Source organism: Artemia franciscana, chromosome 2 (genome assembly GCF_032884065.1).
Source record: "Artemia franciscana chromosome 2, ASM3288406v1, whole genome shotgun sequence".
Classification (NCBI taxonomy): Eukaryota; Metazoa; Arthropoda; class Branchiopoda; order Anostraca; family Artemiidae; genus Artemia; species Artemia franciscana.
The window spans coordinates 6491865-6545569 of NC_088864.1; the positions used below are offsets into that span (position 1 = coordinate 6491865).

The window sequence follows — 53705 nt, forward strand, 5'->3', positions numbered from 1 at the left end:
ACTCTCTGAAATTAAGAGACAAACTGCAAAAAATTAAAAAAAAACATAGCTTAGATGTCACCTTGAAAATTCTAATCTATTTTAAAAATTCAGATCTATTTTAAAGCGGCAAAGATGAAACGAGCTCCATTCTGGGCAGTGATGTTTATAGGGTTTCCTGTTTTTGTGGATGTTTCTATGTTGGAAGATCCCACCAGCGATTGGGAATGATGTTGTCAGAACACAAGTTTTCTATCGACAAAGCTATGGAGCTACGCCAAAGGCCTGAGACTTTTGACTCAGAATAGAAAAACCTATTTAAGCCCCATTTATATTGAACTAATTGATTCTGATGTATTTTATATAAATCAGGAAAATCATATTTTGCAACCTAACCTAATCTGTGATGGTGTTTTACCTGGGAAATGATTAGATTTCAAAAAGTCTCTCTATAAATTAGAAAATTTAATTGGCATTCAGTATTGTATTTTTATTCAGTTACTCTTTCACCGTTACATTGAGAGGGTCGTCGTATGTTAGTTCTTGTGTTTGTTTTAAGTCTGATTTTTTACATTATCCTTGGATTTTTTAGTGGTAATTTTTATCTTATTATCGTGCACTAAGGACGTTCAAGCGGACATCTTTACCAAAATATTTGGATTATAGTCTTTGTTTTTCACTGACTCGCATTATCCTCGTTTCTCTCTTCTTTACTGTTTGTTTTTTTTCGTTTAGTATTTGAGAGAAAAGCGAATGTAAAAAGCGAACGAGGTTTTGAGTGACCCTTTCAGGTCTGATGTACAAAATAAGGGTAGAAATTTTTTTGGCAGAATCAGATCTTTAAAAAAACATTCTCTTTGACCAGTTTTTGCTAAAACAAAAAACACTCATTTTGTGCTACCTCAACCTCCATAATGGTCAAGAAAAAAATTAAAGGTTATCATGTGAACACCTCACTTGAAAACTCCCGTCAAGTGGATACTAAATAACTATGAAAGTTTTCATGTAGTTTATGATTACTGATGTTACAGTTTCTGCTTATAGTATTACTTTTAAATAAAACGTCGAAAATGACAAGATGTAATTTTATTGCTTCATAAACCACCATACCTATGAACATAAGTCCCTCCCAAAGAAAAGCATGAAAAATTCAAATTTAGTCCAAGAATTATTCACTTATAACTTAATATTTATAATCGTTATGTAGAGAGCTTTCGAAGGAGGTGTCACATGGCTCGGTTTAAAACCTGCTTTTCTTCTCTTTTTTTCCTTAAAACTTATCAAGCACCACATGATTTGAAAGTTCTACTTCTTCTGAATATGTTTCTAGCATTATTTTTATATAACATATTAAAGGTCCCCCAAGACCTCTTTCGTCCCCTATTTAGACTTTCCTCCCAAAATCGCCGTGCAAAACCAAAATAAACCAAAACTCTTATACTTAGGTATATCTTGAATGAAACAGTTTCCCATCCCTAGGAATTTTATTGCTGCATAAATCACCATACCTCTGAACATAAGTCCCTCCCAAAGAAAAGCATGAAAAATTCAAATTTAGTCCAAGAATTATTCACTTATACATTGATATTTATAAACTTTATGCAAAGAGCTTTCAAATGAGGTGTCACATGGCTAGATTTAAAACTTTTTATTCTTTTGACCATTATAGAGGTAGACCTAACGAGTGTTTCCTTTTTATAGTCAAAACCGATAACACAGGACATTATTTTAAAGTTCTTCTTTTTCTGAACATGTTTCTAGCATTGTGTTCTACATCGCAACGGAAAAGAATGCACAAAACCTCTTTTGCCTTCTACCTCTGCTTTCGTCTCAAACTCTCTTTGTAAAACCAAGATAAATGAAAATTCGTTAAAAAAATTATTTATACTATGGTATTTCTAAGCAGTTTCCTATCCTTAGGAATTTCATAGCTGTATAAATCATCATAACTCTGAATTTAAGTACCTCCCGAAGAAAAACATAGGAGATGAAAATTTAGTCCAAGAACTCTGGACTATAACACCGATATTTAAAATTTGTGTATCAGGAGCTTTAAAATCAGTGTTTTTTTTTTCACACAAAAAATGGGAAGATAATTCTGCAAACCAAGATTAGAATATTGGAAGCTACAGTGATGATAATGGTCAAATATAGCGCATGGGCGCTACGAAAAACGGAAGAATATTTGTTAGATGTCTTCTGGGTAGGCGGATTGTTCCTGGTACCTGGCTGACAGATTGTATTTCTGTATTTTTAAAAATAACTGTATAATTGTAACTAATGACTGTATTTTTAAAACTAAAATTTATCATTTTAGTTTTATTGATTTTATCTTGTTGTAAGTTGTTTCCTCTTATATATGTTTGTATTGCTGAGGACGGCCCATGGACATAGGGCCAAAATATTCATTCTAATTTTTTCCCATTGTCTTGAGAAATTCCCTATTGTTATTCTTGTTTTAGGTATTTGTGGTAAGATCATCCCTGAACAAAAAATTAAATGAACACAAATCTGTGATCTTTCTTCTGGCAAAAAATGCAAAATTTAACATTTGTGTACAGAAGAGACTGAAACCTTGTCAGTTGAGTTCTCTGGTATGTTAAATCTGATTATATCATTTTCATTAAGATCCCTCGATGCTTTAGAGGTGTCCCTTATTGTTTCAGGAACAGGACAAACTATATATGGCTCTTAACTTATGATGGATAACATTAAATTTGATGAATTTTACATAATTTTAATAGGTATCAAAATTCGTTTCTTTTGATGTATCTATTTTTATCAATATTCTGCTTCTTAGAGTTTCAGTTACTATTGAGTCGCATTGCTTTTTAATTACTGTTGGTTACGATCGAACGGTTTGAAAATATGAGTGAGGAGCTTAAAGGCACTTTACAAAAAAAACAAATATATAAAAATACATAAAAACACTCAGTTATGAGTTGGATTATTTATAAAGCTGGGTGACGATAGGGGAGCTACTTATACGTCTCATTTTTGTGCTGTATCAAATTACGATAGCTATCTCGTGCCAAAGTGATTCAGTTCTTATTAAGCTTTGCTTGATCTTATGCTTAAATTGGATGTGTACCTCGCTGAAATTTTTATGTTTTACGATTTAAGTAAAAATAAAGAGTAGGTAAATTTAAAGCTAATTTTATATTTTAGGAAGTTTCAAATTCAGTTTGTATTCTCCCAGCCTCTCTTGTCCAACTATGGAATTTTTTTGCACCAAACTAAAGGCAAGATATTGGGCATGTCAACCTTCCATAATTATGCAATTGGCCCATTATACATTAAGACTAAATCAAGTGGCATTGTGTGTATGGTTGTCAATGAGCCACCTCGGTAATTTATCGAGAACGACTGGGGTTGGAACTTTGGGAGGCTACCGCTATTAGTACTTATGCTCCTACAATTTAAAATAACCTAAAAGGGCGTAAGTGTATCCAGGTTGTCATGGAGTATAGATAGAATTTTTGGGCATGATGTTGTTTTATTTTTCTGGTCAACTTGAGGACTTTCTGGCTTTTTCAGGTCAACTTTCTCCAACATACAAATAGCAAGCCAGACTATGGATCTTAATTGGAAAAAAAAACAAAAAAAAAATCTCTTCTCCCATGAGAAAGACCATGTCAATAAAAAACAACAAATAATAATTCTAAAAACTTTTCGTAAAACAGGTTTTTCAAAGAAAAGTATTTTTTCAAAAAAAAGTGTTTTATTTTTCTGGTCAACTTGAGGACTTTCTGGCTATTTCAGGTCAACTTTCGCCAACATACAAATAGCAAGCCAAACTATGGATCTTAATTGAAAAAAAAAACGAAAAAAAAAATCTCTTCTCCCATGAGAAAGACCATGTCCATAAAAAACAACAAATAATAATTTTAAAAACTTCTCGTAAAACAGGTTTTTCAAAGAAAAGTAAAGAGCTCCGTTAAGCCAAAAAATAATAGAAATAAAGTCAAGAAGTTTTCCAATGGTAAAACTATGACAAATCTATATCAATAAATATATGAAACTAAAAACGATCTTGAGAAGGCATGGGGGTGCTCAGCCCTGCTTATGTTAATTTTTGCTCGTTTTGAGTTTGGTTCGCCTATTTATTGCTAGCTCTCCGTTTTGAGTTAATTTTTGGTTCAATGAACCAAAACTGCTCATTTTTGGTTCAATGGAGCTCTTTACTTTTCTTTGAAAAACGTGTTCTTTGGAAAAAAATTTGTTTATATTGATATCATAAAGACCAATCTTATTTAGGTATAATTGAAGTTTAGTTAGTCAGGTTATAACTATCAAGAAAGTGTGTTAAGGGCTATAGAATATGCTACATATCAAATCAACAATGTCATGCATTTGGAGAGGGAAAAAAGTCAATGTGTACTCAACATTTCGCAATTTCGAAAAGGTTAGAAATGTAGAGGCTTTAAATAGAGTTAGATCAATGAAAACAGAAATAGATAGAACGTGAGGAAGCAAAAAGCGAAATGGAGAGCGAGTACCCAAACAAGATTTCTGCAAATTAATGAATAACTATTGATGAAAAAATAAAAGGCTTATTCTTATTGGTAAAAGCACATCGCATCCATTTAAGTGTAATACACATATTCATACATCAGATAGCTTTCACCACACGAGCGAATGATTATTATACTGTGGTACAATCCAAGGTACAAAAATAATAAGGTTAAGAAAGAATGAACAGAAACTACTATAACCAGAAGTAAGCAGGCCTCATTTTCATTTTATTGAAACTAAAATTTATTTTAAACAATCATATTCTCTTTTGTAACTTCTACATATAAAATTTTTTCAGTCTTCCATGAATGAATATCAGCACATGTTAAACTATCAATGTGTATATCATTAAATTTTTTCTGTAATCTTTGATTGTATGAGAGTTTTCTTTCTTCTTTTTGGGTTATTCTATGATAAAAAAAGCTAATAAACCAAAATAAATATTGTTTCTTGTACAAAGCAAATGACATTTTCGTCTTTCCAAGGCAAAAAAGGTGTTAGTTCTACTCCTGTTCGTGGTAGCTTCTGTCCGTTTAAGTTTTAACTTTATCTTTATTGCAATTCTTCTTACTTTAGGTTTCACTTCTTAATTGATAGGAATTTTTGTTTGTTTTAGGCTTGTTTAAATGATGGGTTTTATTTTTGCTCGTCCTGCATTTAATGTCGCTCTTTAATTTGTTTTCGAAAACTTCTTTTGGGGAATTTTTTTCCCTTAAATTTAGCAATGAATAAAACCATCAATTATATTTTTGAGTTCAAATACCATAATTGACTAACCTTTAAAGGCGAAATCCATCTTGGAGTCCAATTAAAAAAGGGAGTACTGACTTAATTACCTTTAGATATCATGTTTTGTATTTATATTTAGATTTGTCCTGTAGATTTTCAAGTTTTCATTCTTTTTTTCTTTATTCATTTTCACATTCGTTATCTTTCATAAAATGAAGTGTTGGTGACAGACTGTGAATTACTATTACCAAATTTACTGCTCCACTTCTCATCTTAATGGGAAATGCCTTATCAACCCCTTTGTATGTTAAAAAAGATTTAAATCTTGCATAAACTAAAAACGAATGAGAAAAATAATACTTCAGTCAGTAGCACCGTTGAATCTGACCCTTAGAAATGGGGTATTGAGTCCTTGAGAAAAGAATCGAATTACAGGACTAGTGTTTTTGGAAAATTTTCTCAGCCATTTCCCTTCTTTTATTAACATGTTTGTTTTTCTTGATTTTGTTATAATTTTACTTCAGATATTACTGCTGCACTGGTACTTAACTTTGTTCCTTGTGAACATGGACATCAAATACCTGATCTAGCTGATTTTGCAAGTGTTCATCTGAAGCAAGAAATAAATCAAGAGTGTGAAAGTGGGGCGTCAAGTGAAGTCCATATTTTTCCTAGTAATATTACTACTACAGAAAAACAGGACCCTGAATCGATTCCAAGTTTTCTTTTGAAAAGATTCCCAATGACGATCAGTTTAAGTACGAAATTTGCAATGAAAGTTTTTGAGAAAACAGAAATTTGAACGCACATATGATCACTCACTCCAGAGAGAAACGTTTTGCATGCAAAATATGTCAAAAACGTTTTACGTTAAGTTTCGGTCTAACTCAACATCAAAGGACACATACTGGAGAAAAACCTTACAAATGTGAAATGTGTAAGAAATGTTTTTTTTCAAGTTCCAATTTGTCGGTTGATCAAAGAATTCATACCGGTGAAAAACCTTTCCAATGTCCTATATGTACGAAACATTTCATTTCAAGTTCCATTTTAATTCAACATCAAAGAACCCACCATGAAGAAAAAAGTTTCGAATGTGATACATGTAAGAAACGTTTCACTCATGGTTCTCTTTTATCTCGTCATCGAAAAACTCATACTGGCAGAAAACCTTTTGATTGTGAATTATGTAAAAAATAATTTACCACAAAATCTCATTTAGCTACTCATCAAATATATTATACTGAATAATGATATATGAGTGTTATATATTTATGAAATTTTCTTATTGCAGTTCCTATTTATCTCATCATCAATGAACTCAAACTGGAGAAAGACCATTCTAATGTTGTATGTGCAAGAAATATTTTCTTTCAAATTCCGATTTACTTGGACATCAACAAGCTGAAACTAGGGAAAGCGTTTCAAGTGACATTAAAAAATTCCCCTAAAAATATTATTTTTCTACTCATAAAAGAGCTTTCTCGGAAGAAAAGTCTTTGGAATGTTTGTTTTTTTTTTGTTGTTATTGTCTGGTATATCTACCTCTTTGACAAAGAACTCATACTGGAACGAAAAAATTGAATGTGATATTCGTAAGAAAAGTTTTATTCATAGTTTCTGTTGATTTCCTTGTCAAAACTCATAGCAGATGAAAACTGTTTGTGCTTGCTATTGGTCAAAAAGGCACATCAGCAGTATCTCAGGAACAGCTAGGGGTATTCGGTTTAAAATATCAGGGCAGATTGAACAGTGCTTGAAGGGCAAAACTTTTGTTTATTTTTGGTGTTTCTTCACAACACATATCAACCTTTTTGTTCAAAATAGTCAAAAGGTCTAGTTACTTGGGCTTAAGAGGAACATCATGCTCCCTACAACCCCTAGGGAAAGGATTGTAAAGTATGCAATTATTCCGATGTTAACAAACACGATTTATTATTGGGAAAAGAGGGCAGTTTTGATCCTGGGTGTGTCAGAAAAGGCTTATGGTATTGAGATAAAAATTTAGCGAATTCGGAGGGGAATGTTAAACTACATTAATTGACGACACTATGTCTATCCACGTTATCAAAAGTGCGTATCTGCAACGAACGGTGACCACTTTCTACTTCGACTGCGGACACTTCTGCATGCTACTACTGTGCCACCTTGGTGTGCCACGATTAGATATATTCATTAAAAATGTTATATTAATGTCATTTGAGAAAAAAATTTTTACATGACAGTTTGCAGAAAACAGCTAATTCAATAAATAATATAGCTACTCATCGAAATATTATAATGGAACTACTCATGTTCTTGGAAGCTCAACATTGTTATCTCAAAATTTTGACCGGGAGTGTTTGGGGAAATGATTGACGTGGGGGTGACATTTACCCTTCGATCGCCATTGATTATTATTTAGGACATTAGGGTTTTTAATTTCCCGTCAAAAGAACTATGTTTAAAGTTTCCACGACAACTCCTTCTATACAAAAGTTCCCTGTTCTAAAAAAAGAATACATTTTGCAAGCAATGTTCTTCACTTAGGCAGTGCTATTGCGCTGCCTATAACAGGCTGTAGTAGCAATATTTTTTTCGTTTTAAGCTTCAACTTCACTCTTTACTTCCTTAAGAAAAACTTTGTTTTTAAAATTAATTCAAATAATATTTATTTCAGAAGATATTCGGTCTCTCTCTAGAAAAAGAATCAATACAAATCTGGGCATGTGCACGAAAATATATAAAAAGATATTTTTTCAATGTAAAGCTAGAAATTTTAATTAACCTAGTGAGTTTTTTTTTTCTATAAAGATGTTTTGGGCATGACCTCGATGACGATATGTTCTTGGAAGCTGGTCATATGAAAATCGCAGTATCTCATAAGAACAAGATGACAAATATTGATTGTGCAATTTATTTAAATTCTATGGTGAGTATGTCTTTCAGGTTGAAGACCGTTAAACCCCCGGAGGGCTTACGTTTAATTCAAATGCCAGAATGTTTCGATGCTTTGATTGTCATTATGACAGATCTAAACATTGGAGAACCTCCTAACCGGGTGGATTGATTTAAAAAAAAAACAGCTCTGAAAATTCATTTTGCTTTCTAGAGATTAGTATCGAATCGTATTTAAAGTTCCTATCCGAGCGGGCAGAGCACTACACTTGAGATCCCGAGGACAGAGGTTCTAGTCCTTGTGAGGCTGGTATTGTAAGGGAATCAAAGGTGTGATTCTAATCTCACTCACATTCAATAGGCTCTGGATGGGTACTTAGAGAAATCTGGGGAAAAACAAAGAGAACCATAGGATGATTTTCCCATAGCCACGCATTGCACTCACAGCCAAAGCTATTGAATCAGGAGATCGATATTTTCGTAATATAGACCATTAGTCAGCATGCAAAAAAGTTCTGTTTTAGATAGAGCCCGGCTGGTGTTCAAACTGTTTGAATAACAAAAGAATATGCTATCTCGGTGACATAGTTTTAATATAGTCAATACTTAATTGTAAAGTTTCAGTTTAGACTCTTTTGTTTAGATTCAAACTACTTTTGGAAATTTGTCTGCCCATTATGTAAATACTATAATAACTTAATGGGCCATTTTATGGCCAATCAATATATAAAATATTGAATGTAGGATGCAGCAAAGAAACAGAAAATTATTGTCAGGAATATGCAAACATTGTCTTTGATATTTGTATTTACTTTTTTTTATTCAATAGTCATATTTATTATTTATTCAATAGTGATATATGTTGGTTCTAATGCACTGATATAGCGACAGTTAAAGTTAGAATAAAGATAGATATCTCAGACTGAGGATATTTCCTAAGTCTCATATACTGTAGTTGTTGCGCTTTAACTTAAATTTCATTTTCAGCAGCAGAGAAAAATTATATTACTAGGATTAAATTTTCTTCAAGTGCCCTTCTCTGTAACACAGCCAAGCTTTTAAATGTTACTTGCCCGTCTCTTGGGGTGAATTGGATTTCATTTTGTCGTGGGTTTCACAATCTTTGGTCACAGACATCATTGAACAGACTAATGGAATTTTAACTTTGAAGTTCCGAAAACAAGAAAAATATGCAGAGGGAAAGTCTTAAAAGATACAAGCAACATTCACTGAATTAAGTATTAAATACGATTTCCAATATTTATTGTCCATTGTTAAATTTAGCACGACTGGGCTCATGGCTGGCTGCCCCGGGGATGTTTGCCTTTGTTATCGGAGCTGGTCTTTCATTTACTTAGTCTGTGCAGATAAAATTTTCTCTTAATCTCAAACAGCCCCTAATATATAATTTTTAAACATACCCATTTCATCATTTGATATTAGAATGTTTTTATTGTTTACAATCTGTAGGCTAAAAAAATATTTTTCTGACTTGCTGTTGCATAATGGTGACGTCTTTGAACGGCAACCCTGTTGAAAATAGGAAGAAAAGAGTTTCAAATTGATGAAAAAATTTGTTTAAAGATCATTTGTTAAACTATCAAAATCCATTTTTCTCTCTTGCCAATTGACTGTTGAGTCTATAAACTAATGGGTAAAATTCTAGTTGGTTGAATTCTTGCTATCTCAGAAAGGGGTTAGGTTAGGAAAATGAAACTTTCAGGGATGGGTCTACAGGCTAAAGTATTTCCCGGGAAGGTATTTTGAAGTTCCTACCTCCACTCCTTCTCCCTCTAGAGTGCCCTGACCTTTGATGACCTTAAAAAATATGTGTGATATAAAAGTGGGTAAAATTCTAGTTAGAGTGACTTCTTGCTATCTCAGGAAAGGGTTAGATTAGGAAAATGAAACTTTCAGGGATGGGTCTACAGGCTAAAGTATGTCATGGGAAGGTGAAAAAATGGGATTTTGAAAAAAATATTGATATGGCTCAGAATTCTACTCACATAACAAGAATTGCCTTTTCAGAACTAAAGGCAGAGAAAAAGTAACTGGTAACTGAAAATTAAGGTTTACTTCCCAGGGTATACTTTAGCCTAAAGACCCATCCCAAAAAGTTTCATTTTCCTAACCTAACCCCTTTCTGAGATAGCCAAAAGTCACTAAACTAGAACTTTACATTAAATAATTCTAGGCTACATCTTTTCAGTGCTGTTTTCTTGGTTGTTTTTGACAAAATAATACTGTGTTTTCTCAGTCCCTAAATTATTTGGTAAAATTATAGCAGTTCATATATCTAATTTACCAATAAAGTAAACATACCACTTGATGCCTTTTTATGCTCTTTACAAATAAAATAACTGCTTCTACTGTAAATTCAAGTTAAAGCACTTTTTAAGCTCTTAAAAATGACAGTTTTTCAAAAAATTATGATAGTTCATATAACTGAATTACCAATAAATTTAATATACCACTCAGTGCCTTTTTTTTATGTTCTCTTCAAATATAATAATTGCTTCTACCCCAAATTGAAATTTAAGCACTTTTTGAGCTCTTAAAAATGACAAATTTTAAATAATAGTATGACTTTTTGCTCATTTTTCACAAAATAATACTATATTTGGTAAAATTCTAGTTAATTGACTTCTTGCTATCTTGGAAAGGGTTTAAGTTAGGAAAATGAAACTTTCAGTGATGGGTCTACAGGCTAAAGTATGTCCTGGGAAGATATTTTAAAGTACCCATCTCCATTCCTTCTCCCCCTTTAGGGCCCTGAAATTTGCCTACATGATAGAGACCTATTGAAATTTTGACAAAACAACATTTCACCTTAATTTTCAGTTACTAGTTGCTTTTTCTCTACCTTTAGTTCTGAAAATGCAATTACTGTTATTTGAGTAGAATTTTGAGCTATATCAATTTTTTGTTTTTCAAAATTTGGGAAATGTATTTGTATATCTTTAAAACCTTATAATATAGAATTGAGCAAAGTTATGAAGCTGAAAACAATTTGGTTGTACTTCAATTAAGCAGAAGATCTATTTTGCAAGGTTTCACCTTTATAACACACATAATTTTAAAGGTCATCAAAGGTCAGGGCCCTCTAGATGGAGAAGGTATGGAGGTAGTTGCTTTAAAATACCTTCCCAGGACGTACTTTAATCTGTAGACCCATCCCTGAAAGTTTCATTTTCCTAACCTAAACCCTTTCTGAGATAGAAAGAAGTCAATTGACCAGAATTTTACCCTATATTTTCTCAGTGCCATCATTTCCATTGTTTTGAAAGAATAATGCGACATTTTCTCAGTGTTCAAATTATTTATAATAAGGTTAGTTTTTATAATAAGGTAGCAATTATTATATTCATAAAGTACATAAAAAAGGCATCAAGTGGTAAATTCACTTTATGATAAGCCAGTTATATGAGCTGCTATAATTTTACCAATTATTTATAGTTAGATTAGGGGTAAAAAGTGCTTAAATTTGAATTCGGAATAGAAGCAATTATTATATTTATAAAGAACATAAAAAAAGGCATCAAGTGGTATATTCACTTTATTGGTAAGTCAGTTTTATGAACTGCAAATATTTACCTTTTATTTAAGCAGAAGATCTGTTTTGCTAGAATTCAATTTCTGAACATATAGATTTGTAAAGTGCATCAAATGTCACTGCCCTCTATAGTGAGAAGGAGTAGAGTATATCTTTCTGGGACATATTTTAGTCTGTAGACACACCCTGAAAGTATAATTTTCTTAACCTGTCCCCTTTCCAAGATAACAAAAAGTAGCTGAACAATAATTTTACTACATTTTACTTAATGTTAATTGTAAAATGTTTATCAGAAACTATGAAAAAGAGCTAGACTCAAGACATCTTTAAAGGCTTCAGGCTTTTTTCAAAAAAAAAATATATAAATTTGTTTTTAATAACATTTTACTAGACTATTAAGACTAAAGAAATGAATAATTATTATTCATGAATCATGTTCAAATGACAATTTTCTTCCAATAGGCCATTTTATTTTCAAACTTCTAGCAACTGTGAAGTGCTTTATATTTTGAGGGCTCAAAAAATTATCCCAGAAATTGGCATTTGTTCCAGAAGCAATTATTAAACTGTGAAATAGAATAAAAAGGCATCAAGTGATGTATTCACTTTCATTCTAGCAAAATTTCGCTGTAAACTGAAAAATTACAATCAAGTCTACACAGATTTGAAATTTTTGACATGTCTTTCTTTTCTTATGTCTGAAAGACATGAAGTTACAGTAAAGGTCTTGAATAGCACCACTCCAGAAGGAAAGATGCTAGGATAAAGAAAGACATGTTTCTAGATTGTTAATTTTTAGGTCATTTATATGATTTATTAATATTTTTTTTCAGTTTTTCTCCAGCCTAATAGTCTTATAACCCTATACTGTTAAAACAAGAGCTAAGAGCTCATATGGCACTTGTGACGAGGCAAGAAGAGCTAAGAGCCAAGAGATCATATGGTATGAGCTCTAACAAAATTCTATGAATCAATAGATTGATTTAAAAAGGAAAATAAGAGGCTTAATGCTGGTCAAGATTTAAAATAAGAGCTCTGAGTCACAAAGTCCTTCTAAATATCAAAATTTATTAAGATCCGATCACCCACTCGTAAGTTATAAATACCTAATTTTTTCTAGCTTTTCCTCTCCCTTTTGCCAATCAGATGGTCGAATCTGGGAAAACGACTTTATCAAGTCAAATTGTGCAGCTCCCTGACATGCCTACCAATTTTCATCGCCCTAGCACGTCCAGAAGCACCGAACTTGCCAAATCACTGAACCCCTCCCCCCAACTACCCCAAAGAGAGCGAATCCAGTACGATTCTGTCAATCACGTATCAAGGACACTTGTTTATTCTATCCACCGAGCTTCATCCCGATTCCTCCACTCCAAATGTTTTTCCAAGATTTCCCCCTCCAACTCCCCCCAATGTCAAAATATCTGGTCGGGATTTGAAATAAGAGCTCTGAGACATGAATTCCTTCTAAAAATCAAATTTCATTACGATCCGATCATCTATTCATAAGATAAAAATACCCCAATTTTCATGTTTTCCAAGAATTCTGGTTTCCCCTTCCAACTCCCTCAAATGTCACAGGATCTGGTCGGAATTTGAAATTAGAACTTTAAAGCACAAGATCCTTCTAAATATCAAATTTCATTAAGATCTGGTCACCCTTTCGTAAGTTTCAAATACCTCAATTTTCAAAATACCCCCCCCCCCAATTCCACCAAAGAGAGCAGATCCGGTCTAGTTATGTCAGTCACGTATCTTAGACAGGTTTCTATTCTTCCCATCCAGTTTCATCCTGATCTCACCGCTTTAAGTATTTTCTAAGATTTCCGGTCCCCTCAACTGCCCCCCCCCCTCAATTACGCTTGATCCGGTTGAGATTTAAAATAAGATATCTGAGTTACGAGGTCCTTCTAAATATTAAATTTCATGAAGATCCGACCACTCCATTGTAAGTTAAAAATACGTAATTTTTCTTATTTTTAGAATTACCCCCCCCCCCAAATTGAATGGATCCATTCCAATTATGTAAATCACGTTTGCAAGACTTCTGATTATTTTTCCAACCAAGTTTCATCCCAATCCCTCCAATTTAAGCGTTTTCCATCATTTTAGGTTTCCCCACCCCAAACTTCCCCCAATGTCACCAGATCCGGTCAGGATGTAAAATAAGAGCTTTGAGACAGGATCCTTCTAAATATCAAATTTCATAGAGATCCAATCACCCGTTTGTAAGTTAAAAATACCTCATTTTTTCTAATTTTTCAGAATTAACCCCCCCCCCCCCCAACTACCCCAAAGAGAGCGGATCCGTTCTGGTTATAAAATAAGAGCTCTAAGACACGATATCCTTCTAAACATCAAATTTCATTGAGATCCGATTACCCGTTCGTAAACTGAAAATACCTCATTTTTTCTAATTTTTAAGAATTACCCCCCCCCCAACTACCCCAAAGAGAGCGAATCAGTTCCGATTATGTCAATCATGTATCTGGGACTTAAGCTTATTTTTCCCATCAAGTTTCATCCCAATCCCTCCACTCTAAGTGTTTTCCAAGATTTTAGGTTTCCCCCCTCCAACTCCCTCCAATGTCATCAGATCCGGTCGGGATTTAAAAAAAGAGCTCTGAGACACAATATCATTTCAAACATCAAATTTCATTAAGATCCAATCACCCGCTAATAAGTTACCTGGAAGTGCCTAAAGTAGCAAAACCAGGACTTTAGGTTTCCCCTATCCGACTCCCCCCAATGTCATCAGATCCAGTCGGGATTTAAAATAAAAGTTCTGAAACACAATATCATTTAAAATATCAAATTTTATTAAGATCCAATCACCCGCTCATAAGTTAAAAATACTTCATTTTTTCTATTTTTTGTGAATTAACCGGCCCCCACTCCTCCCCAGATGGTCAAATCGGGAAAACGACTATTTCTAATTTAATCTGGTCCGGTCCCTGATACGCTTGCCAAATTTCATCGTCCTAGCTTACCTGGAAGTGCCTTAAGTAGCAAAACCAGGACCGACAGACAGACAGACCGACAGAATTGGTGATTGCTATATGTCACTTGGTTAATACCAAGTGCCATAAAAACCAGCTAAAAAATAAGTGACATTCTTACCTTTTAATATGCAGCAAGTGGCAAAGAAACATATTTATTTGTTCTAATGTGTTTTTCAATCAGTTTGCTTATATTATTAAATTATTTACTTTACCTTTTTACATAATTTAGGGTTATATGATAAGATTATTTGGAGGGGCCTAATGATGATTTGTAAAAATAAACAAAACTATGAAAATGAATATAAAATTAGGAATCTAAATGTGTCTTTTTCATGCATTTTTCCTTCTGAAGAGTCACTATTCCAGACATTTTTCAAATTTAATATGAAATCTTAGTTATTCAACCTAAAAATTGCACTCTTCACCATTGAATTAACATCCTTATTTTCTAAATAAGGATGTCCTTAGCTTGAGTGTTTTAGCCATAAATAATGCTGAATACTTTGAGTCCACTGACACTTAATAGCTCAGTAAAGTGTAAGGTTATAATCTATAGTTAAGCCCACTGGCATCACTGTATAGTTGGGCTGTTGAAAAGGCCGTGAAAAAACTATAGTTAAAACAAGGTATACTGATTTTTATTAATATTTTATTCACTTTTTTTAAAAATATATTACTTTTCTTTGTTTTTATATAGTGAACTTTTGGATTTGAAAATTTGACGTAATTCTTCAAAATTCCGTGATATGTTTGCCAAAAGTGGCCATGCATAAATATGAGCAAAGGTGGTCTTGCAATTTATATATTACTTTGAATTATAAGGTACATGAAGATCTGTCAAAAAATGTTGAAGGGATTGAGTCTTTGTTCATTGAGGTATATACTTCATCCTGGGAGGTGATAATTGTGGGGGAAGTGTATAGACCACCAAATGGTTCTTTGTTGTCTTTTCCTCAAGTGTTGAATGAAGTTATTGAGTCTATGCATCAGCAAACTTGTGAAATAATAATTATGGGCGATTTTAATATAAACCCCCAGAGGGCAACTCCCCCTCCCTTACACCTTTTTTCCTGAAATATACCCAACCAAATTTTTAAATAGCTATTTTTTACAAAATATTCCTAAGGCAAAATATTACTGTGACACTAAGTTTTTTTTATGAAGAAAATAGGGCATGTTTCATTCTGGATCTTCTGGATGCACTGCTAGTTATGCATAGGCGCACTGGGATTCGTGAAAACAGTGCCCCAATGTAGAGGTTATTCACAACCATCCCTGTCCGCCTCCTAGCATCAAATCCTATCCCTTAATATCCTCCCACTAATAGCGTATGTAAATATATGTCTGTGAGTCCCATAACTCTATATAATTCTTGTCTATGGTTATCACCTATACAACTTTGTTAAATTAATTGTCACTTATCCATTCAGGTCATATAATGGAGGCAGCTAGGTTTTAATAGAATTAATAGATACTAATTAATATATTATTCAGTTCTAGACAACAGAAAACTAAAACCAAATCAAGTTACTGCCTTATTTGAAAGAACCAGAGAAAAATATTTAAAAGAATAGGACTAAATATACACAAAAAATAAGTTTTTACTTGTGCTTCTGCCATTAAAAGGATGTTCTCTCCTCACAGAAAATTCTTTTATACAGAGGTAAAATCTACAAAGAGATTAAAAATTCTTTAGGTATTTACTATGACTCCAATTTTTTTAATTTGAATTACAAGTGTTGAATAACAAAACAGGGAGACTGAGATCCTTCATCCATTTTTACTTCACAAAGGAATTTACAACAGCAATAATAGGTGAAAGATCAAAAACAGAAAGTTAAAGACATTGCAGAAAAAAAATTGTAAACAAAAATGGCTGTAACTACAAACTTTACCAGAATGAAATGTAAAAAAAATGACAATTTAGAATAAATTACAGAAAAAATAAACTCAAGAGAAATTTGTCAGTGGTAATTCTTTCAAACTGTTATTCCTTTCCGAGATGTACAATAGCTAGGGTAAAGGCTTGAAGTGGTATTATTCCTTCAAGTCATTAATCTGTGACAAAAGTTTTGCAGAGACCAACAATATCTGGATAAGAACAATCCACACATAAAAGTTTCAATTGATCAAATGATGACGATAAACATTATGTATTAAGGTGGAGAATCCCGAGGCAATCATGACGACTGAAAGCTTTTTCATTAACCCAAAGTTTATTCTTAGTATTAACCACATTATCAACCATAAAATTACTAACATTAGGGTTACTTCCCACCCTTCCATTTAAAATTTCAACGAAATTCAGGGGATTCTTTTCAAGTAAATTTAGATAATTGGATGGAATGCCCTCTATCCCCACACCAGTAGGAGAATGAAGATCAAAAATACTTACCGCATCTGAGGAATCAACCCAATACCAGTGCTACCCCCTGTAGCCTTAAATAGTGAAGTAGAAATGCGTTGAGCAAGAAAACACTAAAAAATAAAAGATACAGCAGGAATTTGAATTGTGATTTTTTTTCACTAGATATACTTATAAATAAAAATAAGTACAATATATACAAGAAGTCATTTTCTACTGAGACAGCTAGTCCAAATAAAATGTCAACAAATATATCTGCAAACTATGGATCATTTGAAAAAACACAATATCCATCACTTGTAGGTACCTCAGACCATCGATGAGTATCGTTGTTCTTAAACCCAAGAGGGAGTGAAACACCAAATTACTTATGTCAAATAAACTAATAATTCCCAGAATCTTCAAGATTTTTCATCTTTTTCTGGAGTTTCACGCACAAACTTTTCAGTTCGGGTGGAAAGTCGGTACACCCTTGAAGTTCAGAATCTTTTAGATTCTTCACTAACTTCATAATAGCATGAATATTGGTATTCAAACAGCATAAAAAAAGTACTGTGGGGGATGACACTTTCTTTCCTCTTTGGGACACACTGGATGATTTTTCTTTCAGGCAAAATATCCTTGTGATATTCACTTTTTCATCTAAGCCTAGTTTATCCTTCAGCACTGTACATACTTTCAGTTCCAGTGATTCATCTTTTTTTTCTTTTGGCAGCCCATGCAATAATAGATTTCGTCTGCGTTCCCGAACCTTGAGGTATAATAGGCGATGATTAACAAGCTCAAACTGTTTCTTCTGAAACTCAACAGCCTGGCTAAGTTTGTTGATTATAGAGTTCTTTTCAGTGATAATCTATTTCAGATCAGAAATTCCTTTCTATAAAGTTGTCTCCACTTTAGAGAACTTCTGGTCCATCTGCTGTTTTAATTCTCTGATAGCCTTATCAAACATAACCTTCGCGAGAGCCATGACCAATAACAAATAAAGATGCTATAATGCCGTCTTCTTAATTACTTATTTATTCATACGAAAGTCTAAGAAACGAATAGATCAGGCTTTCATATTTTCTGTCAACATTCTTAAAGTATAATTTGTTCTCATGGCAGCAAGGCAGAATAGCAATATATGCTTTTGTTTGGGTTAAAAAACACCCATAAGTTTAAACTTAGATTCAATTCACCAACAATAGCTCTGGAGGATCTTCATTATTTTATCTTTTATTTATAATTTCTTAAAATCAAACAGTTCGTGGTAACGGACTTTCAGTAAAGAGCAACCCGGCTCAATAGTAACTGAAACTCTAAAAAGCCGAATTTTGATACCAATAGACGTATCAAACAAAGTGGATTTTATGCATATTTCAAGAATATTAGCTTCATCAAATTTAGTTCTAGCCATCAAAAGTTACGAGCTTGAGAAAATTGTCTTATTTTTGAAAAAAGTAGAAATACCCTTTAAAAGTTATAGAATCATAATGAAAATCTGGTCATCAAATTCTGTGTTTCACAGAGCCAAATAGTAGAGGTATCAAGCTTCTATCTACAAAAATGTGGAATTTGAAATTTTGCTAGAAGAAAGATCAGGGATGCATCTTCATTTTCTTTTCTTCAAAAGTGATTGCATTGACCCAGTGGTCCTAGAAAATGGTGAGACTGCTCATTCAAATAAAAATTTAAAGTTACAGTGTCTTTTTAAGTGACCAAAAACTTGGAGGGCAACTAGGTCCCCTCCCACGCTCATTTTCCCCAAAAATCACCAGATAAAAAATTTGAGATGGTCATTTTGTTCAGCATAGTTGAAAAATCTAATAAGTATGTTTTTGAGGATGAATTAATCCCTCACAGTCCCCAGAGGTTGGGCTGCAAGTTATAAACTTTCCTATTGTTTACATATAGTATCATTTACAGGGAAGTATACGGACTGTGTTGATGTGGGTGATACAATTGTACCAAATTCAGTACATTTTCCTCTGACCTGTACAACTTCTTCTTTAAGTCGAAAATTTGGTATAATTTTGCCAAACTGCTACACATTCAGTCTATTTGCAACAAAATTCAGCAATTTTTTCTATTGACGGAATTAGGATTCTCATAGTTCATTGTTATAAAAATACTGATATCTAGCGATTTGTCTTCTCTTTGTGACTTTGAAGGGACTTTCTAGGTTCCCCGTGAACATATGACGTATGTTTTCAATAGTTTATTTCAAGAAATTGGCATCCAATTCAAAACCAAAGAGCATGGGAAACTATAACAATAGATAAATATATATGATGGACTATATAAACTATATATAATGATATGAGTTGTCAACAGTCTTTGTTCAAAATTCTAAGAAATAGGCCCATTTACTTCCATCCTTAAGGTAGGCCTGTTTGATTATACTAAGATTTGACCCATTAGTAGGCTAACGTATTTTCTAATGTATATCATCCTGTCAGTTGGGCTGTAAAATAACGCAGATGCTGTCCAGTAGAAGCAGGTTATAAGAAAATAACTCTTTACTTTATGTCCTGGTTCTAGGCTATTGACTGAGCCTTTGCATCTACCTTTACCCTTAAATAAGTACTGCTGTGCTCAGCTAAATTTTTTTATATTGTTGATCAAATAAGGAATAAGCAGTCAATAGCACTAACTTTAGAAGGCTTCTTATTTAGAGGAGGTTTTGCTCTTACCACTAATAAAAAACTTGATGTAGGCTTACCTTCTCTGATTACATTGCCTAGGGATATACATTGCTGCTTTGCATCTTTTAGAGCTGGCACCCTAAGTTGTTGCCACTGCCTACTCTAAATGAGGTGTCTTCTAAAGTGGCATTTGGGAAATGGGAAAATGACATTTTTAAGGTAGGCCTTTGGGAATCAATTGTAAGTATGGCTGTGCAACCTTAGACTATTCAACAAAATTTATATAGATAGATTTATGACTTGTAGGCCTAATAAGCATTGATGCACTAAAAATCTACCTGGGTTTAGCCAATATTGTCTGGTTGTGAAAGCTACTTTTTTCTATTTAAAATTTTTTTTGGTTTTTACAAATTTCATTTGTGCTTTGTTGACACTTCCAGGCTAACTGTTAAATTATTTTTTGTTTGGAGACAAGAGAGATGATTTCTGGACACAGTTCTTTACATTTTTAAGCTTTCATTTCTATTCTCTATGGTAATTGAGTCACAACTTCCACTACAAGTTGCTTCCATGTGTTTCCAAAGATAAAAAGTGCTACCCTCGATTGCCCCAAAGGCTAATATTTATCTGGAGCAAAGAATGTATTTTAGGTTATTGTTGGTCATATGTTAGTGTGATGACCTTGTCTAAAGTAGAGAAATTTATACTGAAAAAGTACAACACAGCCTGCATATTTCTGACAGCTGTGGCTTTTTTATTTTATATTACTCTGTTTTCACCATGAAATAATTAACAATGGCTCCCAATATTACAGTGCATGAGCATAAGACTTCCAGTTACAAAGGAACTATGCTCACTAAGCATGAATAATCTATTTGGACATTTACATTCAGAAAAGTTCATAGGATAAACATTTGTAGTGACTGTCAACATTTTTTTTTTTTTTTTTGCATTTTTGTTTGTTTGTTAATTATCTGCAAGTAATTTTCACAGTAATTTCACAATGCTATGCAGGACAATATAGACTTATGAACCAAGTCTGGTAAAACCCCTGTGTACCCTTCAGTGTATTCTCAGCTAACTGTTAAGAAAAAGACTCTGTATATAGAGCATTCTGTAAATAAATAATCTTTATTCCTTCCCTTTATCACAATGCAATAACATGGCTATTGTCAAACAAAAAAAAAGAGAAAAACGCAAAAAGACGCAACATAAAGAACACACATGATGAGCTATCACTTCGATTTGACGGTATTGTTGTTGTAGTGCTTCATGTAGTATGGAATGAAGTATTTTCCAAATCTTGTCATTGAGTGTGTAGGCGGGCATTCTAACAGTTCTTTTCCCTCTTTAAAAGTTAACAGCCTCGTCTTGTGTGCGTGAGTCACTTAAATAAACTGAGGCAGGATATCTTGGTGCGTTGGGGTTTTCTGGATGTCAGCTCCAAACTTCATCAGCGTTTCGTGCCTCCTTTCATCCAGGGTTGGGAGCCTGAGTTTGCTCAAGCTTTCTTTGTAGTTTTGTAATTTGATCCAAGAATTATTTTTCAGGCTCTTGTCTGAATTGTTTCAAGCTGACTTCTGTGTTTTTCTGTGAGCAATGGATGCCAGACAGGACAGCCATACATGACTATGGGCATTACATAAGTTTTGTATCACGAAAGAAGGAGTTGTTCTGTCATTCCAAACCTTCTGAGAATTGTGAAGGATTTTAAAAGACCAGCTGCTTTTGCTGTGATCTGGTTGATGTGATCTCCAAACGTAAGATCGTCACTTAGTGTGATGCCGAGTATTTTGCATGATTTCTTTATTTGGAGAGGTGCAGATTCATCAATGCTCTTCTTCATCAGGAAGTTGACACGCAACACACAGCTTTTCTCGAGACTTAGCTGGAGCTTCACTTAATCAGCTTGATCCCGAAGCTCTGCAACCAGGGGCTTGAGCTGGTCATGTGTTTGGGAAAGTGTGAAATTGTAGTAGACTTATTGAACAATCATCTGCAAACTTGTACCTTTGTTTATGTTGTCTCATCTGTCGGTTGATTACAATGACAAATAAGATGGGACCTAGCTTGCTTCCTTGGGCTGCTCCACATGTGATGTCTTGGAAGTTGGATGCTTCCCCGTTTTCAAGTGGTACGCACTGTTGACGACCAGAAAGGAAACTTACGATGATGTACAGCAGAAACTGCAAGACCTCCAGGGCACAGGCTTCATTGATAACAGTCTCTTGGCCAAGGAGATCAAAAACTTTCACGAAATCAGAAATTATTATATCAGCAAGGGCCTCCGGAATTTCTAGGTGCTCAAGTAGATCATGAAGTAATCTCACCAGATAATGTGTTGTGCTGTGCCTTTGACGAAAACCAAACTGCATAGGGTCGATTTTATGTTCTACTTCTGCTAGTAGCCACTGTAGAATAAAGTCATCAAAGGCTTTCGATATGATGGGCGTCTTCGAAATCATTCTAAGGTCTGACGGTGAGGTCAGTGATGTTTTCTTTGGAATAGGTGTGATAAATGCCTTTTTAAACTTTTCTGGAAAAACGCCTTCCAGTAGACACTGGTTATACATCATAGCCAATGGCATGGCCAGGAAGGACTAGCATGTGTGTATCAGCCTTATGGGAATTTCGACAGGGGAAGAGGCTTTCCTAATAACTAGGTGTTCAAGTTTTTCTTGGACCTAGAAAACTGTGATGACAGGGTGGTTTCGATCGGACCATTCTGTGGAAAGTCTATGGTAAAGTCTTTGGTGGCAAATATTTGAGAAGTGGGCATTAATTTTTTCTGTGGTTAAATTCTTTCCTTGCTCGTCCCTCAGAATGGATTTTGACTTCTGCTGTACCATTAAATTCTGTACATGTTGTGTGGAGCTTCCTTGCATCAATGGCTGATAACCTAGCGAATATTTGGTGTCCATACAGACGCCTAGCTTGCTTTAGTAATCTCACTACTATATTTCTCTTCCGTTTATATTCATCAGAGTGGGGCTTTGTCTTGTAAAGCATTTCTTGCTCTCTCATTGCAGCTTTTATGTTTGGAGTAACCCGTGGTTTGCTCTGTGACTTAATTGTAACTCGCTTCTCAGGGAAGAATCGTTCGTACTCTCGAGTCGTTTTCTCATAGAAGAGCTCGGTTATGCTGTTTGTATTTTCGTCTTTGAAAAGGCGGAACCAGCATACCGAGTTGAGCCATTCTCTGTAGCCAATTATGCCTTCCTCTGTGAGTGGACGGTAAGTGAATTGGGTTGGTTTACTAGGTTCCACTGTTGACTTTGGTCGCAATAGAACAGTTGCGTGGTCGCTGGTTGAGAGTGGTGCTTCCGCCGAGGGATCTAAGTACAAATCACCAAGTGTAGTGAAGATCAAATCAAGCGTGTTTTCTCCTCGTGTTTTTACATTAACTATTTGACGAAGGGCTGTAGAGCTTTCGATCCAGTTCGGCTTCAGGTCGTTGAAGTCCCCACAAAGAAAGATTCCAGCATATGGGTATTTAGTTCTGATGAGGTTGCAACTTTGTTGGAGATATTCCACTAGTTGTCGCTGGTATGGTCCTCTTGGAGGGAAATATACTGTGACATATATCAGTGACGATGCTTGACGAGGTAGGCCTTTTGGTCGTGCCCACAACCATGAAACTTCAATGTCATGGGTCTTTGGCACAGTGACATCCAGGATCCTGTGAGGTATGTTTTCTTTGCAGTAGAAACCGACACCGCCACCGTGTGTCAAAGGCTCACCTGATGCGCTGCAGTGTGGGGAAATGTAACAGGAGTACCCGTCAATAATGGCCAAAGCAGAAGACGAAATCCATGTTTCTGTCATGCACATAACGTCAATGTCGCGTTTCCTTAAGAAAACTTCCATATCTTCTGTCTTGTTGTTGAGAGAGTGAACATTCGACAGGGCTATTGTTGGAAAGCGGTAATTTTGGGTTGGCTTCGTATTAAAAACTGTTTTCTTTTTTCTTCTTTCCAGGTTGCAGGAAGAAGAATCAGGAGTCTCTAGACTTAGACCTTGAGTATTTATTGAGGTGGAGGTGGTGATGATGCATTTTGGATTTGTTTTGATTTGCTGTGGCCAGGGGAGTCTCTTTGCGAGTATAAGGTTATGTGACAGAGTCGATTTGGTTTGGGATTTGCCTGTTTTCCTCCCTTTTTGCTGGTCTACGACCAGGATATGATTTCAGTAGACACAGAAAATGAGAGGAAATCTCCATCATTTGGATCTAAAGATTCTGAATCTGAAAGGAATATGTTAAAGATTGCATAACTATCAAGGCAAACCTCCCCTCCCCCCAAAAAAGGAAAAAATACAAATATCTATTTGATATGGACTGGCTTTCTGACAGAAACCTTCAGAAATGGACTCTGAAAGATGGTTTCTTTGTAATAAAAGTTACATTGGAGGGAAGACCCATGCTCTTTGACATGCCAAAAATAAATTTCACATCAAGAAATTCGATGCAAAGCAGAATACTACCAACCTGTCAAAGATTTACTCAATTAACGTTGAATTTCAGAAGAGTATAATGCTGCTGAATAACATTGAAAAAGCCAAGCTGAAAGCTCAGTGACTTCCTTGCAGAGCATAACCTACCTTTCAATGTTATGGAGCATATGCCAGGCCTCCTGAAAAGTGTGTTCCCTGACTCCATGATTGCATCTAAAATTACCTGCAGTCATGTTAAAACGCAAAATATTGTTGTGAAAAAATTAGCACCTGTTGCAGATCAGATTCTCTCAGAGAAACTTCAGAAAAGAAAGTTTTCAATCTTGCTGGATGAATTGATGCACAAATCAGTTGTTAAATCTATGGCTGTTGTACCTTACTTCTGATGTCCTCAGCTGAAATGTGTCCGTGATTGCTTATTAGGACTTGTTGAGGTGCCATAATTAACAGCTCAAATAATGAAAGAAGAAGTAGATAAATTGCTTTGTGTAAGACAAATTACAAAAGAGATTCTACAGGGTTTAGATGGGATAATACCTCTGTGAATATAGGAGACATAAAGGGGTTTCAGGCTCTACTGAAAGTTGACAATCCATATGCTGTTGCTGTTGGCTGTGTCTGCCATAGCCTTGCTCTATGCATGTCTAACACCTCCAAGGAAATCCCCATAGAATTTAACGAGTTTGTCCACCATCTATACAATATGAACCAAAATGCATTGCAGCTTATACAGTGTTTCAGGGGATAATGAACACAAAAAATTATAGGCTACTCAAAATTTATGACGTCTGTTGGCTACCCTTTGAGTTGGTACTTTTGCAAATTTTAGAACATTGGAGAGCACTTAAAGTTTATTTTTATGAAGAACTCACGGCTACAAAGTCAGCATCTGTGGAAAGGTTCCTGAAAATGATGCAAAATGTGTATACCAAAATCTACTTTCAGTTTCTGAGCTATATTTTGCCACAAGTCAACAAGTTAAATATTTTATTTCAGGGAGAGGGGGTAAGGCTTTACTGCCTTGCAAAAATGCCTCCGCATTATTTGAGACCATCCTAAGGACTTTCCTACATCCAGAGGTAGTAAAAAAAACGTTCGGTATGTATTACCCATCCAAGCCTGAATACTTTTTGCCTCCTGATATAATCAATGTTGGAGCAAACGTGGAAGCTGAAGTGACAGAAACAAATATATTCCTGTCCTAACAGTGTGTGCCTTTAAAATATTTTGCCTGAACTTTTAAGTGAAGTTAGCAAAGGAATTTTATGTTTGTTTCTACTGCACTTCAACCTTTAAGGTTTAGCAGAAAATAAAAATCATTGACCCAGTTGTAGCTGTCTCTGGCAAAGAAAACTTGGTACCAGTACTATTTATGTCCTCTAACTTATTTGATCGACAATCTTTAGAAGAGATAAACTCTCAGTGGCAATCAATTCCTGCCAAGTCTAAGCATTTGCCAAGTTAGTACTTTAAGAGCCCAGACCTTTTTTGGGGAAAACTCAATGAGCTTCAAAATGGTCTTGGGTCTGCAAGATATTCAGAGATTTGCACATTCATGTTCTCTATCATGCCCTTTCGCACTCATTTGTTTGTGTTGAGTGCATTTTTTTTTAGCGCAATCTCAACTGTCAAAACGAAGTCTCAAAACTGCCTTGAAGTTGAAACTATTTACTCCTTGATTTATGCTAGGGACGAAATCTGCAACCACATTGCTTTTATCTCCTGGAATCCTCAGGAAAAAAATGAAAGTGAGGAAGAACAAGGATTTGACGAATACAAAATAGTGAAGAGGAAGAGATTGAGTCTTTGCTAAGAGACTATGATGACATAAGCTCTGAAGGCCTTTCTTGAAATTATAATTTCTCAACAACTGATTTGTCTAGGAAAACCCTGATTTTTATCCAATAAACCAAGCTTTTTTTCTCCTGGTTATGTAAGGGTTGTTGTAGATTGGCCAAAAAGTGTATAAAAAGTCCCTATGGCTACCTTTTAGATGGAGGAATTGAAAACAACTGCTGGACTAACTTGATGTTCAAATTTTTTTCAAAGCTTTTGTATGATAAATTATTGTATTTATAATATAACTTTTTTTAGATGTTTTAAAAAACTTAGGGTCTACTTTATTCAACAGTTCCTTCCAATTGCAACAGTAGTTACTTTATTATATACTTTTTTGGCAGACCTGGAACAAAGCCTAGGGCTTATCAAAAATTTGTGATCCTAAATGATAGGCTTTTTTGGACTGTAATGGAGTTGCACAATACGATAGATAAAAAGCTAAGCTGGGGCCTCACCTCCCAGAATTTCCAAAGTTTTGGCTTCCAGATTCTATGTTTATGTTTTCTTTGCATGTAATCTGGAACATGAAGCCATACAAAAGGGCCCCAGACCAATCCAGAAAAAAGTGGACATTTGAGCTTCCAGATTTCAGGATTCTGGGAGTTTTTGTGCTAAAAAAATATTTTAATGGTGGAAGAAACAGAAAAAAAGGAAAATTGACATTAATAAACATGAAAACAAAATGATTTTAGAAGCTCTTCGCATAAGATCTGGAACATGAAGCCAGACGAAAGTACCTTGGACTAATCTGGAAAAAAGAGGGGCATTTGAGCTTCCAGATTTATGGATTTTGGGAGCTTTTGTGCTAAAAAAAAAAAAAATAGTGGTGGAAGAAACAGAAAAAGAAATTAAAAATTTACTTTGATCAACATGAAAACAAAATGATTGTAGAAGCTCTGAATTGCTAGAAAGTGGGAGTGAAAAAACCTCTGGGGGCTCTCTTTTTGGATGGACTTCACTATTCAGAAAGCACAAAATCTACAAATTCTTTTAGGTGAAGCTCCAGCTGTAGATTATGTATTCTGATTTGTTGAGGCAATCTGACAATTTGTACAATGGACAAACATAAGCAGGGCATTCTGTACTATAGTAACAACATCTTTTTCTTTTTAGCTGCTCTTTGATTTTGAAGGAAATAAATGAATAATAACAATGATAAAAAAGGAAAAAGGAGGAAAGTGAGAAAAGAAGGGCAATGGAAGAGGTTGTTTATTTTGTAGAAAGTAATGTTTGAGGGAAGAAATTGAAACACCAAGAATTTTTTGTGTCTTGTGCATTTTTTCCTAAAAAAATATATTTTTAGAGCTTTGTTTGGTACAAATTGACATAGCAACACTGTACACAGACGTTTTCAGGGGAGATTTTTCTTGTGGCGGGGACACGTGGGAGGATCATCCCATGGATGAAGACAATTTTTCCACGAATAATGATGGATTTCCCAGCATTATTCAAAAAGTGATCAGAAATTAATTAAAAAAAGTTTATTTTTTCACCTGAAAGTAAGGAGTAACTTTAAAACTTAAAACTAACAGAAATTAATATGTATATGAGGGGATTTGCCCCCTTGTCAAAATCTTGTTCTTTACGATAAAGCTTTTTTAGTACTTTAAAAAGAGCCATTTATTCTAGTTAAACAGCCTTTGTTATTCAGGAGTCATTCTTGAAGGATTGGAACAACATTCAAACTTTAGCATAAAGAGCGTGGTACTGGCAAGTAAGTGAAACCCTTTATATACAATGATTTCTGTTTATTTTAAGTTTTTAGTGTTGCTCCTTACCATGAGTTGAAAAAACTTGTTTTTCTTTATTTAATCAAATGAATATTGTTGACTGGATTTAAAAATGATGGAAGCTGTTAATATGTTTCAAATTTTGCAAAAAAAGATAAATTAACGTACTTTGAAATATTGATTGATGTTATATAGCCTAAGCAATTATGAAGAAAGCATGATACATTTTCTAATGCTTACTGGTATTAATAAAAAAAACTTCCTGAAAACGAAGTTTTTAAAGAAAAGAAAGGCCATATTAAAATTAAGATCGGAAGAAATAGAAACTTACAATAACTCAAAACGACCACAAATTACTATTAAAGAATAAATGAAACCCAAAACAAACAGAAATTAAATAAACAATCATAGCTAAAAAGCATACAACAAGTACTAATATAAATTAATAAATCTTAAAGGAATAAACTTTAAATTGAATATGCAGATCTAGCCTAAAATGAATAAAAATATTTTGCTATTTAAGTATAAATAAAACCCAAAATAAACAGAAATTAAATAAACAATCAGAGCAAACAAACATACAATAGGTACTAAAATGAGTCAGTAGATAAATTTAAAAACGGATGGAACGTAAATTGAGTATGCAAATCACGCATGACACAAACAATAATCACAACAAACACAAGTTTGGGTTTAGCCTCCCAAAGTTTTGCCGCCTTTTATGTTTTTTTGGTAGATTTGATTTCCAATCAAATCAACCACCTCTGAAGTTTATACGACCACCCCTTATGTAAGAAACTTATATGCCCCCATGCATAATTTAAAACACTTGCTTCTTGGCTCTGGGGGTTGTGCCAAGCCCTGAGTTTTTGTTACCTTATGATAGAATTAATTTCAATAAAATAGCTATCTCATAATTTTTATCAGATGTTGTTTTTTTTTGGAAAAAAAGGGCATTGACCTCTAATCTCTTTTTAATCTTAAAAAGTAAACTAGAAATTTTAATTTGAACCTCCTCTGAAGTTTATACGAGCAGCCCATTCGTAAGAACCATATATGCCCCTTGGGCATAATTTATGACACCTGCTCCTGGGCCCTAGGGGGTTGTACTGACCTTGGAGTTTTGCTGTCTGATCTTTGAAGTATATAAAACCATCCCTTCCATCTGAAGTGCCTCTGGGGAAGAAAATTTGGCGCCTTATGGCCTTGGGGTTAGTGGGGGGAGGCTATTTGCCATAGGATTGATTTTGGCTCTTATATGGGGAGCTAGAACTTACAATTTCTAAATGTTTGAGTCCTCTTCGAAGCTGACACAACCATCCCTTCAATAAAAAACCTAATATGGTCCCGAGGCCTAATTCACAACACTTGCCCCTAGGCTCTTGGGCCTTTGTTATCCCTGGAGTTTTTGTTATATGATCTTTGGCCTATTTTGAACGAAATGGCTATGTAAAAAATTCGATCAGATGCATTTGGGAAAAGGAATGTTGGGGGGTTGGCTAGTTGCCATTGGATCACTTTTAACTCTTAAAAAAGAGAATTAGATCTTTCAATTTCTAATTATTCGAGTCCCCTCCGAGGTTTATAAGACCACTACTTCTATAAAAGATTTATATGCCCCAAGTTACAACCCTTCCCCTTGGCTTTGGGGGAGGGGCTATGTTAACCCTTAAATTTTGGTTATCGGATTGTATGACTATTTCAAACAAACTTTAAAATTTCATATTTCAAAATTTTATCAGATGCATTTGGGGAAACAAGGCTGTGTGTGGGGAGGGGAAGGGGTAGATGCCCTTTGATGCCGCTGGCTCATAAATAGGCAACTAGAACTTTCAATGTCTAATTCCCATTCCCCCTTGCTGTCCCCCTGCTGAATTTGTTTGTTTTAATTTAAATTGTTGTTCAAGTTTTTTGTTTGTTTTAATAATGAGGACAGTCCACCAATACCTTCAAGATAATGTGTTTACTACTGGTTAAAAAATGAACATGGTTTGGCTTTTATTGGTAATTCCTGCTGCATAAATGGCATTATTTGTCCAACCAACATTGATCAATTTTTATTGCCAAGTTGCATGGCTGTATTTGACACAGCTAAAATTTTACTTTGTAGTAAGTCTCCAGGACATAAATAAGTCTTTGATTATCCTAGAGATCATTGACATGCGGGATGAGAAATGAACTCTCAGAAACAAGCAAGATCAAAAATGATAGATTCAGATAACTGAAATGCCAAACCAAAAAGAAAACTTGCCTTGTATTTAAAGAAAAGATGACATAAATATCATCAGCTCATAGACATCTTCTGAAGCAGGAAACTCAAACCTCATGTTCAAATTTTTTATATAGCTAGTATATTATATTGATATTGTGTGCCTGGATCTCTTGGATAAAAATGGGTGCAAAATTACCACTTGTTCTGGAATCCAAAACAATTAGAAAGAGCTTTTTCGGGAAAAGCTAAATCCGAGAGTAAAACAATCTTGAAGTCCTTCAGAAGTCTCAGCACAATCCATCAATTCCAGTAAAGCACCTATGATAGACAGTATACAAGAAGAATTGCTGATCGTAGAATATGTTGTCATCATCAATCTGAATCATCAAATAATAACAGTTGTGTTTGAAATAAAACAACCGAAGCTCTGGTCAACATTTGCCATAGTCCCCATTCATAAAAAAAGACAACTTCAGACTTATAATTGTTACTGAAACCCATTAAAATCTTCATGAAAATACTCCTATTGCATAAGAAACATAAAAAGACATGAGATGCTTCAGCATGATGCTGGATTCTATCAGAGCAGATTCACTATAGACCAAGTTTTGTCATCAAACAATTCATGACATTATTTGGATTCTCGTTAAAAAACTCTACCAACTGTTCCTAAACTTCATGCAAGCCTTTAACCTTATCAGGCAAGATTGTATATGGCATATATTGACTCGCTACAGAGTCCCCATTGTATTATCAATGTTTTAAAGAATATATGTGAGATGACAAGAACCATAGTCCAGGCTAGCAAAGAACTTAATAGAGAGTTTTCTGCCTCTATAAGTGATCTTCAACGGTGGGCGTGTCACCCACTCTCTTTTGCCTATTCCTAAATTATAAGATGGTGCATGTGTTTAATAATATTAAAAAAAAAACATTTTTTTTTACTGAAAGTGAGGAGTGACATTAAAACTTAAATGGAAAATAAAGTATTCCGTGCGTAAAAGGGGCTGTCCCCTCCTCAACGTTTCACTCTTTATGCTACAGTTGACTCTTTGTCTTAGCTCTATTTTTTAAAATAATAAAAACTTTAGAGTAAAGATCGAGGTCTTAGGAGGGGACAGCCCTTTTCATATGCAGATTAATTTCTGTCCGTTTTGAATTTAAATTTTACCCCATATTTTCAGCTAAAAAAAAACATTTTTTTTTCATATTAAATTTCTGTATGTTTTCGGCTAAAGCAGGTTTGAATTTGGCTCACCGTACATGAAATATTAAAACAATAAACGCATATTGATTTTGGCAGATTCATTCCGTATATGAAGGGTTGTCCCCTCCTCAATATCTTGTTCTTTATATTAAAGCTGTTCGCATTTTTTAAAAAGCTTCCTATTCTAATTAAACGGCCTCCATTTTTCAGTAGATGATCTTAAAAAAATAGGAGCAAACAGTCAGGTATTGATGAGGGGGAATCTTTCCCATACGGAATAATTTCTGTCGTTTTTAAGATAATGCCAGTATAAAGTATAACCCTCACCCTCATGAAAAACACCTACGTGGAAATTTCATCTAGCGTATAGTGTACCCCCCCCCCCCCCATCAAATTCTTTCCAGACAGTTTCATTCTCGTTGAAAATCGCCCCTCCCTGTAAAATTGCTTTTGGACGACTCAGCCTCAAAAATTTTGCTAAGCTTTCTTTTATTTGAGTAAGACTTTAATCTCTAATTGGTTTTTTCATAAACACCACAAATGCCCCCTTCTGGTGAAATTTTTTCCCAGAAATCAAAACAAGCGGAAAAAAGCCCCTGGATAATTCTAGGGGAACACCTTCACATGACACACGTGGCAAAGGGAATGTAAGACCATTAAAAATAATTTCGTATAATAATTCTGTCAAATCCCCTTTTGCAACATTTCCCTTAGAATATTTAGCCCCAAGAAATTTCCCACCCCAAGAAATATTCTCTATGGAAATAACTCAAAGCACGACCTACCCCCCCCCCCCCAGAAAAAAATCTTTACCATTCAGTAGCAAATACTGTACGTTAAAAATTTCAGAACTTACAGGCCTCTCCCCGCGGACTGTGGGGGGTCATTTTACACCTAAAGGCATAATTACTTGATTTTTCAAAAATACTGAAAAACAAATAAAATTGCAATCTCAAGATTTTGATAAGAAAGTTTTGAGAAAAAGGGCATAGGAGGTGGTCTAGTTGCCCTTCAAACTTTTTGGTCACTTAAAAACGGTACTATACCTTTCAATTTCCATTTGAATGCACCCTCTTCCAATCTTCTAGTACCATTATTTCAGTACAATCATCCCTGAAAAAACAACTAATAAACATGCTTCTGTGATATGTCTTCTGTCAAAAATAGTAAAATTCAACATTTTTGCAGATACAAGCTTGGAACCTCTACAGTAAGGTTCTCTTGTATGTTGGATCTGAAAGTGCGATTTTCATTAAGCTTCCTTCAATTTTAGAGGGTGTTTCTCTTAGAGTTCCAAAATCAGCAGATTTTCTCAGGCTTGTAAGTTTAGATGGATAGCACTGAACTTGATTTTTCTTATATATTTGGAATCAGCGTAATATTAACATTCCCCTTTTTTGAGTCTCAGTTACTTATCAGTCGAGTCACTCCTTGCTTACAGTTCCTTACCATGAACTCAGGATTTAGAGTCCAGATGCTCAGAATATCTTCTGATTTAAGTCAAAATTTTCTGAAAGTCAAAAATTTTAAATTTAATATCAGTATCTAACTATTGGTTTACATTATTAACATTAATGACAGTGGTCTTTTTCTCTTTTTACTTCATTGCTATTTTATCTAAGTGGTGCATATTTACCATCTTTTGAATTGTTAAGGGTAGTAAATTGCTACTTCAATTTTGGCTGTATCAACAATAAAACTGATAAAGTTGGCTAAACTGTCAGCTGCTAAAACAATCACAATCACTTTTCTAATTTTATTGTTTTTTTTTCTTTATAGTTTACTGTTAGTTTTATTGTCTATATTTATTTTACTGGTTTTGTTGCTGAAATTGACATATACACAAATAGCTAAACAATTGTATTAGTTTCAACAGGAAGTTACCATCTTTCAAAGAGCTCACTGTTCCAACTGTATAAGAATTTATATTTAGTTCACCAGAAAGAGTAACTCCAAACAGGAGAGCTAGCTGTAAACTTGCCTTGATTGTTGGATAATGAACCAAACTAAACCAGATGATCATGCTACTGTTAAGGAAGGTAATTAACTCTGTAATAATTCCAAGTTTTTTCCTAGCTAAATTTTCTAGTTTATTTAGGCCATCCTGTTATTCCTTTTCAAAAAAAGGGTTCATTTATCTTCATAATTCGTCCAGTCAACAGTTTATGGTATTTTGCCTGGTTATTGCAAATTTAAAGAAGTCTTTTTTAAAATTATTGTTGTTTATTCTTGCTATAGTATTTATTTTGTGCACTTTCTACTATTTCGCTAATTTTGATGGATCCAGGGCTTCAAGGGGGGTGGCTGTACTCCCTGTAATTAGTAAGAAATTCGCTCTATAGATCTATGGCTTGAATTTTCAAGACCTTTGGTGGTCAGCTTGGTAGATTGCTGTTTTTCTGTTACTTTTATTTAATTTTATGTGTTTGAAAGTCTTATTCGATTTTTTTCATTGTTACGTTCCTGACAAGATACTTATTTGGAATGATGTTTATTACCTTAAAATGGAACCATATTCTTGTTTGATAGATCTATTTTCAGCCATAATTAACTATAGAGGCTTCATGTTATAGCAAATTATTTTTCCCCTTTCTATTTGGAAAGTACGAATTACAATGGTGTTTCAGAGTTAGGACATTAGTAAAGTAATAGTAATTGTAGTTATTTACTAGTATGATTGTCAATAAGATAGTAGTGTATATATTTGATTGATGCATCACAGAGTGAATTTTTGCATTTCTGAACTTTTTTTAGTAGACAAGCCTTTTATAATTATTATATTCTGAGAAATCCAGTAAAATTTGCCAATTTGATTTGAAAACGTCTTTGTTTCTAAAAGTATTTTCGGTTTTTAATTAAAGACTTTAATGCCTCTACATTAAAATTAGTATTGACGTTAATATCATTAACTGAATAATAATGTCATAAATGATTGAAACTTAAACTTCGCTGAAATTACCTTGATGGACAAGAATTTAAATACTGTAAATTTCTGACGATACCCTCAATAATTATCTACGGTAATTCAATAAATATCTAGTTATAATTAGCTGATTTTAATTCAAACCTTTTTTTATCTTGTTAAGTTAATAAAAACTCCACCAAAGAAACTTCCCAAAAGGATGTAAAAACCAACTTTAAACCAAAGACGAGCAGAAGTAATGTCAAATAGTAATTTAAGGCTAAACCAACAATAAATCACTATCAGTTTTATGTCTCCTAGCCTATGCCTCTTACTAGAAACAACTGTTATTTTGAGCTGTGAATTTTATTGTCAGGATTCTAGTAAAAAAAAAGAAGAAATGTCTTTACACTTAGTTTGCTGAACAAAGATCTCATAAAATACAGATTGACCACAGATCAACCATTATAATATATATTGAAATTCACGTCTGAAAGGCATTTTATTATAAAAGACAAAATGTATTGTGTTTTCAGCTAAATGTAAATGGCCTTTGGATCTTAACAAGGCCAAACTACTCTGCCTTACTCTGTTTGCTGTAGTTTTTATCTTTGATCTTTAATCTTTTTTGTCACTTAATCTTTGGTCTTCCATAGGGTTGAAGCCATTCTAGCTTCTATCAAAGTCGCTCTCTGTTCTATTTTATTTACTTCTTTCCTTTTATCTTCCTTTTTTATTTTATCATATATTTACTTTGTCTATTTTCTTTTGCTTCATGTACAAATTTAATTGGATAATAAATAATAAAATAAGTAACACATTCCTCAAAATCGATAGCACAATTAGATATATCTCTAACTACCATCATCCTTACTACCCTAACTACTGTAGTGATACATGAACTACCAGGTCTAGTTGAAAAGCTTGTGTAGATTTTACATTTTAAATTTACAAAATTTTAATAAAAATTAAAAATTTTTATTAAATAAAAATTTAATATTTAATAAATCAAATTTTTTATTGAATTAAAAATTAAAATATAAGATTGATACTTGTTTTGACTGATTATACCATTGAGTAGCTTTCCTTAATTCTTGAACGGATGATACTTGTAGCAATTATTGACAATAGAAATAGTAGCAGTAGCAAGTATAGTGTGCCTGTCGGTTAATTCAACATCCCCCTAGCTTTCCTTATAAATTTGTTTCGTTTGCAGAAGTTGAAGACAGACTCCTAAGTGATAATGAAAACGCTCTCAGATATACGCCACCAATTTTATCGTCTAAACATGAATGCAACCCTTGTACTGTTTCTTCAGGCACATATGCAAAGCTCGAACCTGATTTTGGCCCTCTCAAAGTGGAGTTTAATACTACCAAGGACAAAGGTACCTTTTCAAATATACTACGCTATATTTGCACGTCCAAAATGGAAGAATTTATTCGAAAGAGGTTGTATAGACTAAAAGACTGCTTGAGTCTCCTTTCTCATTTAATTCCCCCCTCCTCTGTTATCTTTATGAAAGAAACAGTTTTAATTTTCGCTAGAACCTTTTGATTTCCAGTTTGAAAAGTCTTTCCCATTTTTCTATTATCGCTAGATCGATACGACCACCCCTGAAAAAAAAGAAATAATCACAGATCTCCGATATTTATAGTGGTATATAATGCAAAATTCTACTTTTTTAGTGCGTAGGAACTTGACACCTCCACAGTAGGGTTTTGTAATATGCTGAATCTGATGGTGCGGTTATCATTAAGATCACTTGATGTTTTGAGGGTATTACTCCTCTTTTTCAAAAATTGTGAAAAATTTTCCTCCTCGTAATTTTGATTGATAACATTAAATTAGACGAATTTGATATATTTTGAATAAGTATCAAAATTTTATTCTTCGGATGCATCAATTGTTAACAAGACTTTGTTTCTTAGAGGTTTGGCTACTATTGAGCATCATCGCTCCTTACTTACAGTTCGTTAAATATAACATTGATACAGGTTTTGAATGATTAGACCATTGAGTAGCCTTCTTAATTCTGGAAAGGATCAGGCCTATGGCCAGTAGTGTCAATACAAGTAGTAGCGCTAGCAAGTATGATGTGCCTTTGGGTTAGTTCAAAATCCCCTTAACAAGTCATATAATTTCTTTTTTCAGAGTTTGAAGACATATTCCCGAGCGATAATGAAAAGGCTCTTAGATGTGAGCAATCAATTTTATCGTTTAAACATGAAAGCAACCCCTACACATTTTCTTCATGCACATCTGCAAAGCTCGAACCTGGTTTTGACTCTCTCAAATTGGACTTTAATACTAGCAAGGACAAATGTATATTTCAAGTATCATGAGCTTTATATTTGCACATCCAAAATGGAATAATCTATTCATAAGAGTTTGTATAAAATAAAAGGTCTACTTGAGACTCCTTTCTTATTTAATTCTCCCCCCCCCCTACAAAAGAAAAATCAATATCGTAAACGAATTTTGATTTTGTGTAAAGAGTAATTCGGGCTAATAGTGACTGCAATTGTAAAAAAAAAATTGATAACAGTTCTCACGCTTGACATCGGGAGCTGTGTTTTTACTAAGTTTAAATAGTTAAATCATTTCTCATTTCATATTTGTATAAATTGTTTGATGTTTTATTGTTTCTTTGGGGTGTCAGCCCTCAGCCTGCTAGGTATGTTTGAGGTATTTTTCTTTTCACAGATTTTGACTGGAAAATATGCAATTTGCATATTTTTAGAAACAGGAATTAAACTTGTCAAAAAAGGTATGTGTTGTCGATGGGTACTATGAACTGAAGGATATAGATTAATGACTGTAGTTTATGGATATGTACGTATACTAAGGAGTTACCCCTCGATCATATTTAGGATTGAATGGTTTAAAATGGCTAGTTTTAATTTATTTCGAAAAGCAAGTCCATTAAGTTATCTTTTACTCGAAATTTTCCTCCCTAAAAAGTTAAATCTTTTGAATCAAGTTTGGGAGGGGGTTCACCTTTCTGGTTTTTAGGCTAAGCCTGAGAATACTATGGTGTACGAAATGAGATTAAAATAAATTTAGAGTTTTTAGCATTAAATTAAAGTGTGACCCTACAGCTTGAGCCGAATCGGAATTATTTCGTATGCTTTTTGTGGAAAATGCAATCTTTACACTAAATTTTGAGTTTTTCCCCCGTTTTTTAACAGCTGATAGACAAGGACATTAGAACTGAATATTAAGTTGTTTTTTTTTTTAACCAAAATAAAGCTATAGCGTAAACAGTGAGGGGAGACCTCATATACACAGTATCTTGTGTTCGTTTTAGTTTTAAAGTTGCTTCTAACTTTCATTTGAAAACTTGTTGTTTTACATTTAATCAAAAATGTGTATAAGCAAACTCATTAACTAACAAAAATTTTACATTGTGTTTTGATTTGAGTCCTGAAGTCAAGCAAAATTTAATGCTATGTTCTCAAGTCGCGGATGTCAAGTTATTCTCTGGATTTATTTTGCAATAATTGACATCAATGATTGTTGATAAGCCTTTCCTATGCTTTCACCAGATGTAACTAGAGTCTTGTTTAAGCATTATCCATAAAATCTTATGATTGTATCAATCAAGGTTATCATCATCAGAAAAGTATCTCCAAATTCCATCATCTTTCCGCATTTGTTAAGGTGTCAAAGTATAACTCAAATTTATCTTGATTTTTTATTTTAAATATAGAAAAACATTTTTTTTTTGTACATATTAGCATATAAAGTGAGATCATGAAACGAATCTCACTTCATAAAATCTATAATCTTCATATAATCTTAAGAAAGATCATTAATATAAAGAAGAGAGGAAAGAGAGGCTCTAATTGAACACTGAGGGACACCAACCGATGACGATAGTGGAGGGAAAGAAAAAAGCATAATTATTATTAAAGTAACTGATGTTATCTCAGAAAGATATTATTTTATTAAATCCAATGTCTTCCCGTTAACCCCCGAATCATAAAAAGATAAGTTGCAAGTTAAAGGCATCTTCTGCGTATTTTTTCTTGGTTCTTGTAAATTAAACATTTTGTAGAAAGATATTTGTTTTCTCGGATTAACGAAAAATCCTTTGTTTTCCTTGTCCCTTAAACAATGGAACCTAAAAGGTACTTTTTTGTACGGTTTTGGTTTTTATTTTATAAAAAAAAAAATGGAACTCAGTATTTGAAATATCTACTCGCCATAATTAGACGTACAGTTGACAGTCGATTTTATCCATTGTTTTTGAATAAGTGACGATTTGAATTAATGTATTTAATTATTGATCGTTTTCATTCGCCTAAATAGAAAAACAAGGTTTTTAGTTAAAACATACTTGATGTATAAACACATCAAACCACCACTTTTGAGATTTTGTTCGCAAAGTTAACTGCACTGGCGAGAAATCAATATGCTTTTTGTTGCGCACCGTGAATGAATAGCACCTTTCATATTTAAATGTTTTACTTGTTGTATCCCACTTTTTGGTTAATAAAACGGATAAAATTCCTGCAATTTTAGAGCTGGAAAAAAACTTAATAAAAAGTCTCAAATTCTCTAATATAAAGCTATTGCTGGAGAATAATTTAGAATAAACTATGAATGCCGAGTCAGATATCAAGTATAATTTTAATAATAAAATTTAAAAGTAATATTTGAGTTTCACTAATTTTTTTCTTTATCCTAGACACTGCTCTAACGTCATTGTTTGACAATAATCTTCCTAGACAACAAATTGGATTACCTATGCCTGGTTTAACCACTCTGGTTCTAAAACAAGAAAAGGATGTTGATAGCGAACATGGAGCGCAAAATAACCTCCAACTGACCTATGACTTGGATCTATGTGATGAAATCGATGTCCATGAAAAGTTGAATTTACCAAATACATCTCAGTACCAACGAACACAGTATTGGGAAAAAGTATTTGAGTGTCAAGTATGTGAAAAAAGCTTCACTTCTAGTTTTGATTTATCTAAACACCAAAGAAATCATAAGAACAAAAAACCCACCTTGCGTGAAAAAAGAGGTGTTTTTCGTTCTTGTTTATCTCAACACCTAAAAACTCATACGGGAGAGAAACTTTTTGAGTGTCAAGTATGTGAGAAAAATTTCTCTTCCAAGGGCAATTTTTCTCGGCATCAAAGAACACATACAGGGGAGAAACCTTTCGAATGTCAAGTATGTGAAAAAAGTTTCACTTCTAAAGACTATTTATTTAAGCACCAAAGAATGCATACCGGGGAAAAACCTTTCGAGTGTGATATATGTAGGAAAAAATTCCGCCTAGAAAGTAATTTATCTACACACCGTAGAATTCATTCGGGAGTAAAATCTTTCGACTGTCAAGTATGTGAAAAATGTTTCACTTCTAGTTCTGAGTTATCTAGACACCGAAAAATTCACACAGGAGAGAGACTTTTTGAGTGTCAAGTGTGTGGAAAAAAATTCATTTCTAATTCTGATTTATCTAACCACCAAAGGACTCATACTGGAGAGAAACCTTTCAAGTGTCAAATATGTGAAAAAGAATTCATTTCTAGTTCTTATTTATCCAAACACCGTAAAATACATACAGGAGAGAAACCTTTCGAGTGCCAAACATGTGAAAAAAAATTCATTTCTAGTTCTGATTTAACTAACCACCAAAGAACTCATACGGGAGAAAAACCTTTCGTGTGTCAAGTATGTGAGAAAAGCTTCTCCATTAGCAGCAATTTATCTAAGCACCAGAGAACGCATACTGGAGAGAAACCTTTCAAGTGTCAAGTTTGTGAAAAATGTTTCGCTTCTAGCTTTGAGCTATCTAGACACCAAAGAATTCACACAGGAGAGAAACCTTTTGGATGTCAAGTATGTGAAAAAAAATTTATTTCTAGTTCTCATTTATCTGAACACCTAAGAACTCACACGGGAGAGAAGCCTTTCGCGTGTCAAGTCTGTGAGAAAAGCTTTTCCAATAGCAGCAATTTGTCTAAGCACCAGAGAACGCATACTGGAGAGAAACCTTTCAAGTGTCAAGTTTGTAAAAAATGTTTCGCTTCTAGCTTTGAGCTATCCAGACACCAAAGAATTCACACAGGAGAGAAACCTTTCGTGTGTCAAGTCTGTGAGAAAAGCTTCTCCAATAGCAGCAATTTATCTAAGCACCAGAGAAAGCATACTGGAGAGAAACCTTTCAAGTGTCAAGTTTGTGAAAAATGTTTCGCTTCTAGCTTTGTGCTATCTAGACACCAAAGAATTCACACAGGAGAGAAACCTTTTGGGTGTCAAGTATGTGAAAAAAAATTCATTTCTAGTTCTAGTTTATCCAACCACCAAAGAACTCATACGGGAGAAAAACCTTTCAACTGCCAAGTATGCGGGAAAAGTTTCATTTCTAGTTCTCATTTATCTAAACACCGTAGAATTCATACAGTAGATTTCATTACCATGTGAAAAAAAATCATGTTTTATGAAAGCCTTAAAAAAGCATATGAAATGAATAGAACAAAGAAGCTGTTTTATCCATGGGGATAGAACCTTCCCATGCTCTCCCTCGATAACTTTGGATGTTCATTAGAAGACAAATTGAAAGTTCTCCTTACTAGTTCAAGTCAAAGGCAATGCTATCGCGTTGCCTAAAGTAAAGAACTATCTGGCTTTAGCATATTATTTTTCAGAAGTATTTATATGGAAAGGTTAGTCGTATAAACTTAGGGGAGGGAGCTTATTTTGTGGTAAATTAAAAGTTCTAGTCCCCTTATTAAATGTCTAGTGATTAGAGGTCAATCAGCCCCCCCACGCCTTTTTCTTCAAATGTATCCAATTAAAATTGTGACAAATACGGTTTGCTAAAAATAGTAGAAAATTCAAATAATTATGGTTTCGGGTTGAAACCCCTCCCCCTCCTTCTCTGAGGCAAGAGTTATAAGTTATGCAAGCTGCATATTGTGGAGATATAATTTTTTTTTGGAAAGGTTGGTCGTAAGAACTTAGTAGGGAGGTGATTCAAGTAGGAAATGAAAGCTCAAGTGCATTTTATAAAATTTCGAATTGACTAGAGGGAGAGAGAGGGATCGGTATATTTAAAAACTATCGTAGCATAGAGCTAAATTCAGTTTTTTCACAAAAATCATACATTTAAACAAAAATCATACACTACAACTCAGCATTAAAAACTGATGTGAAAAAAGGCACAAATGAGTTTGCGTATCGATTGGTTCGTTCTTTAGGGGGTACAAGTTTATTTCGTAATCGAGTTCGGCTATTGGGAGGGGCTGGTTTGGGTAGTAAAGATCGGTGGCTCTTATTGGCTAGGATGAATTTTCCAAATTGGTGAATAAGGTGTTCCAGCCGGACTTTAAGTGGAGATAAATTTAATTTAGGAAGGGCTTGATCGTAGGGTATGCCACGGTCTCGGAGTATAATCCTTGCTGCTCTTTTCTGGACGCACTCTATGTCGCGTAATAGGTACGCTGTGCGGATAGCAGATGGACCCCACACCGGGCACGCGTACTCGAGCAACAGGCGAACATAACATGTGTAGGCATGGAGAAGTCTTTTAGTATCACACCCAAAACGCCTCATTTTGGTAAGTGTCCTAAGGCTTGCATTAGCCTTGTGGACGGTTAAATTAATATGGGCACTGAAACTACAGTCACTAGTGAAAGTTACTCCTAAGATTTTTATTTCGTTTACAATCGGGAAAGGGACTAGAGGCATATCTATATTCCGCTTCAGAGGGTTGAAACGAATTATCTTCGACTTGGCTACGTTAATGGTAAGATCATGACTTGAACATTCGGTCTTTAGCTGATCAAATAACTGGTCTGAAAACTGCTTTGTTATGATAGTGTTTTCGACACCCCCCATGCCCTTTTCCCATAAATGCATCATATTAAAATTTGAAATAGTTATTTAATTCAAAATAGTCCTAAGGTCAAATAAGTACGGCCCCAGGGTTTGCTAACCCCTCCCTCTTGTCCCGTAGCCTCAAGTGCAAGGACAGAGGTTGTTGAGTTGAATTCTTTAGAGCTTGTTGATACAGTGGTTTAATGGGTTGTAAGGCTGCTAGATTCTTTCCCATGTCCTCTTGTGCTCCATGTCCTCCAAAAATATTCAATCAAAATAATCAATTAACTATTATGTTCAAAATAGTCTAAAGGTCAAATAACTATGCCTGCTGTGATATAATAGATCTCCACCACTTTGGAGAGGAATACTCAACATAAAACGTACCTGGTGCATGCTAGTTATCCAAAGTATGGATCAGCGATATCAGAGGAAAGGAAGAAAATATTAGGTTAAGACTTACACACTGAGTCTTCAGATAAATACAGAATTAGTTTTTAGAAAGGGTTGGGAGAGTGGGTGAAGGCAGAAAGTGGCATATGATCCCTCTTGATTCGTTCGAATAACTCTGATCTAAGCTGTTATTACAAATGTCAAAATGAAGATAATCTAGTTCATTTTGGAGAGGGGATGTCCCCCCCCTCTTCCACAACCTACCCCCTTCGTTGGAGAAACTTTGGAGGATGCTCATTGTATCTAAAATTGGGAGTTCGGTACTTGCGTGTTATAGCGACCAAACTTGAAAACCTGTTTGAAATATAAAGCCATAAAACACATTCCGTTTGCAATGTGTACTTATAGTTGAAAATGTCTAATCATAGATATTCAAATGAATATGGGATTTAGCAAGGACTGACGAAGAGTCAATTACATTTTTACAGAATAAATGGGCGTTTCCCAAAACAAAATACTGCGTCAATAAACAGAACATGACATTATACCCTTTCGAGAAGCATCCTTTTTGGGAGTGTACAACTAGGCTATTTTTCAAGGAAGTCGGTTTGCGTTTCGACACGTGGTTTACAAACAGTAAAATATCTTTTGTTGCTGCAGTTCGTTTCATTTATTGTTGGGTTTACAAATTGACGTCTATGACCTGGTATGACCGAGGGCTACGCATTTGTGATACAAAAGTTATTTTTTTTTTTTTTGGATCAAAAGCAATTGGAGGCAAATCAGCCCCTGTCTTAGAACCGTTTTATGTTTGGTCCTTTTAATATTTAGAAAATGGTCACATATCCATGATTTTCTTTTCTGTAAAAAGATGGTCTTTGATCTTTTTTTTGCCTCAGAAGTTTTATTTTAGCACCAATAGACCCTAACTCTTGTTGAATTTCAGGTAAATATAAAATCAGTTTTAAGGTGGAGGCTTGAGACAGAGATAGAATTGATACATAATCCTTCTTGATTTCTAGGAATATCTGTGTCCTACCTTGTTATTATGAAAATTCAGAGTGACATTAAACCCTAAAATGAGCAAAATTTGTTTCGTAATCAAGGGGGCTGCTCCTTCTCTTTTTTTTGCCTCAGAAGTTTTATTTTAGCACCAATAGACCCTAACTCTTGTTGAATTTCAGGTAAATATAAAATCAGTTTTAAGGTGGAGGCTTGAGACAGAGATAGAATTGATACATAATCCTTCTTGATTTCTAGGAATATCTGTGTCCTACCTTGTTATTATGAAAATTCAGAGTGACATTAAACCCTAAAATGAGCAAAATTTGTTTCGTAATCAAGGGGGCTGCTCCTTCCTCATCTCTAACTCCCCCTCATTGTCTAAGAAACTCTTGAAGATACTTTCAAGATGCTAATTCAATTGATAGTTATAACAATTTTTGGGTGGGTAATATTCCCCAACCAAAAATTTTATGTGGTTGATTCGGATGGGGAATTTTTCATTTTGGGAGGGGGGGGCTTGTCTGAAGGAAAAAGTTATCGTGCTTCAGTCTAAATGATCTCTTTAGCAGTTAGTTGAGCGTTGGCCTCGTTTTTATTTTTATACTCAGATACTAAGTGTTCTCTGAAACAATTTGAGTTTTGAACGTTCTCGATTTAATTCAAATGTGGTTTCATGTTGTGAATTAATGAATGGAAGAATTGTTTTGCTGAGTGTAATTGTTAAAAGCGTTGAAATTAACTTTTTTAATAGAAAACTATTCCGAATAAAACGATCGTTTACTTTTAGAAAAAATTAATTGCTCAGTGGGACTACCCTGTGCTTTTGTCAAACATTTGATCAGGTTACTTTGCCCAGTAGGATTGTGGTGTCTGCTTTGAATTGTTTTTTTTTCTCTTTTTCGGAGGTGTATTTTAGCATATACAGAATCAGCGTATAATTCTGCTCTGTTTAAAAATGTGAATTCGAACCCCTCAAACCTCTTGACTTTTGGAATTATCTGTCTTGACAATCTTAGACTTTTCTTCAGAAAGCCTAGGGCTAGTTGGGTGCTGCCCCCCCCCCTCTCCCAGCTCATCAGTTGCAATGGGTATCACACACTTTGTAAAATAAAGGGTGCTGAATGACAGTGCGAAAATAACCCAGAAACAATTCTCACTGCTGTAACTCAACACTTTGCATTCTTCTCATATTTGAAATATAGGTGGATTACCCTTAATTTTTGTCATACTTTCTTTTTGTCCTCTCAAAAGCTGGTGAAATTTACAGGGACGGAGTAGGGGGTGGATCATCGAGCCTCAGAAATCCTGTATTTAGCTGGCATTGTTAGACTTCGCGAACTTTTGAGAGAGACGTGTGAACTTGGGAGACAAACAGTCTCTTTAACGTCATTCATTTTTGAAGGATTATATTTTATTTGTTGTTATTCGGTAAGAAATCTTGGCAATTAAATAAGGTCTCCGAAACATCCAGAATTGTCACGCAAAGCGTCATAGAGGATTATGCAATAAAATTATTACATGAATATTTACTTATAGATGGATATATGTCAGCTGAGAAGACAGAAGTTATTCAAGTATTTTTTGTTTTGATAAAATGTAATTGGAACGCCGAAAATTTGCGAGAAATGTAATCTGTATTCATAGGAAAAGGAATTTCATCAAATGATAAAATCAACATTAGGTCAAATATAAGATCCCAAGTACCCTTTTTCGCTCTTCTATTTGATTTGGCAAAATGCGGTTTTAGTCAGGGAAGTGCGTTAATTCGGCATATAGAAAAGAAAAATTTGCTTATTTTGGTTAGTGTATCATGTCTGTTCCTTGAATAGAGACGAGAGAAGCTGAACAGAATTTAAGTATATGTGATAAACCGGTTGTGTCTGAACTTGAATCAAAACGGAGAGGTGGTTTGGAAATTAGGAAGCCATATATCTTTGGGTCATATTGACCTAGTATACCTTGGGAGGAAAGTAAGCCACTGAAGTTGAGAGGTTTTTACAAAGAGTATCAGTGAATAAAAAGTTTTTTTAGGTTTTTTTTTAGTTTTCAATCAGCTAGGCTTTTTTATTTTTTTAAGAGGAAAACTCAAAAGTTGATTTTGGGTTGATTGAAAGTTTGCTAACTGAAATCTAGAAAAATAAAAGAATTTAACTGGAAAATGCAGTTAGACAAAAGCCGTGACTTTATTCATTGAAATATTTTGAAATCCTCGTATTTCATTTTATCAGAACGGTTTTGTTCATAGATATATTTTTATTGTAATGAATTTTCTCTTCGACATCCTTGATTTTTTTAAATCAGAGCAGTGTATTTGTTACTGATATGTAGGAACTGCGAATTCTCTGCGAACAAGATTGAAAGCGTGACTTAAGACAGTGACATTCAATTTAATTATTTTATTAAAACTTTAAGCATAGACAAAGCCTTAATTTCTAATAGTGCTAATAACTCCGTTGATCTTGCTTTGAATAGCTGTAATTTGGATAATCTGGGACACGTAATATTTCTTTGAAAAAGCCTTTCATTAGTAACGACTCAGGCATATAACAGGTCGATCGGGAATCAATTGAAATAATATTAAAAACAAATCATAATATTTCTTTAAACAAAAATTTGGGAGAGCACTCAAAACATGCTTAATCCACCAATTTATTTGAAAATAATCTAACAAAATATATCAAAAAAATTCTTAGAACTGGATTACAAAATCAACAAACAACACCAGTGAATCTTCTACAAAAAGGCCTTTGAGTTTAGCTGTCAAAAAGGCAAGATTTGTATTGAAAGCGTGTTTTTATTTATTTTTGTTTTGTCTGAATGAAAAGCGTCGACTCACCTCAATTTATCTATCAGTCTTGTTTGAGCTTCAATGAAGTATGGATGCTAGGAATGTTATTATTATTTATTATTTTGACTTTTGTAGACATATTTTACCATGAGATTCTCTATTATATTTGCATTTGTGTTATAGTGAGGACGTCCCACATCATAGGGTTGAAATTTTCTTTTAAGTTTTGGAGTTCTTCTGTCTTATAGAAAAGTTTTCTTTTATTCTATTTGTTATTTGTTGCTTATGCTATTAAGATTGTTATAAAAAGGACATCATCTTAATTGCCAAATATTAATAGAAAACTTCTGATAAACATGATTAGTTTTTCAGTTACTTGTAATTTTGGTTGTATAAAGTTTTAAATTTAGAACAACTTATTCAATTTTGAATGGACTCAAAATTGTTCAACTGTGGATTCAGTAAAAATATTTCAACGTAGCGATTGAATCATAGTGACGCATAAACTTGCAGCGAAAACGGAGGAAATTTGACGGGTCATGCAAAAACGGCCGTTTTGTAGGAAGTCGCATCAGTGGGAACCTAGAAGCAGGAGTAATGTAAGAAGTTCGACGAAGACGTTGAAACGAACAGTATTGAAATGGTTAAACATTTTTTGACTATTGCCTAAGATTTGCTGTTCTTATATTGCAAACTATAGTAGTCTAATTTTTTGGACTCGAATATTGCAAACTATAGTAGACTAATTTTTGGACTTTTCTGTGTTACCCTTACCTTAGAAGTCTAGTTAGGCTTATTCTGCTTGACTACTGATTACAGAATTAGCACACCTACTGGTAGCTTTGAATCTTACATGCAGTATACTTTTGCCAGGTTGATGCCCCCTCTAAAAAGTAACAAATATCAGAAACCAACTACTCCTAAAAAAAAAAGACAGATAAATATGCTGTTGCTGGGCGTTTGCTAGACAACAGTTCTTTCTCTATACAGTTTGATGAATCTGGCCAGTGGTTATGAGCACAGTGCCTCTTAATATCCTCTGCTAAACATGGTATCTTTTTGAAAATGAACAACTGATTTGGTAGCACCTAGGTATGCCCCGAGTGTAAACCTATAGATTCAGCCCTGCAAGATCTTCAGCTGCTGAATTCTGCTCTGAATTAGCATTGTAATGAAATGAAAAATATGCATGTTGCACTTCAATATGAAATGCATACCTCTCTTGAAAGTATTAATGCCTAATTATAAAACTTAGAAAACATCATCTCATCTAAAGTGTCTGTTGCCAATGTTGAGGAGATAGTCAATCAAGTCATTGTAGCTAGATAAGCTGTAAACTGAAGTTCAAAGGATGGTGCTACAGGAGAATGACAGAAAAGATGCACAAGTTTAGTTGCATATGGTGTCCCAACACAAACCAGTGACTTATGTTTCTTACAGAATTTTCTGAAAACAAGTTCCAAATTGATGTTGTTGCAGGAACCAATTTGCAAAGGTTACCAAGCACTAACCCTATCTGAATGTTGCCAGCTCATCTAATCAACCAAAGCCATTACTGTTCTCAGTTAGTTCATTTAAAAGGAAAATTTACATTCTCATGCAGTCCCAAATAAAATGGGGATTAATTATTTCTCTGCTGATATCTGTTTTAGACCATGTAATAACTAAGCAACCATCTGATCTAGATAAACTTGAATTTTCACCTCCTATAGGCAAAAGTGATCACATGGTTTTGTCTTTATATGTTAATGTAAATATTCTCTTAAATCCTAAATTCAATATGTTTTATTACTATTTTAGAGGTATGTATGACGAACTTAGAGAGTTTTTATATTCTATTGAAATTGTTGGTAAATTTCACACTTGCGTCACTGTAATTAAGTAGTAGAGGACTGTGGATAATTCATTCCAAGGTATTAGGTTAGACAGGGTGGTAAAAAAAATGTAAGAGTCGGTCAAAAATTGTCCTGGATACAATATCCACAAAAAATAAACTTTAGAGACATTAGCTTACATGATTTACTTACAGGATCCTCAGTGCCATTAGGGACATGTCCCTGTATCAGCACTCTCTAGATGGCTGTCAGCTGTTCCATCAAAGTTGTGTTCCTCTGAGTCAATAACTATCTGGATCTTGCAATTCAAGCCAGGGTCTCTCTTAAATTTGTCTATGAGTCATGTGTGTAAAAATATTCTCTCCAAAATTGATCCCAGCCATTTTTGAAACTATTTAAGCTTTCAGATTTCGCATCTATTTCTGGAAGTGAGTTCCAGTCAGCCATTACTCGGATACATTGACCCTTCATCTATTTACTGCAATGGGCTTGAATAATTTTTCTTGGTGTCCTCTTGTGGTATTTATTTTTGAAGGGTGAATATACTTTTGGAAAGAAAGTTTCTCCAGGTTGTGCTTTACTTTGTACAGCTGTATCTGATCTCCTCTCATTTGTTTATATTTCAGGGTGGGTATGTTCAGTTTAAATAGTCGTTCTTTGTAGCTTAAGTTTTTCAAACTAGGAAGAAGTTTGGTAACACGTCTTTGGACCTTTTCCACGGCGGCTGAGTCTGTTTTATAGTGGCGTCCCCAAATCAAATTCAATATTTCAATAGGTACTTAGCTGCCGCGTAGCTTAAGGTAATTTTTAGATTATAATCTTGCTTCAAAATAGGTTTCTAAAGGGATAAACATAAAGAAAATATAATATTTAATGACAAATTAAAAACAATTATCACTTATTAGGGCATGGGGTAGTGGCTTTATTTGTATAGGGCTATAGCTTTCGGAAGGGTATGGAGAGGCGGCAACTCTGTTGAAAGGTGTAAATTCGGAGAGAAAACTGGAACTGTAAGGAATAATAACATATTAGGATCTGCCTCGACGGCTCGGCTGGGAAATGGCCCCTTTGTCTTTTTTTTTAGCGTTCATGTAAAACAGCAGCATTCACAGTTAAATCGTCTAACTTTGATTCTAAGTCTGAACACATGTTCTTTGATTTCAAAAGTCTCGAGTTTGAGAATTCCATGGACGATTTCGTTTCTGAGTAAAGTTTTACTTTCGTACTATAAGTTTTTCAATGCAAAGGCTTAGTGTCAGAAAAAAACCATGAGTTCAAAATATTAAGCTGCCATACAGTTTAAGGTAATTTTCTTATATTTCAAACTTAAAAGCAGCAAAAAATGTCAAGTATTCCCGTCTGCCGGGTAGGTTTATCCTTCTTCCCTGCGAATGTTGAGGGTAGATCAACAACGTTACGACTCTTCCTGAATTTTAAAGCAAAAACGATGAGAATAGCTTTCGGTCTGAACGTTCAGCATTAATGTTGCATCCAGATGTAGCATTTTCCGTGAAACAAGCTTTCGGACACACTCGGTAAAAAGTGAAATCTCAAAAGTGGATTATTTCGGTAAAATTTTCTGGAGCTTGTTTTGAAAACCCCAGGGCGTTTTTCTAAGTTGACAATCTGGCAACACTGCATTTAACCCTACGGGTGCGTTTCTTTACTTGTCCAATGGGATTTTTACTAATCAGGTTTAACCCCTAAAAGATAGCAACAAATACTTGTCTGGCCACGTGTTACTGAAAACGGCAAGATTAATTGCGAATAATAACAACATTGGTCACGTGTAATTATTATTTTAATGCTATGTGAAGTTTTGACAAGGAAGAGGCTAGGACTTTGGGCCTGTTTCAAATTTTACAGGCAAATACAGCTTCAGCAATTATTTCAGAGCTGGGTAGCCTAATACAATTTGTGTGGCCATAAGTTTAACTGTAAGATTTCAAATTGTGGTTGTCATTTGCCTTTTTAAGTCATTCCATTCAAGATGCTTTGGATATTTTTTATTGTGATAAATTGTCTTAATGCTCTGAAAAGGGAAAATTATTTCAATTGCATAGGATAGGAAAATTTTGGTAGGCTAATTAATTCAAAGTCCTAAATTAGCCAGGGAAGTGCTTTTTTTTTCACTAAAAAATCACCACGTTCTTTGAACTCCAATTATATAGCCCTGTTTTTGGCCCCCTTGATCCAGTTCCTGATTGTCATTTACACTAAATTTCACTTTTTCTGTTACCTATTTATGTTTGCACCAGTTTTACCATTGGGTAAAACTGGTACAAACAGTATTACTGGCTTTCATATAATTTGAATATACCACTTGATGCCTTTTGTAATGCTGTTTACAAATATAATAATTGCTTCTACTGCAAGTTCATATTTAAGCACTTTTTGACCTCTTAAAAATGACCTATATATGGGGTCATTACAAATCTGTAATAGTTTAGAAACAAATTTGGGCTATATATTTGCACATCAGGGGGTGGGGGTAAAGTGTAGCATATATTAAATATGTAAACTAACCATTGCTTGAATTTTTTTGTCTGTGCTGTTGCACTGGTGATTTCTCTTTTCATTAAAATTTGATGTGCACAAACACATTAAAAAAAAAACAGCAATGGTTAGTCTACGTATATAATATATGCTATGCTTTACCCCCACCCCCCTGATGTGCAAATATATAGCCCAAATTTGTTTCTAAACTATTACAGATTTGTAATGACTCCATTAATAGGTCATTTTTAAGAGGTCAAGAGGTGAAAAAGTGCTTAAATCTAAATTTGCAGTAGAAGAAATTATTATATTTGTAAAGAGCATATAAGAAGGCATCAAGTGGTATATTCACTTTATATGAAAGCCAGTAATACTGTTTGCACCAGTTTTACCCTTGTTTCTTGTTAATATTACTAAGGGGTCATAGTTAAGCACTAGAGAAGTCATTGTTAAATAACATGTGCTTATGTATATATAGCTTTTTGCTACTTATTCTTCTTTGGTTATATAATGCTTGATGTGGTATAAGCCAAGAGAAGGACCTGTAGACCTATAGAAGAAAACCTGTTAAAAAAAGATGATTCTTTGTAATTTACATAATAATTATAGCTTTCTACATGCAGCCCTGCTCTACTTTAGCCCCAACCCTGCTAATATGGAAATCTATAGCTGAAATTACATATTTTCTATTGATTCTGCCAATCTATCCCTCAACCCTTGTACCTGTTAATTGAGGCAACTGTGGCAAAACAAGAACTGGAAAAACAAGTAACAGGTGGCAGAAAACATTGGAAATATATAATTTGGGCTATATGTTTGCAAATTAGGCATGATAGAGGTGAATTTCTTGTTGTTCATATTTTGATTTAAAAATAAAATGAATATACCACTTGATGCCTTTTTGTATGTTCTTTACAAATATAATAATTGCTTATTTTGCTAGTTCAAGTTTAAGCACTTTTTGACCTTACTTAACCTAACAAATTTTGGCAGTGAAAAATATACATTATTTTGTCAAAAATGACCAAAAACACATACCTTAATTGAAAATTTGGCATCAAAGAAGAAGAAATACAGCATAATATTGTAAAATTTATTAATCCAACTTAATTGTGGAAAATCAGTGCTCATAGATTATACAACATGTAAAAAATGGATTAATAATGAAACAGTAAGTTTGAGACCAATGTTTTAAGCTTTCTTATACCCAAAAACTATTTGAGTATACTTTGGTCATTTTCAAGAGCTCAAAAACTTGTACTTGAAGCACTTATTATGTTTGTAAAAAATAAAAAAGGGCATCAAGGAGTATGTTCACTTTATTTGTAAATCAAACATATGAACAACAAAAAATTTACCAATTATTAGTATAGCTGCACAATTTTCCCCTGGGTATGTAGGCTTAGTGGAAGGTCACTTATACCTGATCATGTCCCTAATGTTTTTACTTGGTTGAAAAAAAAATCCAAAGAAAGTTCCTATTGAAAAGGAAAGAGATCAAAAGTGAGATTGAATTTGTCATAGCTTGGAGGTTTGTCCCTTCAGTCTGTTTAAAGAAAACAGATTCATAATTGAAGCTTTGTTCATTTCAATCTTAGGGATAATCTACATTTGTTACACTTAATTAAATGGTTGTAAAGGGATACTTTTATTTATTTGTCTTGTTTGTTTTCTACATAATTTTTTAATCTTTAAATTGATATACATTTCTTACAAATTAATTAGTCATATCATAGTTCCACTTGCAAGTTTTGACCTACTTTGTAACCCTGGTCTCAAAATTGCATATAAATTTATTGGAGCTAGGAAACATAGAACTCCTCTCTGTTTAAAAGAAAATGGATGGACATAGGTAGGTTTTAATACACTAAAGTCCTAGGGCCATGGAAATTAAAACAAAACAATGAAGATTAACTTTAAAATTCTGGACATGACATAAATATGACATTCACAAAGGAAAACCATTCACAAAATTTTACTTTTGTGCTCAGTTGCCAACCTGAGCAATTGCCCTAAATTTTTAAACCTTGCAAAACATTCACCAGCCAATTCTTATGACCTACACTGTTGTCTGTACATCAAAAATTCATGGAAAAGGAAGGACCACCTTACTGACATTTCTTCCTTTGTACTTATATTTAATGGGTTTAAAAGAAAGCTCCTATGGCTAAGTCAGAAGCCTAGTAAAGGACCAGGTAATCCTTTAGACAGGAAGTGCAATAGGAAGCTAGGGGCCAGTCATCCTATGCTTTTGCATGTCCTTCCTGCTTACTGACCCCAGATTTCTCTAGGTAACCTGTTAAGTTTGGGCCAATTCTGGCTGAACTTACAGAGTTACATCACTGACCTTCGTCCCAAACCAAATAAACTGCTAATGCCAGAAATTAAACCTGTGCCCTTTGGATAAAGGATTCTCAACCTAGAGTGCCAGCCACTTAGGAAGGAATACAAATGTCACCAGAGAACAAAAATTATTTGGAAAAAAGAAAATATTGAAAAAAAAAAAAATAACTCAAGTCATAGTTGCTCATTGCTGTCCCACAAACAATATGTATTTCATTAAGACAAATAAATTTTTAAACAGGTATCAACAAAACTCCATCAGGGATTGTATTTACTTAAGGTACAATCAGCAATATTAATGCTTAGTTTTGTGATATTCTGGTTTTGAAATAATAAAAAAAGAGAAATTATATGTTCTACTTGTTTTCCACAACCCCATTTGAGAAAAATCATTTGTAACAACAATATACCCATGGTTGGCTCAGAATCTCTCTAAAATTCTTTAAACAGAAGGAATTTAAAAAAAAAAATTATACTCATCAGCAAGAAAAATATTAACATAACTCTCTAAACTTGGCACTTTTTAAGACAATTTTTAGCAAAGCAAATGCAAAACTTTAATGGTGTCCTATGTCATCTAAAAAAAAAAAAACATTAAAATGTGTCAAATGAATTTTGATGTAAGATGCCTCTAGTACTTTCAGTTGAATCTGTGAAATGAAGGGCCAGGTATTCCTTTACATTTTATACAATATATAAAAAGAAAAACAGTTCAAATTTTTTCACAAAAGAAGAAGCTTGATGTAAAAAAATAAATATATTTTTAACAGAAAGCAACTGACATCAATGAAATCAAATAAAACAAAATTTCATGGAGAATAAATAATATAAGCCATATATTTAACCTATAATGAGGTGGCATAAAAGATTATTTTTAGAATTAGAAAAAAACAGTGTTATGGCTTAAAGTTCTGCTCAATCAACAGGAGTTGTCTAAGGCCAGAATAATTAAGAACTAAGGCCAGAGAAAAAGAAACTGATAACCAAAAAATAAGGCACCCAAAAATTTCAGGACCC

The 53705-nt window shown here is 34.0% G+C and overlaps 1 protein-coding gene across 18 annotated transcripts; it reads left to right on the forward strand.

Moving 5' to 3' along the window:
* The first annotated feature begins 9643 nt into the window (after positions 1-9643).
* LOC136036695 (zinc finger protein 345-like) lies at positions 9644-46326 on the forward strand. Of its 18 annotated transcripts, none has more exons than XM_065719025.1 (6): positions 9661-9754; positions 15113-15281; positions 27590-27652; positions 33021-33126; positions 35206-35376; positions 38683-46326. In XM_065719025.1, the coding sequence occupies exons 4-6, from the start codon at positions 33084-33086 to the stop codon at positions 40431-40433; spliced, it is 1965 nt and encodes a 654-aa protein (XP_065575097.1). In that variant the 5' UTR covers positions 9661-9754; positions 15113-15281; positions 27590-27652; positions 33021-33083; the 3' UTR covers positions 40434-46326. The 18 variants fall into 18 exon arrangements, with proteins under 18 accessions (XP_065575153.1, XP_065575173.1, XP_065575141.1 ...); XM_065719042.1 differs by having other exon boundaries at positions 9664-9754; positions 15138-15281; XM_065719105.1 differs by lacking the exon at positions 15113-15281 and adding an exon at positions 19185-19385 and having other exon boundaries at positions 9666-9754; positions 33008-33126.
* The last annotated feature ends 7379 nt before the right edge of the window (positions 46327-53705 follow it).

Bases quoted from the DNA above. Each gene is read 5' to 3' on its own strand.
- LOC136036695 (XM_065719081.1), top strand. From the start codon at position 33,084: ATGAACCAAACTAAACCAGATGATCATGCTACTGTTAAGGAAG. The intron at 33,127-35,205 runs GTAATTAACTCT...TTTCGTTTGCAG, and splicing joins TCATGCTACTGTTAAGGAAG to AAGTTGAAGACAGACTCCTA. The intron at 35,377-38,682 runs GTACCTTTTCAA...TCTTTATCCTAG, and splicing joins TAATACTACCAAGGACAAAG to ACACTGCTCTAACGTCATTG.